The 72,089-nt window shown below is 37.8% G+C and overlaps 1 protein-coding gene and 3 long non-coding RNA genes across 4 annotated transcripts in view; 3 read left to right on the forward strand and 1 right to left on the reverse strand.

Moving 5' to 3' along the window:
- Nucleotides 1-27,658: 27,658 nt before the first annotated feature.
- Nucleotides 27,659-29,383, forward strand: LOC132101936 (uncharacterized). Its single transcript, XR_009423243.1, has 3 exons — nucleotides 27,659-27,702; nucleotides 28,040-28,190; nucleotides 28,386-29,383. It is a non-coding gene; the product is annotated as an uncharacterized LOC132101936 (long non-coding RNA).
- Nucleotides 29,384-29,495: 112 nt separating this feature from the next.
- Nucleotides 29,496-31,281, forward strand: LOC132101937 (uncharacterized). The gene is made up of 2 exons (XR_009423244.1): nucleotides 29,496-30,096; nucleotides 30,783-31,281. It is a non-coding gene; the product is annotated as an uncharacterized LOC132101937 (long non-coding RNA).
- Nucleotides 31,282-65,261: 33,980 nt separating this feature from the next.
- Nucleotides 65,262-71,990, reverse strand: LOC132101448 (uncharacterized). The gene is made up of 2 exons (XR_009423176.1): nucleotides 71,184-71,990; nucleotides 65,262-65,724 (listed from the first exon to the last, which is right to left on the reverse strand). It is a non-coding gene; the product is annotated as an uncharacterized LOC132101448 (long non-coding RNA).
- Nucleotides 70,462-72,089, forward strand: part of nr2f2 (nuclear receptor subfamily 2, group F, member 2) — a 10,120-nt gene continuing 8,492 nt past the window's right edge. The window contains exon 1 of the mRNA XM_059506413.1: nucleotides 70,462-70,783. Coding sequence (XP_059362396.1) covers nucleotides 70,744-70,783 — 40 coding nt within the window. The 5' untranslated portion in view covers nucleotides 70,462-70,743. The remainder of the gene's footprint in view (nucleotides 70,784-72,089) is intronic.

The following is a 72,089-nucleotide window of genomic DNA, read 5'->3' on the forward strand; positions in this document are numbered from 1 at the left end:
TCATAATTATTTTCCTGTGCTGTCACTAAGGCCACAATATCTAATAAAATAATACCAGTGCTTAAGGTATATTGAGTGAAGCTGGGTTTAAAAGAGTCGTTTATACGCGTATGAGGACGGACTCGCAGTGCACGCAGATTTACTTCTGCACACACACACAAAACAGATCGCAGGTTCTGTGACATCCATTAGTCTTCCTCTTTAGCCTCTGTGTCAGATCAAGAGACTCATTGGTCAAAATTGCAACCAGCAGTCCAAACAAGAGTCTGCTTTAAGACAGTTCAGAGTCTGGTAAACTTTGAAATCCCCCCCATTACTTTTCCAGCACAATAAATCAAATCTCAGGCAGTGTTGTCTTGTCACTGACCTTTGATCTCGCACAAAAAGAGGTCAACACGGCCGACGTGAATTGTAAAAAAACGGGCTGCTATGTAAACACCATTAATTTCTCCACTGTAAGGGTTAGGGAGCTGTATGTTGAATAAAAGAATGCCTCAGATGTCTGGAAATCTGAAGTTCTAATGGTATTTCATTCATCAAATTGTCTAGCTCAGCTAATAGCTGCTGGCATTTAAGTTTTAACTCCAAACGACTAGTTGATGACATGCTTCCCCCACACATGTGTTCTGATAATGCCGGATGAAAAATGATGTGGTGTTCGATGTCTCAGCTTCCTACTCTCCTGTGTTTGCAGAGGGAAATGTTTTATTTATTTATTTTTTTTTCATTTAGAAATTTGAGCGTTACAATTTAATTAAAAGTCACAAATCTTTTAAGTCACACTTATCATGTTGTCCCCGACCACCCTAATAACTACACACACACACACACACACAAACAAGAAATGAGATTCCTCCTTCAGCTACAACTATACAAACCCAATTTAATGACACCAATAACTAGCAGGGGGGTATTACATCTAAATGAGCTTGTTATTGTTTCCAGCCCATTACTTGCTAATGCTAGGGTAAACAAATCTGCAGGTTGCAAATAAGTTCACCTATCAAGTACTTGTGAATGTGTGTGTAAACAGCAGAGAGGGAGTGGGCCGGACAGAGGGTAAGTATGGGGAGGAGCAGGCTGTGATACAGCCCTGTCTAAATATAGTCTCATGCTGCTAAACAGACGTCTTGCCACCTTCTCATGTGTAATTAAGAGCCACTCTCACCTGGAGATCTACTAGGCCACTTTTGCCCAGTGCAGGTTGTGCTCGTTCACATCCCATGTCGCTGCTTGGCGATTCATGGAGATGTATTATTTTTATTGTATTTTTTAGTTTATACCCCAGTGTGTCTAAATTTAAATGTGATGCAAATGTTTAATTTAATTTAATTTAATTTAATTTAATTTAATTTAATTTAATTTAATTTAATGCTTTGTAACTTATTCATAAAGTTTATATGCTACTCAGAATTTAGTGTCTTTAAAAATGATTTTATATATATATATATATATATATATATATATATATATATATATATATATATATATATATATATATATTATATATTATTATTATTATTTTTATATACCTTATATACCTTAAACTGATGAAACATTTCAGGCTGATATTATAGTTCTTACTGTATTTCTTATCAATTTAATGCAGCCTTATAGTGAGCATAAGAGACATTCAAAAACATTATGGTTGTGTACATTTGGTCATTTAGATTTTTGATTTCATCTCACTGTTGCATTGTCATTTTCAGTAATAAGTTGCTTTATCCTTGAGCGCTTTGGATAGTCCCGCTAAAGAATATTTGTTATCAATTTTTTTTTATCAACTGTTGTGGTTGCAATGAGTTGCAATGCCCATTTCCCAAAGGATGAAACTGTAAAGGTAACTGTAACACTCGCCTAATTGTCTGAAATACCATGTCAGCCCCAGCAATCTGTGCTACTAACCATTTATTCATATATATATATATATGTATATATATATACATAGTGCTATTTTTCTCCACTGAGAATACATAAAGTCCAAATATTTTTGTTTCTGCTTCAAAAGAAAATCCCTCCCCCTCCGACAAAACCAAAACAAACGAGAAACTAAGTAGTGAGTCTCTCGTTCTGTAAACCAATTGGGAAGCATTTAAAGCTCTATCCATTAGGTTTCAAATGAACATCCAGAGAGTCAGTCTATCCGTGCTCTTATTGACTGAAGATAATAAATAGTCTTTAAATTGTCCCTGAAATTGTGTCCAACGGTGATTACAACCGGAGCCATGCTGTGCCTGTGTACAATAAAGAGAGAGAGAGAAGGAGTAAGAGATGTGGAGTAAGGAGGGATAAAAGTGAAAGGATACAGAGAGAGGAAGAAGGAGGAGGTAGAGGGATGTGTGTGTGTGTGTGTGTGTGTGCACTTTCCTTTAATCATTGGGCTGCATGTTAAGAGCGGGCTGTGGGGGGGGTGACTGTGTATCTCAGTGTCTGTGGAAGCCCATGCGTATGGAGTGGTCTTTCACACATCTCAGTCAGGATTTCACGAGCTGTCACTCCTCTTTTGAAATCCAGTGGGGTCTCTCCCTTTGACTCCTCTCTGTCCAATAGAGCTGGAGACAAGCCTCCTTTCACAATGTCTCTATTTTGTTCTTGCGGGATTCTTCATAGAAATATTTTGCAAGGTACAAGGAAAGCGGTCTATAACTGATGATTTCGATGAGTGGCTATCACTCAATTAAAGTACATATTTTGGAGATTGTTTGAAGCTGAATTAAAATCCTATACTATAGTATAGTATAATGTATAAAATATATTATATATATATATATATATATATATATATAGTATATAATAATGAAGTATTTGCGTTTTCAATAGATTTTCAATAAATTTCACACGTTTGCTCTCTAGAGTACAAATATCCCACAAATAAAGGGATATCTATGAGAAAGTCCCAGCAAACTCGAGTGGGTAGGCAAGGCACATGCTGTTTTAGTAAGAGAAACTGCAAAGGGCCTCTATGGGGGTGAGACTTGGCTCCTCACTATAAGAGCTTTCTATGCATTGTTAATCTTTGTGTAATGAGGAATTTAAGAGCAGGAGTGCAAACACACGTAGCATCCAGGCAGTGGCGTGTTAGCTGGGGAATAAAGCCGAGGGTAAGCCAAGGTGAAACCAAAACTACATTGCAGTATTATTCTATGTGGCTTGGAGTGGTGACATCCAGACTAATTCAAGTAAAGATCCATCCATCAATGAATGGCAGTTTGCTTTGTTGCGAAAGAAACACTACTGAACCTAAATAATACCATAATTGTGGATCACTCTCTGAAGTTTTAACAATTCCTATATTAATGGATTTCTTACATGCATTCTTTTTTTTTCTGTGAAGCCTCTAGTTGCAGGCCTGACTTGCTTAGTGCCAAATGTGTTTTTGTTGTAAATAAAGCAAGTAGATTGTAACTGATTTTATTATATAAAAAAAAATGTTTAGATTTAGTCTTCAATTTAATATTTAATGTCTCATGAAGTGCCATTTTTGCACAAGTTGAAATAATTTTTGACTTTGTTGTTTAAGTTGTTGTTGTTGATGATGAGGATGTTAAAAAGAACATTTAAAATTATTATTTTAATTATCATTAGTATTATTTATATTAAATTATTCACTGTTTATAATAATTTATTATTATTATTATTATTATTATTATTATTTATTTTATTTTTTTAGGATATTTTATTATTATTATTATTATGTTATTATTATTATTTGATTGGGATCATGTATTATCATTATTATTTATCCTAAACAATTAATAATGTAATATATGCTATAATTTAAAATTAATGTTTAATAATTTACATAATTTATTTCTAATTATAATATTTTTTTTAATCTCTAATTTAACAGTTGAGCTCATAAAGAGTTTTTTTTTTTTTTTATCAATTATTATTATTATTTGCTTTCAGATTAATATATATGTATGTCAATATGAAAGTTGCAGTGAGAATAAGGGCATGATCCAGGTCAGACCTGAACCTGGGAGCCAGCAGCTCTTGTGTTTATCCTGAGCATGTGTTCGGTTCACTGCAATTGTATACAATTTTATTTTACAGTATTATTATACAAGTCAGAATATATATATCAGGTCAAAAAAAAAGTTTGGACACACCTTCTCATTCTAAGAGTTTTCTTTATTTTCATGACTATGAAAATTGTAGAGTCACACTGAAGGCCTCAAGGGCTATTAGAAGGAGAGTGATGGGGTGCTGCGCCAGATGACCTGGCCTCCACAGTCACCGGACCTGAACCCAATCGAGATGGTTTAGGGGTGAGCTGGACCGCAGACAGAAGGCAAAAGGGCCAACAAGTGCTAAGCATCTCTTGGGGAACTCCTTCAAGACTGTTGGAAGACCATTTCAGGTGACTACCTCTTGAAGCTCATCAAGAGAATGCCAAGAGTGTGCAAAGCAGTAATCAAAGCAAAAGGTGGCTACTTTGAAGAACCTAGAATATGACATATTTTCAGTTGTTTCACACTTTTTTGTTATGTATATAATTCCATACATAATTCCACATGTGTTAATTCATAGTTTTGATGCCTTCAGTGTGAATCTACAATTTTCATAGTCATGAAAATAAAGAAAACTCTTTGATTGAGAAGGTGTGTCCAAACTTTTGGTCTGTACCTATATATATATATATATATATATATATATATATATATATATATATATATATATATTAATGTTGTCATCATCTCTATGTCAGTTCAAAAATAAATGGCAGAGTTAATGCAGTAAATAAAAAGGCTACATGATGCCACTTGTAATAATACAAGATGGATATCCCAAAAGTCTGGAGTGAGTTTAACAAAAGTGGCATTCTCCTAAGCTCAGTGTGGGCAGTCTTATTGTGTCTGGGTGTGAAGCTCTACTTTCATCTTTGTACTCACCCTCTTGGCCCGCGTTGCTTTTGGCAGTGCCAAATAGGATACCCATCCACTTCTGCACTCACTCTGCAGAGCTGAAAAGGCAGCTGATATTGACAGTCTTCTCGGACTGGGATAGGCTAGAGAGAAAAAAACAGAGGGAGAGGGAGTCGGGCCAGGACAGCGCCTTGAGTCTCACCAGCTGCACCCTGTCTTTAAGGAGGGGATGGAGAGGCAGCTCATTGAGGCCCTGGCAAACGCTAGATCGTAAACTTTCCCCTGCCTCTCCCTTTGATTGTCCTTGGACATCTGCCTGGCCCTCCCATCAGGAATGTGTGGCAGCTGTTTGCTGCAAGTGCCTTCACCGTGTGAACTCGGGCCTGTGCACGGGCCCTGGCTTAATGAATTGAGCCAACTCTAACCAGGTCGCCTGGGACACCCGTCTGCAGTGCATAACTCTGCTGTGGGGATGACAGGCAAGTGCAGGGGGCTGGAGGCTGGGAAATGTATATTATGGAGGTTAACCATTTGCCCCTGCACTGTAATTGGCTTAAATTGTCTCGGAACTGGATTTACTTGGGTGTGTGTTTGTGTGCACAGAGGTGTGTGTATTTATGTTGGAGGAGGGGCTTTCCAGACTCTGAAGAGCAGTGCAAAAGTTCAGTCGTGGATAAGAACATGTGTGTGTGCGCTCACATTTGGACGGACCTCCTTAAAGGAAAATTCCGGGTTCAATACAAGTTAGGCTCTTTTGACAGCATTTGTGCAAAAGAGTGGATTCCCGCAAAAATAACTTCTACTTGTCCCTCTTTTTTTTTTTCGGAAATCGGAAAAAGTGGACAAATATTTGAAGGATTTAAAAGCAGAAATGTGGAGATCATTATTTCGTTCAAACTAATTTAATTAGTTTAATATTATTATTAATTATGTTATTATTAATTGCACTGTTTGTAAAACTTTTATGAAATCTTGCAGTAATTAATTATTATTATGATGATTCTTATAAAAATAATATTAATAATAGTAACAATTATCGTTATTATTATTGTTTTGTTTGGTCTGTAAAGCTGTTTGTTAAAATTATAATTCAATAAGTTTGTGCAGTAATTCTTCTGTTCAAACTATTTATTGTAATAATTAATACTATTTTCATATTATTATTAGTTATTTAGCATTTATTTTATACAAATGGTCGTTAGATCTGTAACACTGTGAAAAGTTAATAAAATGTTGCACAGAATTTCATGTTGAAATAAATTATTTGTAATAATAATAACAATAATAATAGTAATAATAATAATAATAAAGTAAAAAAAGCTGTAAATCTGTTTGTTAAATTAAAATTCAATAAAAGCTTTTGCATTAATCCTTCTATTCAAACTAATTGTTTAAATAATTAATAATATTGTAATAATAATACATAATTTAATTTTATTCTAATTATTGCTATTATATGAGCTGTACAGCTGTTAAATCATGATGTAAGTTGTTTTAGGGTTTATGGTTTTGCTTTGTCATGCAGATGCTTATGCAATATGCATAACTTCATTCAGAAGTTTTATTTTTTTAATACTTAAATTCATGTTAACATGCATATTGTTTATGTCTTGTGTCTACATTATTGAAACATTGAGTATTTCAACGTTTATAGACTGGCCCCATTGACTTTCATTGTAAGTGCCCAGATTTATTTGTTTATTTGTTTACTTTCAAGAAAAGTAGGGACGAGTGAAAATATATATTTTTGATGATCATCATTATGCCACAAATGACGTTGACTGAGTTAAACTTTTATCGAACCCAGAATATAAAACAAGTAGTGTCTAAGTGATCTTACCAGCTCTCTTTTACATATTAGCATTAAGTCTAATGCGTCAGTCTAAGAGTAAAGCAGTTAGAGAGGATGAGAGTGAGACTCTGGAAAAGCGCCAGACTAAGTAACAGCGCTCCGGTCTCTTCCAGAGCAGGCGGGGATTCTGTTAACTCACCACACCTTATCTGCTCTCACTAAGACAAGCAAGCGAGCACTGAAGAGGCAGCGGGGATACAAAGATTAATCATGGAGCAGGCAGACACTGCAACTAATGCTTCACTGCAGGAGAGGAGCAGCTTCTGGTCGGCACAGCGTACTGTATCAAGAATGGATTAATCCACATCACAATGCATTTACAAGCGCAGACAGCTTTTTGTTTAATTGTATGGCAGGTGCTCCAATCAAAATAAAGTGCACCTGTGAACAGAAAATCAAGGATTAGTTTATGAATCTATTTGTTTGTTATCAGAATAGTGATTAGATCAGTTTTTCTGAATTATTATGAAGTATTTGTGAATTTATCTGATTGCATGACTACACATCTGTTGTTTTTGTTTTTTAAGGTTGCACACACCCGCCATGCAAGAAAATACTTCTTGGCGGCCGGCATATGTTTACAACAACACGTCTCGGGATAAAATTACAAAGGTGTGGATGCTGGGAGGATGGGAAATCCCTGATGCAATGTGGAATGCTTTGATAACTCTCTGTCTTCTACTTGAAAGCACGGAAAAGGTTAAGATCGCAGTCTCAATTCATCTAAGTGTTAGTCTTAAGCAGACTTGGGGATTACAGATAACGTGGGGAGTCCTGCTTCCAAACACGCAGACCAACAAGTCAAAGGTGCTGACAGGAGGAGAGGAATCTGGCTGTTTGTTTGAGAAGCAGGATTAAACGAATGGTGCTATTTTCAGAGCCGTGTCTTAGCATGTTCTGATATGTTGAGACATGTCGCTCATGTGGTTGATGTAGGTTTGAGTCAGTCTTTCTCAGTCTTGTTCCCCCATTCTTCATTTCCTTGAATATATGATTAAATAAAGGTGCTATTTTCAGCACTGTGTTTCCATTTTTCTTTATTTACTATTTTAGCACACATGTTCTGGCATGTTAAGCCATGGTGATTATGTGTATAGCGCAGGTTTGAATCTGGCTTGCATCATTTTTTTATCCTTCTCGCTGATATTTCCACTTTCTCTGTGATTATAAAAGGTGCTGTTTTCAAGGTTATGTTTTGATATGTTGAGCCATGATGCTAATGTGGACAATGCTGGTTCGATGCTAGTTCATGTCTTAATTTGCTCTAATTCTCCCTGTCATTTCCTTTACTTTTCTTGTATTTTTTTATGTTCCTCATCTTACACTGTGTCTTCACAGGACGTGAGTAGCACAACATAAAACTACAGAACACATAATAATCAGTGATGCTGTCTACACTGGATGCTGCGCGATGCGTTATGACAAATCCCCGACAAAAACTGCTGCTGGTTCTATGACGCACTCACACAAATTTCAAATGATTTTCAACGATCGCATTGTCGCGACCAGTGTAGAAAAACTTTAGCTGTTGCAGTGTTACGACATGACAACTGTTGTGTACGGTATAGACACAGTGTTAGTTCACCGTTTCTAATATGTTGAGCCATGGTTGTCATGTGGACAGTGCTAGTTTGAGTCCAGCTGGTGTCATTGTTCAATCTCATTTCCCCCTTCTTCCTTTCATTTCCAGTCCTCTGTAGGATTAAATAAAAGGTTCCATTTTCAGGGCCATGATTTAGCATTTAGCACACTTGTTCTGATTTATAAAGCTTTGTTGCCCATATAGATGACATAGGTTTGAGTCCAGCACGTCATTTACTGAACTTGTTCTTCTTGTCATTTCCTGTACTCTATGATTAAATAAAAAGTGCCATTTTCAGAGCCGTGTTTAGTAGAGCTATCTTATAGCGCTTAGAACAACTGAGCAATGGTGCTCATGTGGATGCCCCACAGGTTTGAGTTTGACTTGTGTAATTCCTCTATATTGTTTCCACCATTCTCCCTCTCATTTCATCTACTTTATGATTAAATAAAAAGTTGCTATTTTCAGAGAGGTGTTTCAGCATTTAGTACACATGTTCTGATATGCTGAGCCATGGTGCTCATGTGGACAAAGCAGGATTGAGTCCGGCTCATGTGATTTCATGACCTTGTTCCTTATTTTTCCCTATTGTTTCCTTTCCTCTGTGTTCAGACATGTTGGGGCATTTTGCTCATATGGGTGACACAGGTTTGCTCGTTTCTCAGTCATTATCTTTACTCTGCGATTAAATAAAAGGTGCTTTTTTCAGAATCATTGTGCTCATGTTGGATGCCACAGGTTCGAGTCTGGCTCACATAATTTCTCATAATTGTTTCCCCCTTTCTCCATGTCATTTCATTTACTCTTTATACTCAACATATTATGACATGTTGAGCCATTGCACTCATGGAATCATATTTCAATCTTGCTCCTCCCCTTCTCCCTGTCATTTCCTCTCCTCTATGATAAAATAAAACATGTTTATTTATTTATTTTATGTTTTTTTAAAGCAGTGACTTTGTGCTTAAAAATATGTATTTTACATAGTACAATTATACGCTGAGCCATATTATTGTATATTATATATTTCTCGATCTTCCTGCTATTTCCTCTCCACTATGTAATATAATTTTTTACAGCAAAAGACAAAAAAGCTATTCTCAGGAGTGCCAAATATCTTGACCTTTGCAAACTGACCCATGTGAATGGGTGCAGATGATGGCAGCTATGAATTTTATGGTCGGCATTTTTGTTTTTATATGACTCGTTTAGTAGCAGCTATGCAGATTAAAGCTTGCAGCTACAGTACTTTCCAACTTATTATAGACTTGCAAACAGAGTTTTAACAGATCGCTATTGGCTTGTTTGTAAGTTGTAGCTGTTTTCTTTTATTTGAGTTCTCTGCTTCGGTCTCCGATGAGGCAATACGGCACTCTCCTTACAGCATGATGTGTTGTTTAAAACCTAATCAGAGACTAACTAGTCCCCAGTTATTTGTTTCGGGGCCCTGACGCTTGAGAGTTCCCAGATGTTGTGGAAGGTAGGGAGTCGATTGTTTATACAGCAGTGAATCTTTTCCAAACACACACGTTCTATCAGCCTGCACGGCTATCTATCAGGGGAGGCAGAAGTTACAGTTTTTCTGAAGTCAGGCAGACACAAAAGCCCTTCGGCAGCAAATTACTACTCCCACCCCACCTGCTGAAGCCAGCGTGCTGGCGGCGCAGCGCTCAGACGTGAAACCTGCCTCCGATCGATCGGTTGTTGTTGCAGCTGGGCTCCGCTTGATGGTTTATTTAAGCGACTCCACATGCTTGTGGAGGGGGGAAAAGCAGCTGAATACATAAAACAGGCTCTCAGAACCACTTTGTGGTCCGGGGAAGAGTAAATGGAATAATAAAATCCAAATGGTTTCATCCTATTTTCTGGGCTCGTAAATCCAGGGAGTCACCATTTACCTTTATGATCCAACGCATGCGGAGAGAATATGGTGTGAGCGTGAGAGAGTCAGTGTGCATGTTTTGGGTGTTTTAGTAGAAGGATTCACCGAAAGACTGAGGAGCACATATGCATACAGGATGGGATTTTAGGTGAACGATTTCATATTCGATTATTTATGTTTTAGTTTTCCTGACTGGGAATGCCAGTTTTAGCTTATGTTTGTTTTTCATCTTGCATCAGGCAGAAAATGTTTGATTTGAGTGCCATTCGTTTTAAGAGGCCTCTAAATACTTTCACAGAAATTGTACAATGCAATGTGCAATATGAAAATAAACTTGTTGTAAAGAAAACTGACCAGCACATAACTAATGAATTGAGGTATAACCAAAGTTGCATGACTGAGAGCGCATGCCATCCAGTTCACTGGCTACTGTAATGACGCTTTTGCCAGTGAAAAGGCGTTCTGTCCTTTGAGAGGCACTCTTGCATGGCTCTACAGAAAAAGAGAATGCTTTTAAGCAACCGGAGTGAAGAGAAGTGTGTTTAAGAAATGTCAAATATTTGCAAAGTTTCACCTGCGTGTACGACTGTGATGAGTCGCAGAGGTCAAGTCTAAATGACTCGCACGCAGAGATTAATGTTCGTATCGTATTCTTGAAAGTGGATTTTTAGGTAGTTGTTTTGAATTATGTTTTCCAAAGTTGCATTTTAATATCTTTTTGAAATCCATGTTTTGTATTTGTAATTTTAAGGTTTGTATTATTACATAAATGTATGTATACCCCAAGAAAGAAGAAAAGTCTTCCCTGCATGTTTAAAATATGATTTTCGTTTGTCTTTCCATTTACTTAGTGTTGTAGGATGTAGTTGTATGATTTACCAAAAACATATCCAAAACACGTTTCTGCTTTGTTGCCAAAATTATGCAAAACCTGCAAAGCTACCTGAAAAACTATGCACAAGTGCACCTATAGGACGAAAGCTGCTTTAAACGCAAAGGATGGTCACACCAAATAATTTAGTTAAAGAATTTTTTTTTTTTTTTGACAGCTTTGCAGGTAGATTTCTTGAACCTTGGAGGTTCTTCTGGATTTCTTCTGTCTCATTTTGTTCTGTTTCTTCATGTCATTACAGACTGACTGATGATGATGAGATCTCTGTGTGGAGCACTGGCTGCTGTCAGACTCCTTGTGCAAACAAAAACCTCACTGTATTATTACAATTAATGGAAAAAAATAATGTTTGTAAATGTAAATCTCGGTTACGTATGGTAACCCTCGTTCCCTGAAGGAGGGAACGGAGATACCACGTCGGTGACTGACGCAAAATTGGATATCGCTTTGATAGACCAATCTACTTTGAGTGTAAACTAAACGAGCCAATGCACATTGGCATGCAATTATTGCATCCAGCTGCCGCTGATCACAGCGTGAGTATAAGAAGGCAGCAGGTGCAATGCATACCAGGTTTTGCTGAGGAGCCGAGCCAGAGAAATGGCAGCTCAGGGCGGTACAGCAACCATGGCGACGGGATATGCCGCTGCGTCCAGCTGCCTAGGGTGATGGAGGATCTCAACAGGGACACTCTGGAGCAGTTTAAGCAAGCCGACACTAATTGGGGACTCTCAGTGCCACTACCCATTTGAGGTGAGAACATAGGAGGATAATGGCTCTACACGAAAGCTATGGAACCTAGCGATTGTGTTAGGGGTCGCCTAGCCCGCAGCTCTACAGATATCTGTCAGCGAGGCACCACTAGCCAGCGCCCAGGAGGATGCAACACTTCTGGTTGAGTGAGCTCGTAACCTGAATGGGCAGGGCACACCCTGAGCCTGATAAGCCAGGGCTATGGCATCCACAATCCAGTGGGCCATCCTCTGCTTAGAGACGGCACTCCCCTTCTGCCGGCCTCCGTAACAGACAAAGAGCTGGTCTGAGGTCCTGAAGCTTTGTGTCCGGTCTACGTATGCATCTCAATGCTTGGACAGGACAGAGCAAAGCCAGGCCTGGGTCGGCCTCCTCCAGGGGCAGCGCTTGCAGGTTCACCACTTGGTCTTTGAAGGATTTAGTGGGAACCTTGGGCACGTATCCAGGCCGGGGCCTCAGGATTACCTGGGAGTTAGCCGGCCCAAACTCTAGGCATGAATCGTCGACCAAAAATTCATGCAGGTCCCCTACCCTCTTGATGGAGGCCAGTGCAAGCAGTTTTCAATGAAAGAAACTTTAGCTCAACTGAATGCAAAGGCTTAATGGGCCCTACTGTAATGATTTAAGCACTAAAGTCAGGTCCCAAGAGGGTATAGAGGGGGGCCGGGAAGGATTTAACCTCCTAGCCCCTCTAAGAAACCTGACGATGAGGTCATGCTTACCCAAAGACTTCCCATTCACAGGGTCGTGGTACGCAGTAATAGCGGCAACCTGGACTTTGAGGGTGGAGGGAGACAGCCTTCGCTCCAGCCCTTGCTGCAAAAAGGAAAGCAGGACCGCAATCAGGCACCTTCGGGGGTCCTCTCTGCGAGAAGAACACCACTCGACGAACAGGTTCCACTTCAAGGCGTAAGCGTGTCTCATAGACGGTGCTCTAGCCGAAGTGATGATGTTGACTACCTCTTGGGGTAGGACACATAGAACCTCCGCATCCCGTCCAGGGACCGGACATGGAGTTTCCAATACGACGCTACTAGTAAGACTTGCTCCTCATCCTCCCGGACTTTGCACAGTGTCTGTGCGAGGGGCTCACTGGGGGAAACGCATACTTGCGTAGGCCCTGCGGCCAGCTGTGTGCCAGTCTATCCGTGCCGAGAGTTCCGTCAGTCAGGGAGTAGAACAACTGGCAGTGAGAGGTCTCTGGAGAAGCAAACAGGTCTACCTGAGCAGCTCCGAATCGTCTCCAAATCAGCTGAACTGTCAGGGGATGGAGTCGCCATTCTCCCGGGAGCATTGCTCGAGACAGCTCGTCGGCTGTACAGTTGAGCAGGCCCGGAATGTGAACGGCACGAAGTGACCTCAGAACCTTCTGACTCCAAAGGAGAAGGTGGCGGGTGAGTTGTCATGAGGGAGGAGGAGCACACTGGCCGGTTTCTGGCAGTAAAAGGTGCCATCCACGACTTGGTGAGCTCATCATGCACCTCCGGAAAAGAAAGGCACAGGGGTGGGGTGCTGAGAACCAGCACGCGCCCCCCGAGGAACCAATCATCCAGCCGCGAGGGCTCGGGAAGCGGTGGAGGATTCCATTCGAGCCCTACCCTCTCGGCGGCCCGGGAAAGCATAGCTGCCATTTCGGGATCCAACTCAGGCTTTGTCACCATCCCAGAACGCGGCAGCGCAGCTGAGTCTTCATCCGACAGCTCTCCCTCCGATGCTGAGATCGACATCCGGTCGGGGGGAAGCCCACTGGATACCGCTGGTACGCTCCTTGAAGAGGGCCCAGCGCATTCTGTGGGTTGCTCCACTGGATTGGAGGTGCAAGAGGAGTGGTGGTCCCCAGAGGGTTGGTTCTCTGCGGGGTTTGCCACCACTGTGACCCTCAAACCACCCGTACTACTGCCAAAAGTGATACTCGTCTGTCGGCCGCCAGAACGAGCCCCAGATCGCGGCAACGGGACTCTGCCCCCCCGAAGGTAGCGAAGCCTGGTTCGCAGCTCAGAGATGGTCATCTTCCCGCAGTGAGAACATGACGCATCCACGAAAGCCACCTCAGCTTGCTTAATGCCCAGACACGTGAGGCAGCTATCGTGACCATCACCTGGTGCCAGGTAACGACCACATCCAGAAATGCACGGGTGAAACGTCTTTATAAAGACGCACCCGTGGAGCTCTTTTAAACGAAATTCGCTCTTAGGAAACACTCTTTTAGTGCTGAGGTGCACAGGGGAGATGGCCGCTTGCAACATGACAGGGGGTAATGCAGCCTGAAGTGCGCAACCCACTCGACACTGGAACTGCCGCCGCAGAAAACGCCGTCTCGCCAACACAGGAAGCTTCCCAGAGCGTGCTGAACTCGCAGTTCATTGTAGACACAGTTGAGGTAAGCAGAACGATACTGTCGCTCGTCTTTGAAGCGAAAAGCTGGTATGCATTTCACCTGCTGCCTTCTTATACTCACGCAGTGATCAGCGGCAGATGGATGCAATAATTGCATGGCTAGTTTAGTTTACACTCAAAGTAGATTGGTCTATCGAAGCGATATCCCATTTTGTGTCGGTCACCGGCGTGGCGTCTAGAGTGACCGACTGAAAGGAAACTGATATTTCCTACTGACACACTACAGCAAAAGATAGAAATAACTGACTTAAAACCACCAAAATACCAGTGTTCTAATCATTTTGGCCACCGCTGGATATACAGTATAAATCAAAATAATGGATAGGTTAATCCTAATATTTTATAAAGAGGTAAAAGTTTATGCTCTCAAAAAGAACATTTCCTCTGTTTGGAAGAATCTCTGGGCTGCATGTGTTGGATAATCTGGAAGAGACACATGCTTACAGAGGCACTTTATTTGTGTTTGGAAGTGTCTGTGTACAGTCATCCTGCCTGTGATGACTGCTCTTGAGCTGTGGAGGCCCAGAGTTGTCAGCGGAGCGTCAAGGTCGAGTCATGACTTTCCTTATAGAGGGGTCACAAACAACACAGAGCTCTGCCCATTTCCTTCTCATGGGGCCAAGGCAAGGATGTGTCCCGGACTTCCTACTGCCACAGAAACTGAGAGAGAACCACTCAAAGGAAACATGCTTTTTATGAAAGGTATACTTACAAAAAATAGAAATAACATCTTACTTGCATGCATATTTGTTTATTTATTTGTTTGTTTGTTTGTTTGATTGCTTGATTGTTTATTTGGCCACATTTTTATTTTGATAACTTATAAAACATTTTTAAATATTTTATTTTATTCAATGAAATGCAACATTAACACCCATTTATTTTCTTTTTACCAAATTAAAATGCCAAAGCATTAATACATGGAGATATTTGAAAAATGATCAAATTGAAAGTGACACCGGGAATTCATGAACACATTTAAATATCTGTATATTCAGAGTGAATTCTTTCAAAGATATCTTTTGGATGCTTTAGAGCATTTGTTTGATTACCTTCACCTTGGAAAGCTTATTTACTGTCTCTTAAAAATGTCTCACTACACACAGCACATATTTTACTTGTCATAACAAGGTTAAACGTCATAAATTCGCCACATTTCAGGATAAGCAAAAGCAAATGCACATAAAAATAATTTTTATGGTGGAAAATATAGCTTGGTCAAATGGAGTTTTATTTCTTTTGCTATTATTACAAATGAATGTAGACTTGTTTTTTTTTTTCAAGAATGTAATGGTACTATTTTTTATATCATGGCAATACAGCACAGCAGACTCTAATTTAAGTTTACAGTCCAGTTAAAAAGAACACTGCACAGCTTTGTCAAATAACTAGATGTTAAATATTACTTTCATTTCAAATAAAACAATCATACACATAAACTATAACCATTTCTAAAAGTGCAAGCTTCTTGGATTGTATTCCACCTTGCTATCATTGTCAAACAGTTTCAGTTGACTTTTTGAAACACTTTGAACCAGCAAAGGTAAGTCTTGCAAAAGAGTCAGATGCTCTGATATTTGGGATATTTCTGTAAAATCCCCAGAGATGAAGCCTGCCCCAGAAAACGCTAAGGGCTGAAAAATATTATGAGAGAACCACTGTTTATGCAGACCTCAGGTTCATGGCAAAGAAACAGAAAATAGCAAATCCCCGTAAGAGCTAAACCTTCACCTATTTACAGAAATACTAGGCAGCAAGATGAAAATATGAAAATCAATGGAAAATATTTAATGTTCTTCCAGTCTAACTGGGGTTATATTGCATCTCTTTGTCCTGCATTTAAACAAAGTCTTCCATTCATTAGTAGCTATGCTACTTCAGTTCTTTCTTTCTTTCTTTCTTTCTTTCTTGCTTTCTTTCTTGCTTTCTTGCTTTCTAGGATGAAAGGATGATTACACACAGGAAATTATATTAATATTCTGAAATCTTTATCAATCTCTCTGTGTCTCTCTTCTAATCATTCAAACATGTTTGTTTAATGATCCTGCAATTTCTTTTGAAAATAGCATAAATGACTGGCAACAGGTTGTCCCATTTCTTGAGTAGCATGTCATTAGAGAAACAAAAGGTAGTTTAGGAGCAATATAAAAAAAATACTCATAACCCTGAGTTATAAGGTTATGCACTTTGATGTCACATATGGGATACAGCTCACAATAAAAGTACAAGTTATTTCACCTTTCAAATAACTAAAGATAAAATAGTCTTTCTTTCTTTCTTTTGGCAAAGCAATGCATATCTAACTTTGCAAATTTGGCAAAGTTAGATATGCATTTCAGATTGCTTTCTGTTTAAAATCTGGGTAAAAATCTGGGTAACACTTTAGTATAGGGTCCAATTCTCACTAATAACTAGTTGCTTATTAGCATGCCTTTTATTAACATATTGGCTGTATATTAGTGCTTATAAAGTACATATAATGCATGACATCCATAATCCTACCCAATATATTTTAATTTTGGGATGGAGATAAATTCAGATTTCAGTCTACTCATTGTCTGCCATGTTTCTATTTTAATTAACTTCGTGTGTTATTGTAGTAATCTACAACAGACCATTTTACAGTATTCGGTATAAAAGGATAACACTGTAGATTAAGGGATATTCACTATTAACTAAAATTCTTCCCTCAATAAACTCCTAACCTATTAATAGTAAGGTGGCTGTTAAGTTTAGGTATGGGGTAGGTTTAAGGGGTTTAAAATGTAGTCATGCAGAATAAGACATCAATATGTGCTTTATAAGTACTAATAAACAGCCAATATGCTAGTAATATGCATGCTTATAAACAACTAGTTAATAGCTCACTATTATTTCATTGCTTATAGCATGCAGATTAATAGCATAATAGGTCCTTAAAATAAAGTGTTACCACGTGTAAAAACTGTGTAAGTAGTGTACAACTTCTGACCTTGATGGACTGAACAGAAGAACTGAACCTCAAAAGATTTCTATGTAAAAGAAGGCATAGCTAAATTTTCCAGAAAGTTCGAATTGGCAAGCTGTTTCAAAAGAACTCAAAATGAACTTTGTTTTGGCTTGACTCTGTTCAAAATGACATCACACATTCTTCGATTTTGCCTGAAGTACATCTTGGTCTTTAGAAGTCAGGACAGCAGGAATAAATGCTGTTTCATTGGTCATGGAAAACTAAATTATGACTGTTTATGACAACATCTAAAATTAAATTTGATTTAGAAACAAATATATATTATTATTAATGAAATGTGTGATGTGAACCGTAATCAAGAAAAGTCTATAAAAATGCAAGTGCTCACACATGCCAGCAGTTGTCAACAGTCCTGTAATACATCCAGAAGACTGGCCCCATAAACGTTTATTGTGTGTCATCACTTTTGGTACCTGTTACCTTTTTCCTCTCTTATACCACCAAGAACATCAAACCTTCCTGGATTTGTGACAGGCTCTCTAATTACCTCTGCTATTTACTGTGCTCGGCCCGTCTGTTACTGATTTCTCCATTATCTTGACAGTCAACAAACTGGTCCCATTAGGACGGCCGTGCACGAGGCTCGCCTGGGGCAGGCCTGGGCTTTGGCGACCACAAATCGCTTCTGTATTAAAAGTCACCATGTAATAACTGCCTTCAGCTTTATCGCTGAAGTGCCTGTTTTTGAGTGAAGGGCTGGAAAAAGGAGGGTTTTTTCTTTGTACAAGCTTTATTGACTGACCTGTACGTTCTGTGTGAGAACCTTTGAAGGTTCTGGAAGATGACTTAAACCTTTTAACCAAACTTCTGATCTCATTCTTGTCGCTCTACAGCCATTGCCTTATGTAAATGAAGATGAATGGCTTTTAGACTTAAAAATAAGAAGCTGTCTTCCATTATTCAGATTTCAGACGTTCATACATTAGTGCAGTTCTATTGTATAGCAATTAGGCACCGCCAAAGAGTGCTATGCTTACTGAGCAAGTCAATAGGAAATAGCCACACACTGACCTGGAAGAAATGTGCCTTTCCAGGTCATGTCTGGACTGCACAGAGGTCCAACCCCATTTGAGAGAGTCCTATACATGTGGATGTTTAGAGTAAAGGCTGTGTCATCAAACATGACATCATCACAGGAATATTTACTTAGCTCTATGTGGTATAATGATGTGTTATCCTGTGTGCTTGAAGCAAAGCTTTGATGACTAAGAGGCATTAAAAATATTTACTTACAGGTTTTGTTTTGCATACTTTTGTTTTGTTTTGCGTACTTTTGTTTTATTTAGTTTTTTGTTTGTTTGTTTGTTTGTTTATTATTTGTTTTGTTTAGCTTTGTGTTTAGTTTTGTTTTGAGAAACAAATTCAGAATGTGTCCCTAGTTATAAACAAGCTAAAAGCCAGTACATTCAGTCATTTTAGTAATGCTGTTAACTTTCAAAACGTTTGGCCTTAAAATGAAACATCAAATGAAGAAAATTTTAATTAACTCCTCTCTTTCTATAAACACGTCTCCATGAAAATGGACAGCTTCTTGACAGTTTGACATTGTTGATGAGATGTGACTTTAGAGTAAAGGTCAATACTCCTCCTCCATGATGCCTTTATATGTCACTCAGTAGAATGGTGTGATGACCAATCAGGGCCTGGCATGCCTAAAGCTCTAGGGGTGGTCAGAAGTCGTCAGGATTGGCCGGCTGTGTGAAGGGGAGGCTAGGTCAAACCTTTGACATTTGCTGTGACACTAACCCTCTATTTTTATGCTGGAGCCTTCTCGTGCCAATTACTTTTTTTGCCCTGTATAGGGGTATCAAGTTGCAAATGTCACCAATAGAATGGACTTTGTTATTAGAAACTTTGTGTGTTTTTGTGGGCTTGCGTGCGCAAATACACCACTATTCCCTTTGTTGACCTCTGCTGGCAATTTAGCTTTAAGTGTTAATCAGTTAACCAACTTTATGGTATTTAATGAAATATACAGCAAAAAAATAAATAAATTTGACAGAAAACCACTGATGACATTGCTGAGCTTGGCTGCAGATGCCTGGAGATATCAGTCTGACACTACAGTGGACAAAATTCTGACTAGATTCTTGTATATAGTAATGAGCCAAACAAGGTCGACCAGTCAGTAAACTTTGGCTCAGATTTCACTGTTTAATAAGCTCTTGTGCTATGAATGTAATACAGGAATTTGATATGAGCATGCTCATTCTCTGAACTTATGTGTCAGCCATTTTGCTGTATATTTCTTAAGCTTTATATCAGTTCTATACATTTATTTACATGCATATATAGTAAAGAGTTAAAAGGGAGTCAGAATGTGTGTGTGTGTGTGTGTGTGTGTGTGTGTGTGTGTGTGTTTGTGTGTGTGTGTGTGTGTATACAACACACACACACACACACACACACACACACACACACACACACACATACACACACTGACTTTGTGTGAAACTCTTTGTCCTCAGTCTGAAGGTTTCATTCTTTTGGTTCTACATTTTTTTATGGGATGTACCACAGTCAAGCCAATAAATGCAGATCCTCCAGTTAAAAAAATAAAACCTAGCATGATAGGTAAAACAGTGGTATTGGATCGTTCTATTGAATGACTTTGAGATTTTATGTAGCCCTCTGGGTAGATGAAGTGTTACGGACTATACGGCCATTGTGTTTAACAGAGCAGGCATAAAAACAAAATTGCTAAAAGGTGCGGTGGAGAACACATCATTCGAAGTTACCGTGCAGAACACAAGCATCCACAATCAGTTTTTTTGCAAATTTCAGCTGAACTGATCGACCATACATTTTGTTAATAGGTCATGTAGTCGAGTAACAGAAGTGCACACACATTATAGCACATAAAAGCTGCCCAGAGGGAGAGAAGCTTAAAACATCAAAGTTGAACAGTATCTTAAGTATTACAGAGGGAACCTGGGGGGAAAAGGCCAAGGGGTCATGTGTTCTGTGTCACTTTTTAAACACAATAACTTAATGGTGGCTGTGTTTCTTCTTCAAAGTATCAGCGCTGTTTTATCTTTCCTGAAAGACTTTTTTGTTGTTTTAAAGGCAAGAAATTCCTACGACGAACAGTTTCAGATGTTAACATAATTCACCTGTCCCTTAGGGAAAGGACTGTTTTAGTGACGGGTTGATTGTGTCAATATTCAGCTGGTTTTGAATGACTCCCTATGGCACTGATGCCTGAAAATATGGATTTTTCATCATCACTACTGCATTGACTCACTAAGGCGATGGAAACAGTCACTGATCCCTGAGAGATATGTAACAGATTTGTTTTAATTAAGTGTGCAAACAAAAGAGAAATTGGATCGTTGACTGAAACACTGGAACTGGAACAATAAAGCAACTAATTGCTGTTACTTTTTTTTTCTCCCAACCTGAATCGATAGCCATTGCTCAGCTGTACACAGCTCAGGCAGCACAGTAAATAGACTGTAAAGCGGAATTAGTCAGAAGTGAACTTACACTATTTGACTGTGATGTGCACTGAAGCATTCCAGTTGCAGCTAATTTAGAAGAAAATAAATAGTTATTTATTTATTCATTCATTTATTAATATTATTCATTTATACAATTAATAATTGTGGAACATAAATGATTTTTCCACCCGAAATAAGGTGTATGCTGTTTATACTGTCATTTTTGTACTATAATGTGCTGTGTAGCCACACTATGCGGACATCCTGAACAAGGTGCCGCCGAACTCCCCTCTCAGCCTAACGTTGCTAAACTACAAAACCCAGCAAAATAAAACACTCAAAGGAATGGAACAATTTAGAAAGCACACCCCCATCTTTTCAAATGTGCTTTCTTTTGCGCCGTGGCTATTTCTCCGCACCCAGCATGGGCTCCGCTTTGTGGCTTTTAATAACTTGCCTTTCTTAGCCACTACCCCCTGAGACTTTTTTCAGCATTTCTATCTCTCCCCCTCACTTTATTTGTGCCGCCCTGTTTCTACCTACTAGCAGCTGCAAGGAGGAGCGAGGCCTATGCAGCGGAGGCGGCAGCAGCAAATTTCTTCCAGTTGCTCGACGCGCTAATCCTCCCCTTTTCTTCGCAGCTCAACCATTATATTGCAGTTTCATTGACTGGGAGGTGTTGTGTTGCAGTGGAATCAATAGCTGAGGGGATCCCAGCCCAACGATTAGCTTGTCAGTCAGGCCTGTGCAGTGGGAAGGGAGGGGAGGTAGCGTAAATCCTGGAATACCAGGGGCCACCAGCATAGAGAGGCAGGAATGCTGAGAGCCATTGAGTGCACTGCACCACCTGTTGTGGAAGGCAACATGTGCTGTATGTATTAACCTTTTTGCTACTGTGGTTTAACCACTGGCCGCTACAAGGCCACCACCCCCAACCTGGGGTGAAACATGTCGCACACATGTACAAGTTTTCACACTCACACAGTCATAACATCTCACCAGGACATCTTGTTCTGCATGTTTTGGAGATAAAGAAATGCACACTCATATTTTATGCATGTTAGCATTTTTGCACCAACTGTACTTTTTTGTGCCTAGATAGCTGTATTTTTATTATCACACTTTTTACTTCACTTTATACTGAGTTTAAAAAAAAACTACTGAATGTTTCCACCATAATTGCCCAGGAAAACATCCCTCATTTAATTTTCATGTTGTTGGACTTTATTCAAAGGTTAGTTCTGCTCATTAAGCCTGATTGGTTTAGCAGCATTTCTAGAGTGCTGCTATAACAATCTAACACCACAGCGACTATGCAAAATTCCAGGAACATAGAGTAGAATTTTTTTCTCAATTTATATATAATTTATTTATTTTACATTCTGAGGATTATTTATTCAGTAATTATATATATATATATATATATATATATATATATATATATATATATATATATATATATATAGGTGACTGGGTCTAACTTTTGACTCAAACCATATGGAGATAAAGAGCCATTGAGACTACTAATACCAGTCTTCATGAAATATTGTTTTACAACTGTAATTGTTTATTTATGTACTTACAGTATCTTCCATTGTGTAGACATGCTAAAAGTTGTCAATATGTTTTAAAGGAAGGCAGAAAAAAGACCCACTTAGCATTGCTCTGGTCTTGCTGTCATATTAGTTTTGGAGCATTTAATCAATTCTTCTGGATCTATCTCATGAGATAGCAGGCTTGGTGTTATTTTAATGTGGAGCAAAAAAAAAAAAGACACACTACACTATTAGAGTCAACATTACAGTGAATTTAGTAAGAACAAATCAGTGCGCCTTTAAAATGTTTGGCTGCTATTTCAAAGTGGAGAGTTCGTCAACACAATGTCATGATGTATGAAGGATTGGTGCAGACAAAGACAACATTATGTCTCCTTTTTATTGGTTAACTTTATATTTTATCTAAAAGATCAGTTTTTTTCACCCTCTTCCTATAATTAGGTTATTATTAGTTTATTCTTTATGTTGTTGTTATCCATTAGCCTTATCATATGGTTATGGACATCTTTTGCTGAGTCAGACCCATACAGTCAACCCAGTCTTTGTGCTTAATGATCCTCTGAGCTTACAAATCAGGGTGGACAGGAGTGTGGCTTCAGCCTCCACATGAGATCAGTGTCACTGACAGTGTGAGTGAATGCATATGTGAGGCACTTACGTACGTGCTTTTCTGCCTGGCAGCCTGTGTGCTACTTTCTTAACATGATACCCTGTGCTACTGAAAGTTGACCTCACCTTAAAAAAGCACACTCTGACCCAAATCACTTTGTTTTTCTTTAGATCTATGACTTATTCATCATTTGACCCTTTGAATAAATGATGGCAGGTTTTAAATACACACTGTCCATATGTTCTACCCTTTCAGGAAGGTCAAAGATTTCAATTAGGTGATACAGTCAGTAGATATATTTAGCTTACAATTGTTTAAATTATTATAAATAATAAAATTTAATATGTGGTCTACTTGTAATACATATAATCTATTAGGAACAACAACAATAAAAAAAAGTGATAAGTATATATCATTTTTTGGGACCCTGGACCACAAAACCAGTCATGGGCATATTTGTAGCAATAACCAACAATACATTGTATAGGTCAAAATAATAGATTTTTCTTTGCCAAAAATCATTAGGATATTAAAGGGTTAGTTCACCGAAAAATGAAAATTATGTCATTAATAACTCACCCTCATGTCGTTCAAAACCTGTAAGACCTCCATTTATCTTCAGAACACAGTTTAAGATATTTTAGATTTAGTCCGAGAGCTCCCAGTCCCTCCATTGAAGCTGTGTGTACGGTATACTGTCCATGTCCAGAAAGGTAAGAAAAACATCATCAAAGTAGTCCATGTGACATCAGAGGATCAGTTAGAATTTTTTGAAGCATCGAAAATACATTTTGGTCCAAAAATAGCTTCTGTGTCTGTTGTGAGAGATTTCAAAACACAACAGTGTAGTGATATCTGGTTCGCGAACGAATCATTCGATGTAACCGGATCTTCTTGAACCAGTTCACCAAATCAGACTGAATCGTTTAAAACGGTTCACGTCTCCAATAAGCATTAATCCGCAAATTACTTAAGCTGTTAACTTTTTTAATGTGGCTGACACTCCCTCTGAGTTCAAACAAACCAATATCCCGGAGTAATTCATGTACTCAAACAGTACACTGACTGAACTGCTGTGAAGAGAGAACTGAAGATGAACACCGAGCCGAGCCAGATAACAAACAACAGACTGACTCATTCTCGAGTCAAGAACCGTTTCTGTCAGACACGTCCAATTCGAGAACCGAGGAGCTGATGATACTGCGCATGCGTGATTCAGCGTGAAGCAGAATGACACACAGAGCGTCTGAACCGAACTGATTCTTTTGGTGATTGATTCTGAACTGATTCTGTGCTAATGTTATGAGCGCGGGTAAACCGAAGGCTTGAATCAAGGGCAATCATCGCAAATGACGCCATTAGGTCGAGCGCAAAAAAGAACCGGTGAAGCGTTTTCTTCAACCGGTTTATTGAATCGAACTGTCCGAAAGAACTACTGGTGATCCAAAAACCGATGCAACCGGTTCTTGACTCGAGAACAAGTCAATAATTAGTTTTTTTTTTTGCTATTTTTGGACCATTGTATTTTCGATGCTTCAAAAAATTCTAACTGGCCCTCTGATGTCACATGGACTACTTTGAAGATGTTTTTCTTACCTTTCTGGACATGGACAGTATACCATACACACAGTTTCAATGGAGGGACTGAGAGTTCTCGGACTAAATCTAAAATATCTCAAACTGTGTTCCGAAGATGAACGGAGGTCTTACGGGTTTGGAACGACATGAGGGTGAGTTATTAATTTTCATTTTTCGGTGAACAAACCCTTTAAGTTAAGATCATGTTCCATGTAGATATATTGATAAATGTCCTACTGTAAATATATCAAAACTTATTTTTTATTAATAATATGCATTGCTAAGGTATTAATTTGGACAACTTTAAAGGCTATTTTCTCAATATTTTAATTATTTATTTATTTTTACCATAAGATATCACAAATAGTCGTATCTTGGCCAAATATTGCCCTATCCTAACAAACCATTCATCAATAGAAAGCTTATTTATTCAGCTCAACTGATATGGAGACTGATACTGAAGAGAAGAAATTGTTGATTAAAGTCATTACTTTTTGTTTTCTTTGTACACAAAAATTATTCTCATAGCTGCATGACATTACGGTTGAACCACTGGTGACACATGGACTATTTTAATGATGTCTTTACTACCTTTCTGGGCCTTGAACGTTCAGATTCAGAAAGGGTCAGAAAGAGGGTCATCAAAAATATCTTAATTTTTGTTCCAAAGATGAATGAAGGTCTTATGGTTTGTGAATGACATAAGGGTGAGTAATTAATATCAGAATTTTCATTTCTGGGTGAACTACCCTTTTCAGTGTCACATTGTCCTTCAGAAATCATTCTAATTTGCTCATTACATGCCCTAATTATATATATATATATATATATATATATATATATATATATATATATATATATATATATATATATATATATATATATATATATATATATATATATATACAGACAGACAGACAGATAGATAGATAGATTGATAGATAGATATAATTTTTTTTTTTTTTTTTTTTTTTTAGTTAAGTAGTAGTAGAATACAAGAATGAATTATAACAAATAAAGTTGGAAGTCCACAATGTTTTTTTTTTTTTAAACTGGGACTGGAAGAGTTTTTTTTTGCTAGACCTTTTTAGGATGTCATTAAGCTTGTCTCTGCTGCCATGTGTGTCCTTAAAATTTCAGAGGTCCCAGGCTGATTTCAGAGTCCCATCTGAGAGGACGAGCATCCATCTGACAGCTGGAATTAATGAGTGGGGACCTGCAGTGGGTTGGCAGGTAGCAGGGCCACATGGAACAATGAGGCCTGTTGCTTGTAATCACTTGAAGCTGCTGTCATTAGTGTAGGCCTGATGCAGGACCAGCGTGGGCTCAGCGCAGAGAGGGCCAGGCAAGAAGTGTTGGCCAGCTGCTGCCAAGCTGTCATCAGGAGGGCAGACTGCTGAGGTGGGGTTGGGCGTGGTGGGGGGGCTGAGGGCGCCATTGCAGGAGCCGCTGGAGTCAAGGGCAGAACACAGTGTCCTGATGATTAGTGTCTGTTGTGTGAGAGTGTGTATATATCTGTATGTTTTGATGGTGTGATTTCATTGTGGCACTAGGCCACATTTTATGTGTGTGAGGTCGCTGATCAACACTTATTCTTTTGGCAACATTGCAGAGACTAAACGGACCACCTCCTGTTGGGACACAACCTTTTTAGGTTCTGGCGAAATGTTTGTGGTACATGACCTCTGTGTTTTTTATATTCATAAGCAATTATTTATCAAGATGATACTCGTAGACTGCTCCATAATAATTTTCCAAATGTCATGATCTTTCCATGACTGACATCCAAAGTGTAAGTATGTATACATAACAGAGATCCTTTGAACGAAAGACATGAACTTATTTGTGTGTCAGCAACCTTCCACTCACCCATGTCTATAAGAAAGACCAAAAAAGGATGAAAAACATTTTTCAGTGTCCTCCCTAGTACTGGCTTAGCTATGGTGTTGATGTAAAATGAAATTAAATTTTAAAATTAAAACTAATAATAAATAAAATAAAATAAAATTACATGTAAGAATAAATACAATTATATATATATATATATATATATATATATATATATATATATATATATATATATATATATATATATATATATATATATTATTTATTTTTTGTTTTTTTATTTTTAGAACATTTTTGAATGTCCTCAACAGTCTTTTTGGTCCTCATGAGGAAACAAGCTTTTTTGAAAATCTAAAAGTGCAGACAGTTTTCTGTGAGGGTTAGGTTTAAAGGTAGGGTTAGGCTATGTGGATAGAAAATACAGTTTGTACAGTAAAAAAAAAAAAAAAAAAAAGACGTCTATTGAATGTCCCCATAAAGCATGTAAACCCATCCTTAACAGCACACTATATACCATGGAAATCTGTGTGTGTCCTATATGTCCTCTAAATATATTGGGACAGGGCTAAGCTGGTCTCTTAAGAGTCCTTATGGAAAGGTCTGGGAGAATGTTGGAGGTTCTAAGGAGAAAACCTCCTCAAGAGGAAAAACATAGCAGCGTGTTAAGTTATTAAGCCCCACTTTGGGCAGTGTGTGTGATACAAGCTCCCACAAGGGTGGGTGAGAATCCCTTAACTCACATTACCCCTCCCCTTAGCTTTGTCTCTTTTTCAGGACTAGGTTAGAAGGGTCACCCTCTTCATGTGGATAGGTCCTTTGGCCCAATTACGCTGCTACAGTGCTCAATTAGCCACAATCCCTTCTTTTCAAGGTGATGTTTGAAAGGGCTTTACATTTTTTAAGGTCTAAAGAAAGTGCGGGGACCCCCAAAGTGAGATAAAATTAGAGACATAAACGGAGGCTCAACCTAAATCATTGTCTGTGAAGTGCTTGCTGTCCTCAAATATTCATACACTTTTCTCGCTCTTTATCTATTTGTCTGCCTCACTTTAAAGATCGAAGATGGCCTGGATTTTCATATTTAAAAAACATTGTTAAAAATAAATATTTGCTGTTCTGTATTTTATTTTTCACAAATTACTATTATATTTTCTTTCCTGTGCCAGCAGCATTCGCCAATATAAAATCGATACATGGGAGATGACGAGGGTTATCTGGGTCTAGACCAACTCTGGTGTCTGGTTAAAGAGGGTAGTTCAGGTACCCAAGCAAGGTCACTAGGCTCAATTAGTTGTGGAATTAACCTGGTTTATATGATGTAATAACAATATGGAGCGAGGCAGAAAATGTATTGTTAAGCAGCAGGTGGTCTCCACTCATTGGCAGAACGCCCGCTGAAGGCCTGAGCTGGGGTTGGCATCGCAGGGTTACATGGTCAGGCTCTTAACTGCATACCTTCCTCAAAAAAACGATATTTGGAAACAACTTGATGGAAACTCTTCTGGCTGTATGGAATTAGATTCATAGCAATGAACCAAGCTCACTCTCTACACACACACACGAACACATTCAGGCCCCGAGCAAGGTCCAAAAAACCTCTGTGTCTACCCATCCATCTCTCTGTTTTGGCTGCAGCGTTCAATGACTCACCTGCCAAACTTTTTGTCCTCTTGTGCTGTAAAACCCCATGCCAGATGTAACAGAAAACCACTATTCATGTGTCAGATGTTACTAAACTGCATTGTGAAAATGACATCTTGTTATCTTGCAGAAGAATTATAACGACTGCAACGACTCCTGTTTTCTATCAGCAGAAGAACAGATCATGAGAAATGTTCAGCTTGGGATAGAATCGGGGTGATGTTTCAAAGTCGAAAAGAAGAAAAAAGTTGGATCCCTGTCAGACTTGATCTCCAGATCAGGTATAGTGTGATTTAAAATAATATTGGGGGATTTATGACATCCTTTTAATATTTTACTGATATTCTCCCACCATCTATGTGTATTGAAAATATAAGGCTTTCAAAGAATCCGTATATGGCACTTTTGACGTGGTTAACCTTTTATTGCTCTCATGTGTGTTGATCTGTGCAGCTTATACTTCTTGCTTTTTACAGGCTGACTCATCTGTCCCATCAGAAGCAACACATGTGAACAGACGGCTAGCAGCATGGCTTAAAAAAGGAAAGAAACATCTTACATGCTTAACACTTAACTTACATTCTGTTGTGTCTGTGCCCTGGAGGGAAATTATCTGTCTATGACAATAGTCAATATATCATTCCTGCTCTAAAAGCTGCTGATATTAGAGCTGTGTTGTCTACTTGTAATTTCACAAAAAAAGCACAACATGCTGTTTTTCAAATAGAATGATCTCTAGTTACATATTGCAGTCATTCTGTGAAATATGCTTTTTTGTGTTTTGATGATTTTAAAGTAAATTTCAGTAAGATCTGTGTAAGATTATAGAAGGCAAAAGTAGTAGCAATTAGTAAAATCAGGCGACGGGGTGAACATGCCACGATTAATGAGATTGATTAAGCATGCAAAACTATTATTAAGGAACTTTTGGATTTGTCTTCTACAAAGAGTCACATCCTGTTCGCTATGCCATTAGAATAACAGTTTACCAACTTGAGGCAAACGAGTAGACTTCGAAACAAACTCATAAACACGAATAAATTATAAGGTAACACTTTATAATAAGGTTCCATTATTGTTTGCATGAACTAACAGTGAAAAACACTCTCAAAAAATAATTTATTAATCTTAGTTCATTTAAACCTTTATACATTACACATATACTGTATATCATTAAATTCTAAAGTTGTAATGGTCTTGAGTTAACATGAACTATCAATTAATAGTTATATTTTATGGCATAATGTTAACAAATAGTAATTAATATTGTAACAAATGTATTACTCATTTTTAGTTAATGTAAATACATTATGTAACGTTAAATAATAGGACATTATTGTAAAGTGTTATACAAGTATACACATTTATTTAATAAATGTGAATCTAGTGTGACTGACAAAAACAGCAAACACTGTAGCATAACAAAGATTTGGTATTATGGATTTTTTAAAGAAAAAATAAAAAGTTGTCTATGATGGGCTGTATGGGCATGTTAAAATGCATATATTCTTTAAAATGTTTGTTTAAAAAAAAATAGACCAGATAGCTGTATTGATATATGATGATTATCACCTTTATCGTTTTAATATTTTTTAGAATAACTCTATAATTTTATAATTTATAGTTTTTCAAAGTAATCAGCCACAAATGCAGTGGGTTTTAATCTCTAAAACTCTTGATTCTCAAAGCACACCAGGAACAGACAGCAGAAATGACTAATATTACTATATTACAGACTGACTCACATAATGTGTTTTATCACATCCATTATATCAATAAACACCTCATCTTCACAAACTTAATACTATTAATATCCTAATTTCATAAGTAGATACTCATACTTGGTATTTTAGTAGATGTCAAAAGGTTTAACAGTGATGTATAGCATTTATGCATCTGTGGGTGGTTGCTGGATAAGATCCCCGTGTGCTTTGTAATCCTGGAAGCATATGTCTTCTGGTTACATTCTATTACAGGTGTCTAACTACCTCCATATTACAACTGTCACTGTTATTCTTATAGGAGTGGCGTGCAGTTAACCCAAAATCAAAGCCTGTAATTTGTGGCTGATGGTGCACTTTGAGATCAGGCCAATCTCACTGCTCCAGGCGTCTATGAGCGAGACTTGATTAGGCCAAATTACATATGGGAGCTAGTGCTGTAACCACAGCTCTGTTCAGAGTGAAAGTAAGTGAGTATGTGGGCTTTGGGTGTGGTGTGTGTGTGTGCTGCCTTGTGATTTATGCACATTAATATGCAAAGCAAAAGCCCAGTATGCTATTTAGGTACTTGTTTAGATTGTTGACTTGCAATGTTCTATCAATTTGTTACATTTACTTCTTTGATAAATTGCCATGTTTGCCATATGTGTACCCCCTGAAATCACTGCGGTGAGAGGAACAACTGTTTTGAATCTCGAGTCAACCCTGGCTCCCAGTTTTATCTGCGTAACAAGTGCCGTCAAAAGCCTAGGGGTAAACGCAGCAGATTGTATCAGAGCTCTGGTGCAGATGAGAGGGTGGAAGCAGGTGGGGGGAATGGACAGAATCTGGGCCTGGACTTCGGCCATGTGGCTTTCCCAACTCTATCTACCACACAACATGCACACTACAAACTTGGTCAGACATAAATTACATGCGTTGCTGCAGTGGTAAAGTTTGTGATATCATGTCACGTGTAAAATAAACCGAATGTAAATTGCTGATAATAATATAGGAAAAAAACTGTTTCAATAAAATATAAGCTTATGTTATGCATCATGTGGGGACTTCTAGGAATATTCTTTTACTGTTTGTAATTTTAATAAAAAAAATAAACAAATGTGTTTTCTTAAGCATTAATGGTTTTAAATGTGCTAATTCATTTCTTTTCAGCAAGCCCTCCATACAGCCCCTGGAGCTCAGTTTCCGTTCCCAGATAAGGGGGCCTTCAATTCGCTTCACCCCAGCCACGATGAGGGTACGTGGGCTAGGCGGCCCTCTATACAGCCCCTGGAGCTCAGTTTCCGTTCCCAGACAAGGGGGCCTTCGACTTGTCTCACCCCAGCCACAGTGAGGGTACATAGGCTAGGCCCTCTGTACAGCCCCTCGTCCCAAATTATGGAAAATTCCAAGAAAAACGCAATCGTATGAATCGCAACGGCATGTTTTGGAAGGTTTGACCCGATCCCCCGTTTCTGACTTAGTCATTTTCTTCGACCTAGGGTCTCCGCCCTGCCGAGCTAGGCCAAAGAGGGTTTAGATCTAGTAACATTTTAAAGAAAAATGATATATATATATTTTTGCATCATGTGTTATATGGTAACCTATAGTTAACCAGTTAATGGATCTTTTAATGTAAAAATCACAATCTTTTGTAATTCCAAAAAACACATTATATTGTCATTTTTCATTATTTTACTTTTAATGTGTTTTCACAAAGTAATTTGCACTATGCTCTTTGTCACTTAATACTTTATTTTGGTGTGTCAATCAGTTAAATTACTAGTATAAGAAACTAAGTATATGAAAATAATTATTTTGCATTTTATTTTACATTAATCTCCAGCAGGGTACAACAACCGTTTCGGCTCAAGGCCTTCTTTAGTGCATTGAGTTGAGTTTTAGTGTATGTAACATTTTATAGCTTTTGTTTTTCATATAAAAAATAATATATAAAAGAATTTTGAATTTTTCTTTGACGTTTTAGTGTTTATACTTCATTTCTTGTGCTTTATACTTTAAAAGGGTATTGACTCGTTTGTAATTGAAGTCAGCTGTGAAGGTAAGAATGATATAAACTTCTCTTGGGATTATGTTTAGATGAGGATATGATTTCCCAAAAGATTAATTATATTCCAAATAGTCTGTGCTTTTAAACTATATTATTTTCCACTTTATTGATAAGTGCTAAAGCTCAGGGGGATAAGCAGAGCTGCTAAGGAAGCCCCCTCTTGACACACACACACACACACACACCTTTCACAACCCATCTCTTCTTGAGGAATTAGAGAAGAGACAAAAGGCTGAACATTCTTTAAGTCCCGTTGGGCGGTGAATAGGAACGTTTCACGTGTCAGAGGAGTGGTGTTTCCTATAGATTCATTAGCCTCTTCACCCCCCACCCCCCTCCCGCTTCTCCCTTCTTCCTTGCCTGGGCCCCTTTCACTTTCTGTCACTTTTCTCTCTCACCCTCTCCCTCCCCCAGCTTTTTCTTTTTGTTTGCTGTCTACAAGAGGGTTTTTAGCACAAGCAGTGTTTGTAATTAGCTCCTAGTGCTGTGCTGGAGCATGTTCAGGTGGCTGTTTATACGATGAGCAGGTCCTCTTTCTCACAGTTGCTGTGAAGCTAAAACAAAGGTCTGCCTTTTTTTCCTTAGACAGGGTGAAGTGAAAAAAATAGGGCTACAATATGTTCAGAAGGGCCCCTGGAAAATATAACCAAGCGGTAAGCGTAGTTTGTAGTTAAAATTATTGTGACCTTTCAGAATGTTTCTTAGGCATTGCAGTAACTATTTAGTTTGTTTGTTTTGATTTTTCATTTATTGTATCATATGTAATTATAGGAATAGTTCATCCAAAAAAGAAAATACTCACACTCTTGTTGTTCAAAACTGACCTCCTTTCTTTGGAACAACTTTTTCTTTTTTTCTTTTTTATCACACTAATGGCAGCCATATATTGTCTTCCAGTGAAAAACAGTTTGGACCCCGTTTATGTGCTTTTATTCTATGCACTATCCTAAATATACTTTCAAGTAAATTAACATTTGAAACTCCTACATGAGGATAATATGTAGCTATTATTCAGACGATATTTCCCACTCATTAATACCCTATACAATGCTTCACTTCCTAAAAGTATATTGTCTGTTTTTTTTGTTTGTTTTGCTTTTTTTGCGGACACTTTCAGCAAATTTCCATCGTCCCTCTCTGGGTCAGAGTTCAATCTCTCTGGGAAAGCTGTGGGCGTTATTCTCAAAGCCTTTTTTAAAATCCATCCACTGTTTTTTCTTCCTCCTTTTTTGTCTTCTTCCTTTTTCACAAGAATTGCATTTACTACAGCACTGCCGGAGCAATCCATTATTGTGTCATGGTTCTTGGTCCATTGCGGCCCAGCAGCATGGCACTACAGCTTGTTTTAATTTTAGCTGGAGAAAGCCAGGACCACCGCTCCAGTCCCCCGCTTCTCCAGATGTGCCTTGATCAGGGGAAGTTGACTAAGCGCTTTGTGTCCTTTAAGACACTAATGTGATTATGTCACATATTTTCAGCTGATTCCCATCGCTATTGGTCTTTGTGTGGGGTCCCCTACTCAATGGTCTCTATCAGGCCTGCGAGCCGGGAAATTTTTCTCTTTGCAAAGTCTGGTTCCTAGCCAACCTGTGTAAATTGACTGTGCGAGTGTGTGTGGGAATATGTGTGTTAATGTGAATTTGGCTGAACTGATATGCAAGGGAGTAACACTGTTAGTTGACTGCTTATTTTGTATTTGTATATCACATGATAATATTTAAATCAGTAACAAGAAGTCACATGTTACAGGCCAAAATGATTCTCATCGTCACATATATTAATAATAAATATTTCATTTGTATTCAGTGCTTATGTTGGGGTCATGTCGTAGGCTATTGTCAAGCTAAATCTAACTAATTATCAGCTGTGTGTGCAGTCATGTTTATTTACATTGCAATGCAGCGTGGGTGTCAAGTATCTGCTAGAACAAAGATGTTTATCAAAAACAAGAGCCTACACTAGATGCTCCGGAAGGTCTGAAAAACTCTCATTGGGGAGCTGAGAGTGTAATTTGAGTAGCAAATCTCGTTACTTCAAATTCTATGTTCTATGTTTGAGATTACAAAAATTATTATTGATTACTTTTGAAAAGCAATTATAGTGGTCACTATTGATATGATGTGATCTCTGACCATGCCACAGGTATACATTTATTTCTTTGCTTCTTTATTTATCACTTAAACTTTATAAACAACACGCACTGAATTTTGAAATGAATATGGTCACAGCATTCACACAAACGTTGGATCTGACCAGTGCCCAAAGAGTGAATAGACTCAGTGTATCTGGAGTGACTCAATCATCATAAAGCGGTTACTGTATAATGCAGATAACAAAGAAAAAGATGGGACCACCAACAAAGGTAGCTATTACTGGTTTACTAGGAGACTTACAGTACGGCTTTCTCTGTCTATATAATTATTTACTATTTGGGAATTCTACTTTCACAAAGGAATGAAAAATTTAGTGGATCACTAAATAAATGGCTTTGATGGGATAAAGCTGGATTTATGATTTAAAACTTGACACTGGTGCTCGTTGAGAGAGAGAGAGAGAGAGAGAGAGAGAGAGAGAGAGAGAGAGAGAGAGAGAGATGTGGTGAATTTAAAAGAATTGAATGAATAGAATCTGGACCCTTCAGGGCTTTCAAGGTTTTGAGGTGTCAGGTCACCATTCTTGAAATGATGGGACAGCTGATGTGGGTTATTTATTTATTTATTTTAAATGTGAGACGCAGTTGGAGTGCAGCTCACTCCATTTCTATGAATAGACGAGACGTGCTCTGAAAACACTGAGCACCCACAGCCTTTAAAAAACAACCTTGCTGTTTGAAGGCCTTTCTCTCCTCAAATGAATGCTATTGAACAGTCCCTGAACCCCACATTTTGCCCATCCATTTGGTTGGACCGCTCTCATAATTAATTGCATTTCTTAGTCGATGAATGTAATATTGGTTCATAACATATTCAGAAAAGAAGGAAAGAGTTTTGAGTTGCTGGATTATGTGTCCGTTTGCAATGGGATACCTCACATTGATAAATACCTCATTGTTTGGAATAAGTGGCTGCCTCTCAAGGTTGGTTTTTGTATAATTTGAAGAGCGGGCTTGTTCTTTAAATGTCTCATAAATAAGCACAGCATATATCTACACTGCCTGTCCAGGGCTTCATTTCCCAAAAGCATTGTAAGGATAAGTGCATCATAGAAACCATTGGTGTCTAGTTTTACGATGCTTTTGGGAACCGCAGTCAGGTCATTTATTCATTTGCTGAATGAAAATACATTTTTGAGTGTCTTCAAACTGTGCTGAATGTTGTAGGCCAGAGGTAAATTTATCTCTGTCTTATCTAACACAGGTTTCTTCCCAGGAAATTAACATCGCAAACAAGTCATTCTCCTATGACCTTTGTCTTATCATATTTCCAGGCATCTCTGCACAGTCATCACAGGCTAAGGTTCATGCCACATTGCTCTGTCAATAGTGGCACTGACCTGTGTCTTTGTATATAAGAGAATAGCAGTACTTTAATTATAATAGTATTTATAAACCACATATAAATGCCTTTTTCTGCATGACATCTTAGATCCCTTACCCCATACCTAAACTTAACTAAAAATAACTACCTTACTAACTATTAATAAGCAGCAAATTAGGAGAACATTGAGGGAAAACTCTTACTTAATAGTGAATATGTGCTCCCTATTCTGAAATGTTACCCTTTTTCCTCTTCTCTTAAACTAAATGTAAACTTTTTCATAAAATTAAATGGTTTTATTTAAGCATTTATTCATGGTTTGAGTACTGGTTTGATCAATTTAAAATAGACATAAAAATATCTGGTTACTCCTTTTAAGTTTACTTCTATTTATAACATTTTATAATTGTAAAAAGTAACTTATGGAAATTTTTAATTGTACTTTGTAATGGGTACATTTTGTGTTACTTTTTCTCTCCATTAGTCATCATTCACTCACCCTCACATCATTCTAAACCTCTATGACTTCTTTTGCATTCCACAATGATATGTTGTAATGACATGTGGGTAAAATTTGCTGAACACTTAATCTATAAATGTTATTGGTACCACTTTATATTAGGTGGCCTTAACTACTATGTACTTACACCAAAATAAGTACAATGTACTTACTGTGTACTGATTTTATTAACTAGTCTAAGTTGAAGGAAGAACATAGTGGAATATGGCAAAATTGTGGTGTTTTCCTTTAATTACAGAAGTAATTACTTGCAGGTATTTTTTTATTTATTTAAATACAATGTAAAAACATGTACACATTTTTTGCATTGTACCAAAAGATTAATTACAATGTAAGTACATAGTAGGCCACCGAATATAAAGTGGGACCAAATTACATAATCTTGAACTACAGTACCCATCATGCTTCACAAATATTGCAACACCCCCTACATGCCCACTTTAAATGCACCACCTTTTCTCCCAGTTTGAAGAAGGGAGGAGTATCTGTCAGTAAATAAATAAAATAATAATGTTACCTATTAAAAAAATACTAGTAAATTCACAAGTAACGCATGACTTGTAACTTAAATCATATTTTGATTATGTAATGCTCTCCAGCCCCAACACTTCGGAATATTTTTTTTTTTTTTTTTTTTACAAATAGTGTTTTAGATATTGGTCAGCCTGTGTTAAGCCAGGTCAGTAGGGATTTGTGCCATGCGTGGCGGAAGCGTGCTAGCTCTGTCTCTCTGCCATTAGAACAGAGGGATAAAGTGATCAGTGCCTGTGTCACAGAGAGGGGGAGGAATGAGCATGGATGAATGGATAAACACAATTCTTTGGGCCAAGCTTGCGCTTATTGAGTGCAAGGCCTCAGCACGTGTGTCATCGAGACACTGGGATTACAGCTGCTGTGTTCTGAACTTTGCATTGCTGCAAACTGGATAATCCATCCGTGGACAGTTTGTTAACCGCAAGAGCCACTTTCTGGGTTCATCAGTGTTGGGAACAGATTAGCGCTGGGTAGTGGATCTCATATGCCCTGGTCAGAGGCCATCCCTGAAGGGCTTAAGGGATTACGGTGCAATGAATTTTCTCTCACACACTCATTCCAAACCCAGCTGATATTTAGTCAAACTAAGTCTTCACTGGATGAAATATTGGAACCCCCCACAAAGCATTATTTTGCAATTAAGTTAGCATTACATGTCTTTTTGGCTGTAAAGATTGTTGTTGAGGCACACTTCCGCAAATACGACAGCCTAGATCTCACTCTATCAATGACAGGCTTGACGTTATTAAGGATTTTCAGGCCTAGTGTGTGGACACAGTCTTAGATATCTTCTTCCAGCTATCAGACTCCCAGGATTGAGACTGATCTCCAGTCAGTGCAGTTGTCCAGTTGTACTCGGCCCGCTTTGATTACCTCCAGTAGCTTCTTCACCGCAATCGTATAAGGTTGGGGGGGTTTGAGGTCGGAGGCTAAGTCCCTGTTTAAAGACACCACAAGCCTGCTGCATCAACAGACAGGCCATTTGAGCGCAGGGCCTACGATGAGATGTAATTTCCCATCTGCTTTATGGGCAGTTCTGATCCCTGGGCTCTTGTCAGCAAAGCCCTCAGTAAAGATATCATCAGTAATATAAGGAGGACTCTGGCAATACTCAGGGCCTTAAAAGGCACTTTGCTTTTGCTGGCTGTCTTGAATGGCTTAAGGAACGGGAGAGCACAGGTCACGAGTAAACGGTTTGCAAACACTATATCGGATTGCACACATTAAGTGTCTTAAAAGAGAGCTCAAACATTCAATTACAAATATGTGGCTTCCGACTGAAATGCTTGAAATATGCAACCGCCCTAAAGTACTATCCTGAAATGCAGAGAATTGGTAACTGACATGCGCATGACCATAAAACTCATCTGTTAGACAGATGAACCACTTTAGTGTTCATCACCTTTTCAAACACGTCGAAAGGAGTCTGTTCTAAACATTCAAAACAAGGATCTCTGTATTCATTATAAACGTACGTTAAGAATATACAGCAATTCTTTGAATCAAATCCATTAAAAAAACATCCAATCAAGTCTTAAGGCAGTAGTTGATGAAAATCCCTGGATTTGTAAATCCCATGCACCCTCTAATACTTTTTGAAATGTTTATGAGTTGGAATATTTGGAAGGAGCTCCTGCGATTGTCGTCTGTATGCATAGCATGCTTTTGCAGAGGTTTTTTTTTTTTTTCGCTCATTATGGCCCAGCAGAACTTTGGCGTGCATAATGACTTATGAGCACCCTGTTAAGTGAAGTATGCACTAAACAGCATGGGTTCTGGGCTGGTGAGTAGTTGCGGGAGCTCTAATATGAAACATTAACTTGGCTCAACCGCAGCATCACAACATATGTTATTATTTGTTGCCAAACTGCTCTTTAATTGAGAACAACAGTAAATCTGAGGTAGAGTAATTGGCAGACTAGTTGGGAACATGTGTTCACATCCCATGTTGAAGTTTGCATGGGTTAGTTTTGTTATTGCTGCTTATCCTGTTTGCGGTTGGCATATTTCAATTCTTTTGACAACTGCTGGAAGAAAAAGTCTCGATTCATGATTCCAAAGGAACGTTTTGAATGAGTCTACAGCCGTAAATTATTTTTTATTTTTTTCGGTTGCTCATAGTTTATTTGTTCATTACTAATTGGGGTAGCGGTTGCTGCGCAACTTACATTCAGGGAGCCAAGCGCACACAATCGTTTTGCTTTAGCAGTTGTGTTTGTTTTTCTGGACCCAGGCCTCTTCCTGAGAGCCCTGACCAAGACAGATAAAATGGGGAACTGTCATAAGATTATTCCACAATGAGTAAATATGAGTTGTATTTGCACAGGTGACTTCATTTTCTGTCTTTCAGACGTCTTCCTGGAATTTGCCTCCATCCCGTTTCAGTTCATCTCATCTCACAAATCAGAGCCATGCATCCCTTTTCCTGCCTCTCTCGCATTACATTTCCGCTGATTTTGGCCACTAACTCTTTCTCGCTTGTTTTCCTAAAGCGCCGTCGAACACTCCCCCTCCTTTCTCACTATTGCGATGTTTCATTATTAGTTCTTCATAATCTCTTCTCTTTGGCCCTGATCTCGATCTTGTCCTCCTTGTTTTCCCTCTTTTTTAAGTCACTTGTTTCATGGCTTTCTTCCCAGCAACTTCTTTTGGAGTTTATATTCCTCCTCCATATTCTCCATAGAAAGCCATCCCTCTCTCCCTTCAGCCTTGCCAGCCATTCTGCTTAGGAAACCCAGCTGTTTCCCTCTGTCCTCTGTCTCTCTTTCGCTCCCTCTCGAATATCTGGCTGGGTTTCAAATGGGAGGATTGCACTTAGAGCAATAAAAAAAGTATTTTGAGCTGGATGACTCTTTGTGTGAGTTGCATACCCAGATGTGTCTCCTCAGCCTTGATACATTTCTTGTGTAAAACATTCTCATTAGTTACTCAACACTCCTCATTCCGGGCCGACAAGGGTTTCTTGCTGACAATTCCCCACCCGTCCACCCTCCAGCGAACCTCCTACCATGAGTTCTTGATTTGAGTTTTTGATTTCTCCTATCTTACTCTCTCTCTCTCTCTGACTTTCTGTCCTCTTCACCCCTCTGTGCCCCAACCATTGCACCCATCAACTAACAAAAAATGAAGTTTGCTTTAGTCCACCATATGCACTCAGCCAAGTCAATTTAGTTGGGAGCCTTAACGATAGAATTAGACTGTAATCCCCTTTAAGCTTCACTATGCTCTTGACATCATGGAAAGAGGTCTGCAAAGCCAATGTCATCATTTGATGTTGGTTAACTGTTTCACTGACACTTTGGACACCAACAGAGTGGAAGCGGTCCGAGCCTTTACTTTTCCATGTGCCATGAAAGGAAGAAAGGGCTCTAGCATCTAAATAGCTGAATACTACCCAATACTTTTGAATACTTTTTATCATGATGATTCAATATTGAAATGCTAAACTAATGAGAATACATTTTGTAACTTTATTTCCAGTTAAAATATCTAAAACAATTACTTACAAAAAAAAAATAAAAAAATTAGTAATGCATAATGCATGAGAAATTAAGACTTGTTTTCAGAGACTGTGTATTTTGTGTTACTATGCAGATTTTTTTCCCCACTTGATTTTAACTTCGAACCAAGTGAAAAAATATGCTAGTGCATTAGAAATTTTTTTTTCAAAAATATATATAGATCTCATATCAAAGACTGAAAGAAAATGTATTACTATCTTAAAGTGCTGCAGTAAAAATGTATTATATATATAATGTTAAACTGTATGTAATATGTATCCCAAATGCATCATGATCTTGCTTGTCTCTCAATAAATATTGCATATCTTTTTATAATAAATGTTTTTGTATTAAATTTTGGGGTATTGCAATAAAACAGGGTTGTGCACAGTTTGTCCTACTGTGCACAACAAATGTTCCATATTTTTAATACTTCTATCAATAGATAGACTTTGACTCAGACTGTTTAATCTTGTTTGTTTCTTAGTTTCACAGTTCTTCTTCTTCATGAAGTCAAAGCATCAACCTGATGAGACCACTCATATCCCAAAAGGGTGTCCTGTCCTTCCATATGACATTGAATAAGTCCAGGACACAGGTACGATACATCACAGAGAGCCTGCCAACTATAAACTATAATCACATGACCCAATCCACCCCTACCTCCAATATTGTGTGCGTCCTCTGAACTTTGACAATCGGTTTAAAGTGTGTGCTGTTTTTGAAAGTGCAAGATAAATCTAGTAAATTTCATCCTTTTTGCTACCATTGTAATACCCTGAAAAGCTCTAGAAAATGTGGCCCATTTCTGTGCAACAAATCATTTTTGTGCTCCATCAGATGTATTATTTATTAAATTACTTTATTTAGGAACTCCTTTAACATTTAAAAGCACGCTTTTCAGTGTAATTCAGGGCACATCTTACATAATGAACAACTGACCTAACTCCTCTGTAGCTGCGTGTAAATCCTATCCACATCTGATGTTGCACTGGACTCTACGCATGCAGAGGTCTCCGTACCCCAACCGCCAGTGCAAGCTTCATTTCAGGAATGCAAATGCCTCGAGCCCTGACAGCCTGTGATTTATCTCCTCATCTATCCTTGCACACATGTGCCTTTGCCCTTGTGTCTGCCTGTTGCTTATTCCACCCTCCCTCCCTCCCTCTCCCAGGAGGCCAGGGTCTCCCCTGCCTGCCCCCAGAGTTGGCCCAGGGCAGCGTTACAGCCGTCTCTGACCCAGCCACCCACCACTCCTCACCCGCCGTCCTGCCAGGGTCAGATGGTGCAGTGGTGGGATAAGAGGTCTCTTCTCCCGGAGGAGAGTGGCTCTGAACTGCCACAGCGCCGGTGTGAGTCTGTGAGCCGCTGCCACTGCAGCCTGCTAAGTGCTTTACAGTACAGCATGAAAACACAAGTGACCTAATAACCACACTCGCTCTCTGTCAACAAGGATTACGCTCTGCCTGGAGTAAGAGGAGGCTGCTGGCAGGAAGGCAGCACTGTGTGTGCGTACATGTGCGTGTGTGGACAAACAGAGATGCAGGTTAGTTCTCCTCCTGACAGAGCTGCAGGAGAGCATCACACAAGCTGCAGCAGGGCCGTCAAGCCTCCCAACGGAATGCTCCCAAAACCCCCTGTCTAAAAGCTTTAAACAACTGCTTACAATTCCACAGAGTTTACACTGCTCCTCTCTCAACAGGCAGTGTGAGCAAGGACGTCTGCGGGCTCTCCACTGCTTGTCTCATCTTCGTGGCCTCTGGCCCCACACACACACATCTCGAAAAACGAGCCCCCTATACCTCGCGCCACCCCACCCTGTTTTCTCATTTACTAGTCCACACTTGTGCGCAAGCTGCTGAGAAATGGACGCCTGTTGTGAGGTCAGGTGTGATTCATCACACTGCGTCTGGGCGAAGAGTTGACATTCGTAAAGGCACTCGCTCTGCTGCCATTGTAATTGAGTCTCCTTGTCTTTTCTAGGACACCAGCAAATATAACTATGTCAGGACGCCTCACAGCTATATATTACCCAGCTCACTGAGAGAGACAAAGGGCGAGTTATCATTTGGGCAGCAGCTAAAGAGAGGGAGGGAGACACATCTGGACATCTGTAAGGTGGGGTTTTGAAGGTGCTGCTTTTACAAGAGGGGTCGGTTCAATAAATGAAACTCAAATTTTACATTGAGAACATTTTCTGAAGAATGCATTTATATTATATATATATATATATATATATATATATATATATATATATATATATATATATATATATATATATATATATATATATAATGTTTTATATTTTTAATAGCCCTGGCATTTTGGTCAGTAAGTTGTTTCAGATGGTTTTTTGTTTTGTTTTTCTGAAATGATTCTTGTGATACTTTTTATTTTTAATATATATATATATATATATATATATATATATATATATATATATATTTAACATAAGATAATTGAAAATATAAATCATAGTTATACTAAATTTCCAAAGTTCGGGTTCAGTGTTTATATGAAATTAATACTTCTTTCAACATGGATTCACTAAAGTGGTCTAAAGTGATAGCCTTTTAATTTTTCATTTTTTTCATTTTTTTTTTTATAAAACTATGTAAGGATATTTTACTTTTAGTCATGTACTTAATATCAATTTGTTGCAAATACTTGGTTTTTAGAATAAAATGTTGTATGTAAAATATTGAGTAATCTTTACGAGGCTTTTTAGATATGTGCCTTGTTCAGTAGTCCTGCTGTTAGGTTAGCCTTGAAGCTAAAATCGGCTAATGATTTCGTGCCATTTTTTTTCGTTTTCTTTGTCAACACTTAAAGTAATATACTTTGTTTTAACGTTTTTATCCACTCAGTGTTAAGTATGTGAGTTATTTAGTTATGGATTAACTGGGTTTTACATCTGTAATTTTGTCGTAATTTGGATTATGTGCTCAATATGCCTTAAGCTACTGCTTGTATACAACTAATAAAGTTATTTGATAGTTTTCCTTAATTATCTGATGAAATAATAGCAAACGTCTATAAACTTAAGGGAAAAAAGTTTGTAAGCATAACAGACAAATGATGGAGTTAGCAGAGACGTTTATTCTGTGTCAGAGTTTGACATGAATTTGGGGAAAGTGCCATGCGGTAATCACTTTAGTTACTTTTATTTAATTTTACTTTAGTTTGACATCGACATTGAGCTTATTAATGACTCTGATGCTTCTGCTTTATTCGCTGGTTTACTTAAATTACCCTTGAATTATATACCTAGTAATCGTCATTTTTCATTAGGCTATCTGTAATGCAACTTCTCAATGATTTAAAGTTACTGCTTGCATACAACGTAAATATACTTGTCTTTTATTTAATTCTGTGTTGAAATTATATGAAATATGTCTTTAAACATTTGGGAAAAAAAGGTTTATCCGAAAGCATGTACATAAGATGACTGAGTTGATTTTAGCTAAGACAGGTGTTTGGGAAACATGCCATGCGGTAATCTCTACTTCTTTTTCTTTTAAGGATTTTGACGTCAAAATTGAGCTCTTATTATGACTGGGGCACTACTGAACTGTTATCATGTGAGGAGCAAGGAACAAGACTAAAATCGTCTCTGTCAGAGACCAGCTGCACTGTAAAAGGTAAGAATCACATTAAATATGATCACATTGATGCTGGAATGTTGGCACTATATTGTAATGGGGTATAAATGAAATGTAATTATTATGGTCCTACTTCTTACCAATTAACATTTAGTTTGTGCTTGTTTTTCTTTCAGTTTGTTTCAGTTGACAAACAGTTGTTTGAAATGAAAGTCAAATCTTTGTCCACTTACACTGTTTTTACTTCACAGGATCTGGATGATGAAGATGCCTTGCAAATCCAAGAATATCCAGTCACTTCCCATCAAAAATCCCACACCTCTGAAATGAAAATTCTTTAATTTACTAATTTTTCACTACAGACCCATAAGACTTTTATTCATCTTCAAAACACAAATTAACATATTTTAAATGAAATCTGACCGATTTCTGTCCCTCCTTTGACAGTCCATGCAACTATACCACTTTGATGCTTTAAAAAGTTCATAATCACGCATTTTTTAATTCAAATTTTCAAACGAGCCATGATTGCTTTATATGATTAACAGTTTTAATTTAACATATATAACGTTGATCAGTGTACATAAACAGAAGTACTTGCTTGACACATAAGAACAAACCTCATTGGTTCCTCCAGAAGCTCAAGCATGCTGCGTAACACAAGAATGAACCTAATTGGTTCTCACACATCAAGCAACAATGCTTGAGCTTCCGCTTACCATAACTGATCTGCATTGACCAATGTGAATAAATATAAAGTGATCGAGTCTCTTTGGGAAATTTCAACTAAACTGGTCAATTCTTACGTTCATCACATAATTAGGTGTTTTTTGTGTGTGTGTGTGTGTGTGTGTTTTTAATGAAGCCTGTAAACAGCTTTATGTAAATGGGAACACATACATCTGAAAAGGATGTGTGGTAAGAAAGTAAGAAACACATTCCCTATAAACTAAGAGTTTTCCCTCAATAAAAATAAATAGTTGTAAGGTGTTTGTTAAGTTTAGGTATGAGGTTGTTAATATGTAAGTACATTAATACAGTATATGCTTTATAAGTACTAATTATCATTAGTCATTATGCTAGCAATATGCATGCATAGTTAGAATTGTTCTCTAAACGAAAAGTGTTACCAGTAGTGTTAGGGCCATATTTTAACGATCTAAACGCAAAGTGTAAATGCACTGCGCAGGTGCACTCAGGGCATGTCCAAATCCACTTTTGCTCTTTTAACGATGGAAAAAACGGTTGGCGTGCGTTGCACACCTGCCTATACTAACACACTCTTTAAATAGCAAAGAAAAAGCATTGCGCCAGACTTTAGACGAGGTATGAGTTGGTCTATGGCGCAGTCTATTTTCAGCTCCTTAAAATAGCATTCCACCAGAACACACCTCTTTTTTAGACCAGCAGGCCCATGGGCGCACAAACGAGCACAAATGCATTTGCTGATTAAACGACGTGCCGCTGGACGGGAACATGCAAACGGCGCCAGACTGAAGCAGACACACTTGCGCAGCGCCTTGCGTCGCATTGTGCCAGGTGTATTATAGGGCCCTTAATGTTAGAGATATATAAGGATAAATAGGTAAATAATAATTTAAATACAACAAGGTTTATGTTTGATTAACTTAAATCTATAGTTTGTAAATTGAAAAAATTTAGTTGCTAATTGAAAAAGTTGAGTTGCCATTACTCAAAAGTTCAAGTTGGAAACATGAAAAGTCTAATAGAACAAACAAGAATAAAATGAGTTCAAAATACTTTAAAAGCTGATGCAAATACCGGTAGTAACCTAAATTTAGTAAAACGGGCACAATATTTGTTACATCTTGTGCAACTGAGCTGCTTGCAGAAATGTTGTCTACAATTGACAACCATGATTTTAAAGAGAGAGTTTTTGTGTGTGTGTGTGTGTGTGTGTGTGTGTGTGTGTGTGTGTGTGTGAAGCCATCAGTTATAATCTTTCACTTACAATGTTACATTTGTCCAGAATTGTTTCCTATTCAGCAGTTGACCCACAGCTTGAATTCAAAAATACATTTTGTGCTGTTTTCACAAGCATTCACAGACTTCTCACTAAAAAAAAAAAAAAAAATTGTAGTCTTGCTAGGTCAAGAAGCTGGGTCATGAAAAGAAAAAAAAAAAAGTAAGAAAGAAATCGGGCCTTTGTTGACATTCATGGTGCAAAGGGCCTGTGCACATTTGCAGAGGTCATCGGAAAATAAACACCTATTAATGGTTACCTGCTTGACGAACAGATAAGCAGGTCACGGTAATGATTAAACCACAGCTTGCTGGGTTACAGGCCATGTGTGCACAAAAGCATGCTGGGTGAATACAGGTCTGCATTGCTAAAGAAACAAATAGTAATTGTTATAGGACAACAGCCTTTGAGCTGTGATGTATCAGAGCATTGAGACACACACACACACCTGTGAGAGCTGTAAAAAACACACTTGTCAACAGCCATTAGCACATTCATGCAGGTACTGTATTGTGGGTGGTTTGTTGACTGTACAGTGCAGGTTAGAGAGAAAGAGGGAGAGAAGGAGGATGGGGGGGGGGGGGGGGTTGAGATAGAGAAAGAACGAAAGAAAAGGAAAAAAACGCTCAAGTTCACAAGGTCATTTCCAGCCCAGGGATAAAGTAAACTGAGCGAAACTGCACAAGCTGCAACTTATCAGCCCGCTTGCATGCCAGAGCTTTCTCCTCTGTTTGTGTGTGTGTGTGTGTGTGTGTGTGTTTTCATGTGTACGTTTCACAAAACAAAACAGAAAAGGAAGATCGCTTTTGGTTCAAGTACTTGTATCTTCCTCCGCTCAAAACTGTAATCATAAACTTTCTCATGATTCATTCTATTCACCAAAATCTCAGACAGCTTGATTTCGGAAAAAAACTAAAACACACACACACACACTCACTGCAGTCATGGATATTCATAAAACGTAAATGAGGAATTAGACTTTTTGAACCCCTCTATTTGGAATAAATCTTGAAATCATGTCCTTGAAGGAAACAAATATTCACTTTATAGTTTTTAAATAAATTGTTATCTTGGTTTGGTGCATTCGTCAAATTGTATGAGCTGATCAAACATTTCCAGTACATAGTGTTATCTTAATGAACAAAATCTTCGACTTAATGAAAGCGGATATTCAAGGCTATTTCAAGGCTTTCCACTCAGTGACAGGACACGGGCAATTCCTTGTCTTTCACACCAATAATTTTTTTGTCCTTGGTGGTCTTAAAAAGTGTCCGTGGGGTGATCATAAGCATCATGAAAATGTGTTTTTATATAAATAAATTATTGTAAAAAAAAAAAACACATGTTGAGCTCTTGCGCTGGTGTAACAGAGATATTTGCACTTGAATCCTCCCTATAAACACACCACCCAAAAAAAAGCCATTTGACCTTTTTCCATCAATTACTTTGAGATGTGGGTGTGAGTTGTGAACATGCAGAAATTCCAGACATAATCAAAGTAACAGCTAATAACACTTTGCCATTTCAACTAAAGCTTTTAGTATTGCAAAAAAAGTGCACTACTCAACTGCAATGCTAAATAATCAAGAGCTTAATTCAGAATGTTGTTAATGTTTCTATAAATGGGTGGAATTTAATTGTTTGTTTACCCCCACTCCTTTCTGGAGGTCATTTATTGCTTTTAATTGGTCTCCTATTATGTACTGTCACCACGTTTTCTGTTAAAGCCGGGTTTTCTCAAGAGTGCTTCAAGTAAATCTCTGCTATTTGGTATCTATCACTGTGTTAATTCCAAAGGTCAGGGGTAACCTTAGCAACTCTGGTCGTGTTAATTAAGAAATGAGAGGATTTCACTGGTCACCATCCCTCAAGCTTTATATTGCAATAGAAACTCCCTTAAAACGCTACTAAAAACATACTTTGAAAGGAGTAAGGAAATATAAATGCCAGAAACCCTTGCATAAATAACTAGGAGTGGGAGAGCTGTCTATCTCACCCCGAAAAAAAAAAATGGTTGCTTAAAAAAAAAAATTTAGAGAAGGAAAGGGTCATCTGGTTTCCATTAGAAAGATAAAATGGTTCACTTGGAGCTTTTTACCAGCCTCTTTGTTTCTGGGAGGCTTCCATGCTTCTCTCTCCATCATCAGCCAGTTGACACAACATTAAAGGCTTCAAACGGCCAAGTCGGGCCCCTTAATCAAAAACTAATTGTAATAGATATTGGAGGAGTGCTAACACTCTGACCGCTCGGACTGGTATCAGTGGTCCAAAGCTTGAGATACCATTAAACACAACACAGACCCGATAGCTGCCACAGGGTATAAAGAAGAATCAGAAGCAGAGGAGGAAAGAGTGTGCTAAGTGCTACATGTGGTTGAAAAGGCACATGTGCTGTGAAACCACACTCCTTGAGATAAGTTTGCCGCTGTCCTGTCAAGCTGTGTTAGTTAGCAACAAAAAAAGGAATTTGAAAACAAAAAATGAAAGTGGTCCCATCGAGGCCGTTCGGGAACAAGTCTGAAAGGCCAGGAGAAAATGTCAGTTTGGGTAAAACACCTTTTCCACAAAATATTTCTGGAGGACTCTGCTGAGGATGTGCCATGACACATTTTTCACAATTATTATTATTATTGTTGCTGTCTGTAAATCATATAAAAATAGATAACTTATTTAATTATTTATTTGTATTTATTTATTTTTTATTTTTAGTTTTTTGTGGTGAGATATTATTTAGCAGTTTTCTAATTGTATGCAACATAATTTCTGTAAATATACAGTAAATATTTTTGTCTGCTTATTCTGTTGATATCTTGTGTTGATGAATCAATTAAATAGGAAGATTGACGGATGGATGGATGGATGGATGGATGGATGGATGGATGGATGGATGGATAGATAGATAGATAGATAGATAGATAGATAGATAGATAGATAGATAGATAGATAGATAGATAGATAGATAGATAGATAGATAGATAGATAGATAGATAGATAGATAGATAGACACATTGTGAATGCATTTACGTTCATGTCTCTGATTGAGAATTACTCGGTGACCTTAAACATTAGAAGTCAGTGTGTGTTGCCAGATTTAATTAAACTAATTGATTCCTTTGCATTTTTTATTAGCAATGGTCATTAGAATAGCTAGACTTTCAGACAGGCAAGACAGATAGGAACTTTAAGGAGCTTTTTCTCATGTATATTAACCTCTCTGACACACTCCTGCTTAGCATATTGGAATCCCTGTCGAAATTCATGTCCGAGACTGGGGCGGGCTGTCTTGTCAGAATGATCCATAATGCAATTCACATCGCTAGCAGATGATTGAGTTAAGAATTAGGACTTGAGATACACTTGTCTTCCTCACACCGCCTGACTCAGTGGCAAGGCCCATTCTTTAGCAGTAAGTCATGCAGTCTCCTAATAAATCTATCATACTAGAGAAGAGTAACCATCAGGATGAGAATGATGATAGCTGGCTGAGTACGGCCAAGCGTAGTCCAAAGAGTTGATGCTCAGAGTACATTAATAAGTTGATAGTGTTATCTCAGTAATTTGCAAAGAAGATGATGGTGGAATACGCTATGGGCCATGCCAAGTGAAACCATTAGAAAAACTGATGTCTATAAAAGCCTATAATCCCATCCTAAATGAGACATAGTTGCTGCTAATTCCTAGCTGCAGTATTCCCTCGGTCCTGTCAGTCAGCTGTCATTACTAATAACCTAGCTGGGGGTCTCATAGTCCATGTGTGTTTACAAATGACATTCTCACCCTTTCAGGGTCACACTGAGTGACATTTCAATGGCTCGGAGTTAAAGGGCCAGTAAACCCCAAAATAAACAATTTCTAATTAGGTTGCTGTCTCACCTGACCATAAGACCGGAATTTCCCCCCTCAACTATTGCTTGTCATATTGAATTATTGAAGCTGATTGGCTAGAGGTGTTCAACTCTGTTGGAATATTACAAAATTAAATGATCAGCTGGATTTAATGATCAAATCACCTGAATTATAAGATGGAGAATATTGAACTTGAATTACAGTCACAATAATACAGTTGGCATTTACCTCAAAATCAAAATTGTCATTATTTACTCACCCTCATGTCGTTCCAAACCCTTAAGAAATGTATTCATCTTCAGAACACAAATGAAGATACTTTTAATTAATGAAATCTTTAATTAAGAGATTTCTATTCTTCCAAAGAGATCCAAAAATAAATCCATATGAATTAAGTGGTTTAAGCCGAGTCTCCCAAAGATATATAATTGCTTTATATGATGAACAGATATAATTCAGGCTTTTATTCAAAAATAAACATTATTGTGTGAACATAAACATTAACCTAATTAATTAACCATTAACTATGGTGTTGCTATGTGGTTGCTAGGCTACCTTGGGTGGGTGCCAGGGTGTACCTATGCAGTTGCTAAGGTACCCAGAGCCGTTGCTAGAGTGTTGCTATCTGGTTGCTAAGGTACTCAGGTTAGTTGTTAGGGTGTTAATATGCGGTTGCTAGGCTACCTGGGGTGGTTGCTAGGGTGTTACTATATGGTAGCTATGGTACCAAGGCTGTTTCTAGGGTGTTGCTATGTGGTTGCTATGGTACTCAAGGTGGTTTTGTAAGGTGTTAATATGTGGCTGCTGTGGTACCTGGGGGGTTGCTAAGCTGTTGTTATGCAGTTGCTAATGTACCCAGGATCATTGCTAGGGTGTTGTTATGCAGTTGTTAGGGCACCCAGAGTGGTTGCTAGGGTGTTGCTAGGCTACCTTTGGTGGTTGCTAGGGTGTTGCTATGCGGTTCTCAAGGTACCCAGAGCCATTGCTAGGGTGTTGCAATGCGGTTGCTAAGGTATCCAGGGTGGTTGCTATGGTCTTATTATGTGGTTGCTAGGGTAGCTGTGGTATTGCTAGGTAGTTATTAGGCTACTCGTGTAGTTGCTCAGCTGGTGCTAGGTGATTCCTATAGTACCCGGGGTGGTAGCTAAGGTGTTGCTATGCGGTTGCTAGGGTTCTCATGGTGGTTGCTAGGGTGTTACTAACATGTTGTTAGCATGATTTGCATGTTACCAGCATGATGCTAGCATGTATATAGCATGTTTGGCAAGTTGATAGCAGCTTTTGTCATGAAAGAACAAATCTCATTGATTTTTGCAAGAGTTTTAAAACCTCTTTAACATGTTTTAACATGCTTGTGTGGATGAATTTAATTGGTTCTCGGGTGTCAAACAAGCATGCTTGTTTATCCATGACCAAATTTGAACACTGTAAATATTGTTGGCTGATCTGTTTTTATATGTGAATAAAGGTGTAAAATAAATCTGTTCATTATATAAAGCTATCATTAGTTTAATCCATGCAATTCATATGCATTTTTATTTTTTGAACTCTATACGAATATGGTGAAGCTTCAGAATTTTGGGTGAACAAACTTTCAATGGAGAGACAAAAATCTCTCAGATTCTAAAGATGAACAAAATTTCTCATGGTTTTGGAATGACATGAGTGTGATTAAATGATAACAGAATTTTCATTTTGTGGTAAACTATCCCTTTAATGCTACAATTGTGCACTTGCACACACACCTAGCACTCAGCTGCAAAGCTCTTATATTATTCGCTTCTATCCCGCACCCAAATATATGCCTGAGTGTTGTAACTGTTTGGCAAATGCATGCCGCTCTCACCCAACATCGCCAACCCTGGCTGCCTCACTCTGCTGTGGATATCAAATGGGCCTTTTCTCTCTGAATTTGAGGCTAAACGATGGTTTCGCTTAGAGAGCAAAGTGACTGTCCGTCTTCATAACAGTGCTCTCCATCAAAGAGCAATGAATCCCATCCCATCCGACTGGCCCTGATTAAACACAGGCAATGGATATCCCCCTCCGACCTCCACCCTTTCTCTGCCAAGACAGAGCAAAGCCAGCCCTGCTATGTCAGCCCTAGCACCTGCAGGTATCAGCTTCTTTTTGCTCTGGTAATAAAACATTCCTCACATCTGGAGTGACGATATGCTTGTTGCTGCTACCGCTGCTTGTGCACACTTTCATTAGAATCAAATTTCCAAATAAGTTGTATATATTAAGGAGGTTGTACAGAAGGGCTAGAAGGTCATGAAGAGCAATAGCTATATGCTTTTTCATTTATGAGCTTTTTATTATCTCTTATTTAAATTAACGTATCAGTCTAAACAGCTAAACATATTTAGAGGTTTGATGGGAATCACATATACTAGTAGTTAAAAGATTTTTAATTTTTTTAGAAAAAAACATTTTATGATTATAGTAAAGTAATCAATACTATGAAATAAGAAATAAATCTAAACATATCCACCTTTTTCCTCATAGATTACAGATTTATTCCTGTGATGGCAAAGGCGATTTTTTACAGCAGCCATTACTTTAGGCTTCAGTGTCACGCAATCCTTCAGAATCATTCTAATATGATGATGATGTGGTGCTTAAGAGATTGTGATAGGTTCTTTTTAAAGATTCTTTGATAAATAGAAATTTCAAGAGAACAACATTTGTTTGAAATAGAACTCCTTTCAAAAACAATTTAAATCCTGATCCCAATTTTTAATGGTAGTTATATAATTTTTGTTATATAAATACATTCATTTGTAGCCACAAACCATATTTCTCTACAAAACAAATTCCTCCAAACCAAAAGATCTTTTACAATCTGGTGAAAGATCAATTCAAGCATTCAAACCTTGTGAAAAAGAGGAATTTAATAAAAATAAAAAAGCACAGATTATATGATCCGTTTGAGTGATAAGTTTGAGCCAGTTCACTGACTTTTATGACTTGTCGCCTGCTGTTCACATGTTGATGTGTTTTCATGGTATGGTCTTGCTCCATGAAAACTTCTCATTTTCTTACGGCCAGTGTCCAGAATGGCTGTCGGGGCTGTATTTAAGCTGTCACAGGCATACAATGACAAAGTAATTGTGTGTTAAATATATGCTCAAATGCTTTTACACAAGGTGAATTAATGTATAACCGAGAACCACACATACCACAAAGTTGTACTTGTATTAATTCAATGGACTATATATTTTCTTAATGCATATATTACTTTAGAAACATTTCACAATGTAATAAAATAGTATACACATACAAACTTAAAACATTGTCTTTGGTATTCAAGTGTAACACCCTCATTCTCAACAGAACAATGCTCCCATGTGGCACAAGACCAAGAGTTTTCTGGAAAGTCAGCAAAGCAAGACAGACACTACAATCTTGATAGGCTTGTCTTGTTTTAGTGTTGGGTTTCCATCAATTTCAAGGGGGTAAAATCTTACACCGCTGAGGCTGCAGGCACAAAGCATTGCAGAGCTATCGCAGGATGGGAGCTTGAAGCTCTTAGGAACATTAGCCTGAAAGAAAACAAACGTGGGTCAACTGAATTAACCCAACTCCACACTGCCAACCAAGGAAAACTCCCAACAAAGAGCCTGTCATCTCTTACTGACAAGGACCAATCTGTACACGCTGACCTGAAGTGTCCTGCAGACTACAGGAAACTCCCTTACATACAAAATACTGAGACGGAGATATAAAGTAGCATAGCAATAGTTCTAGTTATTCGAGACTTTAATCCGTAAACGCCTCTGTTAATGGAGTTTTCTTGTATTTTCAGCACTGTAAAAATTCAGCTTTCACTTATTAGAGTATCATGAGTAAGTGCACTTTGCCAACATTTAGTTTTAAATATAAAGTAGGTGATGTTTCTAGCTTCTCTAAAAACAAACATTACAAAAGTTTTTGGTCATTATCAGTTAAAATTGTTATTTAAAATTGTAACTATCATAACACTATCATGCATTGCATAAATATGCCGTCTCTAAATGTTGCAATATAACCAAACATGCCTGTGTTTATGCACTTTTGTAATGGTATTTAAACCAGAGAGTTCAACTCTGGGTTGTGTTTCTCTCTCAGTGTGCTTCACAGTATTGCCAGGACATTAGCTAATGTCATTATCTCTTCTGTGAGGTCAAAAGGGCCTAATCTTGTATTATAGGATTTATAAAAGACAGAAGTGATCTTACATAGGTTCTTGGATAGCAGGCAATAATTCCCAGTTATTGCAGATGGTGTCAGTAATGCTTTATCGTTAAAGCTGACTGTTGACTGACTTTGTCGCAGGTAAAGACTAACAGGAAGAATATATGTAAGTATTTTTATATTTATTTCTTTGTTAGATTTGCAAAAAGGCCATTGCATGCATCTGGCAGGATGAGTTTCTGTAAACAGGTGCAATGCAATAGAACCCATCTGCTTTTCTCTGTACAACAAACACATCAATTGCATACATTAGGCTACAACTATAGCGAGTCGAAAATGAACGATCAATCCCTTGAACTTGATTTAGCATGTTGAAAATGTGCAAAAGCTTGCATATAATCTATTAGTCCCACTACATCTAGTCCTCTATTTGTACACACACTGAGTTGCTTGGCAAACAGGTGTCCGTTGTGAATGACTCCACCTCCCATTATGAAGAGCTACCTTTACTAACAGCCCTGTATTAAAGTGTCATTATCTCCTCCACCCCTCTGTCTTGTGTGCCATGCACAAATGGACTCCATTCTTTTATAATTCCTTTTTTTCCCTCTGCTGGGTATAAATGTCAACGTCCTATTGTGTAAATTACAGGCATTCCCACATCAGCGCTGATTGTTCCATGTGTAGTGGTGGGAGCAGAATAGAGCGTTTGATTTCAGATAATGTAGAACCAGACAAAATGCCACTGGACTTGGCAGGGCCCCTATTGTCTAAGCTGGCAGGCTGAGCCAGAGACCTGAATCTGAGACAAGACTGCGCTGGGGACCGCAGAAAAAGAACGCCTCGGTGGTATGGATTTCACTGACTGTTATAAAACAATTTGTCAGATTTTATGATGTCACTGACAGCTGGAATTCATCCCCTTAACCTTTTCAGGTTGTGTGCTTTATGCCATGCAAAGCCGTAATTTGTCACCATAAGCAGAACATCATTTACTTAGTCAAACTCCCTTTATGGTAAAAAGTGAAATATTCACAATCTAATCATTATGTTACGATGCACATTAACAGAAATTGTTGTCTCACCCGTGACACATCGCTCCACCCCTAAGTAGTGACATCATACAAGCATTTCTAATGGGTGACATGATGTAAACGGTCACTACTTTTATTTTTATTTAGCCTTTTCTGTTTGTCTTTTTTCTCTTCATCTTTCTAGATTTCATTCATCTGAAAAGTAGGCTGGTGCATTTGAATTTTTTTTAATATATTTATTTTGCGTCATATGTACGACATGCAGCACATTTTCAACTTCCCATCACATGTGATTTAATATACTGGATGACATATTAAATTATTATATTCACTAACTTTCAATACTAAAGGCCAGAGTGTTTGTATCAATTTCTTCCATGTCTAAAAGGAAAGACTGGCAGTTTTTTTACAAGTATTCCAGCTAGATGATGATGATGATGATGATGATGATGATGATGATGATGATGATGATGATGATGATGCTGCTGATGATGATGATGATGATGCTGATGATGATTATTATTATTATTATTGCTGTTTTTGTTGTTGTTATTATTATTTTATTATTATTATTATTATTATTATTATTAACATTATTTATTTTTTGCATTATTTGACCTTTTTAAATAAAACAAAAACGTTTCCTTGGAATATTTTTTGAAAGGTAATACATTTATATGTTTTGGCCCATATATCTAATGTTTTCCATCCATTCTTTTGTAATATCCCTTTAACAAAATCCAGCTCTTTACTGACATCATGTTCCAGGAAGTGACATCATTTTGGAGGGAGAGCAACAATACAAACACCAGTAAGTCTTGTGTAATTTTCTGTGTGTGTTTTAGTCTGAAACAATACAACCTGATCAATAGAATTACTAAAATTAAAGAGAATTGCATCCACATTTTGTACATTGATTTTGTATAAATAAGTTTTATTTTATTAATAAAGTGTCTGAGCTTGATCAGAGCATATTTCTGAAATTATGTTTTTGTTTCTTAAATTAAAACAAACATTCATTAAAAGTACTTAATACAATTGCAAAGGCTGCAGCATTCAAAAGCATGTGCATTTTTGTTTGTTATATTAAGTTTTATTGCAAGGCACATCCAACCATAACAATAGTTTCACAATGCCATGAGCTGTGCGCCAGCGGTCTCCATATATCTGAACACCAACAGCAACAGTGACCTGATGATGACGGGTAACAAAAGTAACAACAGTTCATACAGTTCAGTGTAAGTTCACACTCCTCCTTTCCCTTTTCCTTTCAAGCTCTAGATGTAGTTCCCACAAGCCTAGCACCAATTATGTTTCATAATGTGTGTTTGCATGCATCTGGCCCAATAAGTTGTTGGATAATTGAAATATTGATTGGTTATGTCATCATGTGTTGGTATAGAAGCTGTCATGTGGATGGCAGAACAATCCACGGGCCCCATTGTTCATTCATCAGCGCCCCTGATCGGGCCCATGTCTTGGTTAGCTGCAGGCCAGCCAGATAAGGATCAGTAGATGATTGGGCGCACACATTCTTAACATGGCTGACCCGTGACATCTTGGGGGCAGTTGGGGAGTCTGTCATTATGCGTACAAAGCACGGCTTTCTTCCCTCTTATCTTAGCCGATGACATTGAAAGTTTTCGCATTAACTCATTAACGACAAGACTCATCATTACAGGGAAGGGGGACGGACAGGGTGTGTCTCTGAGTGGGTGACACTTAGCATGGAGGAATGTAGGATCAGGCCAGTCCCTCTTTTTACTCTCTCCCGGACTTTGATATGAGTGTTAGTGATTGAGAGATGGGCCAGTCATGTCCAAGGCTTTGAAAGGCTACAAGTGACCTTTTTCGTGGTGCACAAGCCAACACTGAATAAATGAAATTTAAACATGGACTCACCACCGGTTGCCATATCTGGAGAAAATGTTAGTCTGCATGACATGTAAGTTCAGAGAATGATCTCTTAAGCTCCAGAGGTCCTTCACTCGAGGGCTTTTTGCTGCCAGGAGCTTATAAAGGCCAGAGTGTTTGGCCTTTGCTCATAGCTAACAGTGCCAAGGCCTTGACTCTTGTGGTTTGCCTCTGTCAAACATGGCATTGCTGAGAGTGGCTCTGTGGAAAAACTCAGCAATCCCATCCAGTTTCTTGATCCATTAACGCTTTCAACACAGTTATATAGTGGGGAAGAAAAAAAAAAGAGGATGGGGGAGACGAAAAACTGTCTGGGAAAGATTGATAGCTTTGCTCTGTGGTTCAATTGTAAATTAGAATGCAAGTCCCTATGGGATACAAGGGCTCTATTTGTGATTAAGAAAAAAGGCTTCATAACAGAGAGATAGAAAAAGTTTGCTCCCTCTTACACGCAGACAATTAGCTTGATGAAATGGCCCTCACTGTTTTGTGTCCTGTGAATGTAAACTGATATTATGATAATGGGTTGACTGCTTGTTCTGTTATTTTCACCTTGAGTCGAACGGGGAAGGCGTTATGGTGTACACAAAGCATTGTGCTGTATAACACCACAAACCCAGACCCCTGGCGAGCTCAGAACCGCAGATATGATGCAAAGCGAGGTGACGCGAGAAACAAAGCAGGCTCTCATATGAGATAAAGGTACAGGAGTGAGATTAGCAAGCTCGGTGCCAGCATGACAAAGTGATAAAGAACTTTTTTATGCCTCATAGAAATAATGGTAAAGCGAGCTTGGAGTCTTGGCACTGTACCTGGCCACAGCAGGAGACTCACCTACCTCAATTTCTTTAGCTTTTTTCATGCAAGGCAGGGAGACATTAAAAGTTATGATCTGTTTTTATAGGGCAACATGATTTTTATCAGTTATTGTTTTTTTTTTTTGTTTGTTTGTTTTGTTTTTTATGCCTCTTCACACCTGTCTCCACTTGTTTGCATTTGGAGCAATCCAAAGTGTTCGAGAGCCTTATTTGGTTTGACTTTGGTCTAAATAATGAACTGCCATTTAACTGCCAGCTTATGCTTGTTTCACTACTAAGCCTTGGCCTCAGATGTGCTGACATGGGGGGGGGGGGTTAACTTATTTGATTAATCAGTATTTATCAATGACAACTTACAAAATACGTAATGTGCTGTATGCTTTTAATGAACAAGACTTTAATGTATGCATTACAGTTATTCGTTCAGGAATAAGACTTTGTGCTGTATGCTTTGATTCACTAAAAAAAGCCATCTCATAAAAGTTTTTTCTTTAGTTATCAGACTACACTAGCTGCGTTGTATGGTTTTGATTCACTAAAAAGAGCCATCTCATTTTGGGGAATCAGACTAGTTGTGCTGTACCCCCACCAAAAAAAAACTGTCTCATAAGAGTCGTAGTTTCTGGAATCAGACAACACGGAGTGTTTTTTGTTTTGTTTTAATGGACAATTGATAAATGCCCCCATCGGCTGAAGAATACACCTGGATGAACCGTTAACTTTAACCACTAACAATACTGTTAAGGTATTTTATTTAAATGGAACCCATCCTCAACCTAACTATGAAACCACTTGGTCTAATTGTTGTTATCTCATTAATAGTTGTAATATAGCCTCCTCACTTTTGCTGAACCCTCCAGGCCCCTATAAACAGAGGAAAGATGAGAAATTATCATCAGTGGAAGCTTTAGCTTCTGCGCCTCAAATCAATTCCGCAGGCATAAGGAAGGGACAGTACAGCGCACAATTGTTTTGAAGAGACGTGCAGTGAAGCGGAATTCTGTGGCAATGTGAGTGTAACATAAGTGCATTGCTAACACATGGCTGTATTCCTGGAGATGTCAGAGGGGATCTGCTTTCATGAAAGGGAGTCAGAGAGGGATCTAATGTGGAAGTAATTACATGTGAGAGAGTCACTGTGATGGAATGCAATGCAATGTTTTCCATTTGCAGGTCAATGCCCAATGTTACATAGTGTTGTAGATATGCTAGCACCAGCCTCTTGTTTTATCACATTTGTGAAGTGTGAGTCTGCACATTTATTCAATGAGAGGGGCTGTATAGGCTGTATTTTAATAATTCTTTTAGATTTTTGATATACATGTGTGAGTCTTCTTGCTTCATATTAAATATAACGGTATTGAATGTTAGCCATGAATACAATAGCAAAACTAGCTTGTATTATATATTATATTATATATAGTCGCTGACACCTGAGTTCATTATTAGAGGAAGCTGACATAGTACAAACAGACCTTGTTCATGTAAAATGCAAACACACCCAGCTAATAAGGTCATTCCACTGTTTACCTTTGGAGAGATTGCTGACTTCCCAGGTGTTCATTATGTAGAGTAAAATTTCATTAGGATCGACCCTAGCTGTAATTCAAGTCAAGGCTTATGTGTAGTTAGAGAGGGTTGGCAAGTTCAAGAATTGTCTGAAAAGGTTATATAGGAATGGTATGAATCTGAGCACTTCGTAGCATGACGCATGACATGGGAATGAAAAAAAAAGACAAACCTGGTTTTTCAAACATGGCGTAACAGCCGCACCCATGTCAGCAGTGTTTCCTCTGCTTATGTTTCATTCATAAAGAAAAGTCTAGACTGACCTGGGCCAAGCGGACACCCTATACTCATTTATCCAATGCTCTCAAAAAAGAATGAAACAGGAAAAGCTTCAGACATAAATTGCGTAAGGGATTATAATTTTTTGTGTCTGTACAATTTACACAAAAGGTATGTAATCTGGCCCTCTTCATGCGTCCCCTGGTGTCCACAGATCCAGATAGGAGCGTCAGGCATGCTGAGGGAGAGATTAGCCGGTGCATGACCTGATGTGTTAGGACTTCCAAGAGCAGTAATGAGTGCCGCCGATCAGTGAGTGTTTTGGGTCAGACTGCAATGTCTAAACTGATCATTCCAGTCTAATGAGCTTTGGTGACTTTGATGTAATGGTCCAGCTGATTCAATGCACTAGCTGCATTGCGCAGATTAAGGTCACGTCGTATTTTGGGATGTTGCTAGACAGTGCAATAGGTCCTTTTTTTGAGGCATCTGCTAAGCTTGAACCTTGTTTGTGGGGTTAGATATGTTGGAGTCTTTGATGTGACAGCTCTGTGGCCGTTTTACTGGTGTTCAAGAGGAGATTAAATTCCCTCAAACTCACTTAATATTCCTGTAGTTATCTGCTTTTCTCATGGCTCTGGTTTTACATAGAACATTCTAAATAGGGAAATGAACTCTTTTGGCCATTGCAATCTTAGTTGTCTGTCTCGTAACTGTAAACTTCTTGAAATGATCAGCAACTGTTAAATTAATTAATCCAAGGCAAAATTGTTCTTCATTTGTATTATTTAAACCTTTTACATATCTTTTACATCTCCAACTATTCCTATATAAACTATTCCTTTAAGATTCAAGAATAATTGGGTGTATGGCAATACACAGTATGTAACTTGTTTGTTTGTATATATGTTATAACTTTTTTAAATGTTTTATAGGACATACTGCACAGCAGGGCTGCAAAATTAATCCAAAATAAACCAAAAAACGCGATATTCCTTAGTGCACTTATCAAACGACAAAGGCTGCCATTTAATTCAATAAATATATGCGCTGAATGTTTTTTTTTTTTCGAGTGGAGCATGGCACTGTGTTCATACACATGAGCAGCTCATTATCTGCCAGTGTCCTACCAGCGACCAGATTAAACCAGTGTTGTTATTATTATTATATATTTTTATTAATTTACAGCTAAATATTCCAGTACAGTAATATTGTAATATTATATCTTGTTTTTAAGTCATTTTTGTATTTCCATGTATTAATAATAATAATAATAATATTATTATTATTATTATTATTATTATTATTATTATTATTAAATCATAGCCATATTGACTTTTTACGTTTTTGTCAAATTTTCCAGCACGACAAACAAGCACAATAAACCTAGAATTATAATTGTATTATTTAGTATGTTTCAAATGCACCCCTAAATTCTGTCTGCCCTTTTGTTAAAGTAGTATCCAAAAATGTTTTATATGCTGTAGTCCCATTGTATATTGAGGCATTTAGAAGACATAATAATCCCATGGAACCATAAAAGTTGCTCTTGGTATAGGAAGTCCACGCTGCGAGGTCCTTTGAGGTGAACCACAGATTTAATTTTCTGAAACCAAAGCAAAATATATTGCATTATGTGCTACAACATTCAACTGTTGCCTGGAGAGCTATCATTTATCCTTGTGAAGATTTACAGCTCACTATCGCTGTCTGTGGTCTGACATTGAATCATGTGGAAATCATGCCTGATTTTCTTGTGCGTTTATAAATAAAATTCTACAGGCATAACTATTGTGAAACTTTGGGTTACATTGCGACTGGATAAATGTTATAATGCTTTCTGTCAAGCACTTTAGCAGAACAAAAGCAGGATGTTTAGTTTGTTTTCAAGCTGTGAAAAACAGGTTTTTTTTACACACATTCTACAGCGTAGTATTTGAACCATGCAGTAATACACCAGTGCTTCCTTGACATGTTGTAAGCGTTGACCCAGTGCCCTGTCTCTCTGACATTCACACCTCTTACTCTTGCTGAATGGAATGCAGATGCTTTTGTTTGCAACTTACCATATGGGCAGAGACTCGTAGTGAGGCCACAGCTCTCTGACTTTTCTTTCTGTAGTTCTGTTGGGAAGACTTCCCTCAAATGGTGCAATAGGTGAAAATGTGTTGAAAGGTGTCTCTTTAGAAAGAAGCCTCAATATATAAAAAAAATTCAAAAGGTAGGAACATCTGGCTGTGTTTTGAGAGGATACAGAAATCCGACTGATATATTTATATCGTTATGTCTTTTTGCACTTCTCCATACCTTGCTTCAGGCACTACTTACCATTCATTAAACGACATGTATAGTTGCTTTAAAAGGCAAGTACACACATACCTGGAGCTTTTAAACCAGATCAAAAGACTGTGGTTTATATTATTTAGTACTTATGTGTTAAGAATATCTAAAAGGACATCTGAAAAACACCTGATTTTTAATAGGTTATTGAATGTTATATAAAACATCACCCTCCCTATAGCCACATTAGATCAAGTTTGGTCATGTTGAAACTCTAACCACTGCACAGAATAAAAACACTGATAGTTAAGTGTTAAATTTGGTCCTCTGCCAGGAGGAACTACAACTGTACTTTGTAAGATATTGTTTAATAATTAGCCATCACATTAAGTTAGCCTTATTTTGCCTTAAAACTAAATAACTTGAGAACTTAATAATCTTACTTCAGTCAATAAACCTGAAAACGGACATCTTATGTTATTTTTGTCAGCTATATCAATGGTGTCCAGTAATTTAAACCTCTTTCTTCAGGGCAAGAGGAAGCAGAGTAGTACTATGTTGTTGGGACCAAGCAGCTCTTAATGGAGGTGACAAAACAAACGTCCTCAGAGAAAACTTCAAGAGCAGGTTACATGAGCACTTCAGGGCCTGAAGCTGAAGTTTATGTGGACACTGCTTCTTTCAGGGGGCTCGCATAAACATTACACTCTCTGTCTGGGTAATTGATCCCAAATCTTGTTTGACAACGTTTTTTCACTGCAGACACTTCACATGCTTCCTGAACATAGCTGAGCTTTTTTGGCCGCGTTGCAAATACCACAACAACTCAGCACTCATTAAATCTTGTGCTGAGTGTTCTCTGCCGTACCGCTGCCAGTGTGTGTGGTTTGGTTAATTTTTCCAACTAGTTCTGTTTCCTGTCTCCCTTCTCTCTTGCTTTTAATATGTACGTATATTGCCTAAAATATTTTGTTAAAGGATTTCTGATTAAGCAGCCAGAGTGTTTAATGCACTGAAAAGAATGGTGTAGAATTCTGAAATCAAAGTAAATTTTACTAATAATTGCAGCAAGTAACACATTGAATTAATATGAAATTCTGAAGTAGAATGACTGAAGTAATACTTTCTTTTAAAAAGTAGTCCCATAATCTATATTATATCTTATATCTATATTTTTATTGAATTATTTACAAAACATTTTTAGGTGTGTATTTAGTGTAGATTAATTATCATTTTCTCAGTATTATCTATTTGAAATACATAGCATTATTTGTTTGTGTATGCAAATAGCTTCATTTGTTGAATTCAAAATTCTAATTTATGGCTCTTTGTTAAAAACTGTGAATACTGGTCTGTGTTAAATTATTAGGGCCTGAGCACCGATGGTGTGAGGACCCTATTGTATCTGCTCTGTTTCTTATTATTATTCTTCCGCTTCTCCAAAATGAATAGCATTTTTGAGGGCTTAAACATGCTCAAAAAGTCATGAAACTTTGCACACGCATCAAACCTGGTGAAAATTTTCGTCTGATATAGGATTCAGAAGAGGGTGTGGCAAAATGGCTCGACAGCGCCACCTATACTAAAAAAATCAACAGCCTTCCAGCTATGTTTCACGTACATGCACGAAGATTGGCACACACATGTAACACACCAATACCTTCAAAAAAGACTCTTGGAGCAAAATTCTAAACCCAACAGGAAGTCGGTTATTTTTAATATTATGAGCAAATTTTGTGCAATTTTTGTCATTTCCATGCGTTGTATTTTAACAAACTCCTCCTACAGATTTATTCAGATAAACAACAAATTTGGTACGCCTAATCTTAAGTCCTTTGCGATGTTAAATTGCGAAGATCTTGAGTTTTCGTCGAAGGGCGTGTCCGTGGCGGCCTGGCGAATTTTGATGATTCGCCATGAAAAATGAAGTTGCTATAACTCAGACATACAATGTCCAATCTGCCCCAAACTTCACATGTTTGATAAGACTCCTGACCTGAACAGATTGATATGCCCATATTCAGTTATAGTCATAGCGCCACCTATTGGCAACAGGAAGTGACATATTTTACACTGCGACAAACTACTCCTAGAAATTTTATGACATCAGTGTCTTTTTTGTGGTCAGTCTAATCTAAAGGCCTGTGCGATGTTAAGTTGTGAAGATCTTGAGTTTCGTTAAAAGGCATGTCCATGGCGCCGTGACGAAGTTCAATGTTTAGCCATGGGAATAAAACATGTTATAACTCAGGCATAAAATGTCTGATCTTCCCCAAACTTCACATGTGTCATAAGAGTCCTAGCCTGAACACATCTGTAGGCCAATATTCCATCGGGTATGGCAAAATGGCTCGATAGCGCCACCTATACACTTTCAACGGAGTGCGCCTCGGGCTACATTTCACGTACATGTACAAAAATCGGTACACACATGTAACACACCAATACCTACCAAAAAGTCTCTTGGTACGAAATCTGAATCCCAACAGGAAGTCAGTTATTTAGAATTTTCTCTGCAAAATTGGTGTTGTTTTTGCCATTTTCAGGATTTGTACTTTAACAAACTCCTCCTAGGGATTTATTCAGATCAACACCAAACTTGGTCAGTGTAATCTAAAGGCCTTTGCGATGTTAAATTGCGAAGATCTTGAGGTTTCGTTAAAGGGCGTGTCCATGGCGGCCTGACAAATTTCGATGTTTCGCCATGAAAAAGGAAGTTGCTGTAACTCAGACATACAATGTCCAATCTGCCCCAAACTTCACATGTTAGTTAAGACTTCTGCCCTTAACAGATCTACATGCCCATATTCAGTTATAGTCATAGCGCCACCTGCTGGCAACAGGAAGTTACATATTTTATGCTGCTACAAACTACTCCTAGAAATGTTTTGGCATTAATGTCTTTTTTTGTGGTCAGTCTAATCTAAAGGCCTGTGCAATGTTAAATTGTGGAGATCTTGAGTTTTTCTTAAAGGGCGTGTCTATGGCGCCATGACAAAATTTAATGTCTCGCCACAGCAAGAGAAGTTGTTGTAACTCAGGCATAAAATGTTCGATCTTCCCCGAACTTCACATGTTCCATAAGAGTCCTGGCCTGAACACACCTGAAGGCCAATATTCCATTATAATGATAGCGCCACCTGCTGGCAACAGGATGATTGGCACATATATGGAATATACTTTGATATATTCCAATTTTATTCATGACTTTAAATGCATATTTCTCACCGTTCACCTTTTTACTAAAGCTACTCGCTGGCGGTGAGCCCGGGTGCGAGGGCCCGTTCATTGCTGCTTGCAGCTTTAATTATTTTATTTTTCTTAATTATCTAAATAATTTGCGTAATCTGTATCAGGTGAGTTACAAGATCATCTGTGATGTCATTGACATTATTCTTGCAACCAGTTTCTGTTTGTTTTTTAAATACTTCTCATAATATATTCTGAAGCCTGTAAGGTACAAGCACGCATGCAAACTTAAAACCTTTACCTACGTCTCAGTAGTCCACATTAGAAAACAAGCTGCTTTCAATTACAGACAGCAAGTACACACTCTGTCTTTCTCATCTCTTTTCTTCTGCTTTGGCTCTTTGATCACTTTTGAAAACATTTATATTCCCTAATAATTTGGGTTTAGTCTAGTGGCCAGTGATTAAATCCAGACTAGTATAGTAAATGCAGAAGAGTATATGTGGAAAATAATATCTTTCTAGAGTTGTTCATAACAGCTAAAGAAATGGAAACTTGAATGGTACATTTTGCAATAAAAATGTCAGTTACAGCTCCATATTAAATGAAGATTTAGAGCTGTACTATAACTAACATTTAGTTATTTTCAAATTCACATTGTTCACAAAAGTTTTATATTTAAAACCGGAATGTTGTAGACTTCATAAGAAAGACATGAGGACAAATCCCTCGTAGCTGAAGACATGCTTTTTACATAATTGCCCATAAAATAGCTATGATGATGGACGGACGGATGGACGTATGGATGGATGGATGGACGGACGGACGGACGGACAGAGGGATAGATAGATAGATAGATAGATAGATAGATAGATAGATAGATAGATAGATAGATATTTAATAATAACAAACAATATGCATAAAGGACCCATGTTTATTTACTTGTGCATTTGGCAGAAATTACTGTACAGTTGATAATAAAACATTTCTATTGTCATCAAGAAAAGATTTTCTTGTCTTGAAATACAGTGCTACTTCTTGTTCAGTTGCATTTTTTTAATCATACATCATAACAGTATATGTGGAATTATGATACGTACATAGCTGACTTCAAGCAATCCGTTGTCAGTTGAGCCAATGATCCTTTTGCCTATAAAAGAATCTATTACAGGTTAGTTGCTCCAGTGGTTCAAAAGCATACATTAAGACCTACCTTCCCTGCTTTGTCGCAAGTTCCTCCTCCCATCATGCATCTGGTGTTGATGTCAACGTCGCCACTCGGCATTCTTCGGTTCCCACAGTGGCCGTGTCCTCTGCCCTCGTCACAGTCCTGCAGAGGTCTGAGACAATGCACAGCCAGTCTGCCAGAACGTCGCATCCTACCTATAGTTTCAGACAGTTGATCATAGTTTAAGTTGTCAATAGCAACAAAATTCTTATTATTTTTCCTGTATTACAGTAAAACACTTATAGCTCACTTTTATTCTTACACCTATATTGTCTGTTATCTTATTTGTTTTTATTTAGGGTATGTGAAGGATATGTAACAAATGAACTATTTTGACTACATGTGAAAATAAAATAAACAATACTAATAACATGCATGCAAGTCTGTATTATTTGCATCAGGATTTTTTTTTTTTAAATACTTGATGTGTTTTTTTGACTTGATGTGAAATGGAAAAAAAAAGTTTACCATTCAGTCTAAGAAGAGATTATTTAAACAAATTAAGCTTTTGCTGTTTAAATTGACACTTTATCCATCATTGGAGAATCGGACTCTGTGATCTATCGTGATTCTGCTGGCTTCTTAGATTGGCCCTTAGGGCACATAGAAATAGCCAGGGAGAGGGTAAACTGCATCAATTGAATGATTCAATCACACAGATACTTGTACACACACTTGCATCAAATTTTTTAAGCAAATTTAATTGCCAATTAAATCATTATTTCATTTTATTTTTGTTTTGTTTTGGGATTTGTGTATGTGTGATTTATTTATTTATTTATTTATTTATTTTTGTAAAATGTAACTATGATATTAATGGTTTTTGGGTTTCCTTTTTTTTTTTTTTTTTTTTTTTTTGTTGCTATTATAAATTACAGCATCCCCTCTGAATCTGTGAGCATTCCATTAATGCCTTAATCTTGATATACAGTCCTTGTTTACAAACTACTATATGTATAGTAGGAACCAACAAAAAGTACGAACTAAATATTTGTTAATGTCACATTTGCTAACTGCAGAATACAAATAGAATATAATCACTGCAAAATCTTCATTCATAATCGTATGCTGCCTGTTCTAATCTGACTGCATATGGCAAACAATTCGCATAATCCCTTTTCACATACTGCGGGTGAATCATATCAGATTAATGACAGAAGTAGTTTTAAATAATTTTTTTGCACCAAAAGTGTATTTGGTTGACTCTTTACCAGTCCAATATGATGCTTTACACTATACCTCCGTTATATCTCTGCTATATCTTTGATTCTGTAGTACAGTTAAATCTGCTACAGCACTTTGTGTAACAGGTCATGAGTATCCCTTCAGTCCTGCTGCAGTCTGGTATTATTGCGACGCTATAAGAAAAGGACATTGAAACACTTCCCACACAGTTACATTTTGAAGTCTAAGCTATATGGGTGTATGCTACTTTCATAACATTTTTTTTTCATGGACTGTGGAAACAATTAGTCTATATTCTTGTTTTAAAGTGTGAAATACATAGCGAGAACTTCTTGTCCTGTGAAGAAGCAGTAAGTCTTCTAAATTCCCAGGGCAATGGTGTTGTTTTAAGACTGAAGGTAATGCTGAACAAATTACACCATATTTGGGCACAGAGCCAGGCTTCTGTAGAGAATAAAACCATAATCCTATTCAATTTGCCCGTAACCGATATGAGATTTTCTTCAATGAGTTGGAAGAATATGTCAAGGGGAGTTTTTTTTAGATCCATTTAAATGACAAACAATAAAAACGGCAGGATTGCGTGAGAAAATACTTCAGAATTTTTCTGTGTTATGTTGGATTAATGTATTGAGAATAATCAGATTTTAAACATACTGAAGTTTCTTTCTTCCTTTTTAGTAGTACAATTACATGTACAGGTGGAACTAAGCAATAAACTATAGTGCCAGCAGGAATAATCTGTATTTGCTTAAGTGAAAGTTTAGACAACATCAACATATTAGAAATATATGTAGTTTATGAAAACCTTCCATGTTATCTGTCATGCACACTTTAGACTGCCAGCAAGTTGATAGGTTAGCTTTTTTCTATTACTGACTTTGTGAGGTTGGTTAAATAAGCTTTCAACTGATGTTGCTTATATAATTAATTAGTTTATATAATTAAAATAAAAAGTTTAATAGCATTACAAATATTTGTGTTGTTTATACTGATATTTAAGATACCAATAGGCTATTAAAATATGATTATAAATTTCAAAGCAATGAATGCATATATGTGCACACGTTTAAAAGTGTGAGCAGTATGAAAATAAATCGATAATGCTCCCTTTACATCTAGTAAAATAAATAAAAACGGCTAATTTGCGGACGCAAATTTATTGCAGTACTGGCCAGGAGAATTGTAATTGCTAATTACTGCGAAATATCAGAAAATGCTTCACCGTGACAACAGATGTGCTAACCACAGCAGCTGACAGGTCTATTACTTGCTCGTTTGGACACGTTTTAAACCACACCGTCTGAACCAGTGGTTTTCAATCCTTCAAATAAGAGAGACAAAATGTGCTGTGCTGTGGCTTCCCAAGACCAAGAATGAAAACCTCAGATCTGATCAACCCAACACAAGCATGCAAATATAAAGCATTCAGCAGCGATAATAATAATAGCCTAATAATAATAATAATAATGATAGTTAAAACTGTATTATTACAATGTTACGTCTTATGTAATATGATCATCTTGAAGCCCAAATACATCAGCCCTTCATTGTATGATGCATCCAATTAGCTACATATATAGTCTAATAACCTAGAATATGTGAAATGCGATTGTACATTCTTGTTACATTTTTCAGTAATAATGTGCTATTAAAAAAAATAAAAATAAAAGATATGTATGTGTTTCTGACTTCTAATTCGCCCTAATCAGTCTCCTCGTGTTGATTAGCCTGGTTAACCTTTGCTCCGTACTGGGTCCGTAAGGGTTAATCAGTGATCCGAGGGTCAGATTCCCTCTATCTCTTGCTTGAAGGATACGGTGAAGGCAGCGATAAGATTAGGGTGAACTTTCCTCTTCCAACCCATCAAAGCGCAATAGACACCTGCACCCAAACCTGCGCTTTTGAGAATTACGGTCATGTCCACGACTTAATATGAGCAAAATAAATGCACTGTGAGTGTTCATAAAAGCTGGAGGGAGTACAGTGAAAAAAACAAAAACAAATATATATATATACCTATTTATTATTTATTTTTATTTGTAGCCTATGTAGTTGATGTTCGATATTAAAAGTGATATATTAGTTAATCAAAGTTTAGCTGTTTCTTTTAAGGTTTAAAGTCTAGTTTTATATGTAGTCTGCTGAAGACTGAGATTTGTTGCGCTTTGGATATCGGGCTTTGCTTATTCAATGTCTATCGATTTATTCACGTATAACTGCTCTTGCAGGAGTCACATCTTACACACTCGTGCCCCAGCGTGCGTACTTTACTTTACAAACAATAATAAAGTGATTTACCCCTTTCTTCCCGTCCCAGCCATGGAAAATCGTTAAAGATCCTGCTATTTGTGTGTGATCAGTAAATATTTAGTGTAGTTCTCGTCCTAATCGATGGAGCTCCCGATGGGGGAGCGCTATTGTGTGTGTGGACGCTTGCTGAGCTCTGTGTGTGAGGACTCTTTCTTGTGAAGTGCGTTTTACAATGATAAATGTACCAGGACGACTTGGCCTGCACTTTACTGATCAACATCAAGTTGCTTGAAAACGGCTTTCGTCCAAAGTTCCTTCAGCACAACCACCGATTACAGGCTATTTTAAGTGCGAAGTGATTCATTTCTACTCGGTTGCTAGAGGCGTTTGCTTTTATTTTGTGATCTTTTAGAGGAGGCACAAATTACCTAATGGATAAAACTTTGTTTTTGAAATTTTAATGAAATATACGTCCTGTATTTAGCTATAGCCTACCTGTTTAAGGAGTCACATTTGAGGCCTTTGTATTAAGACTAGGCTCTCTCTCTCTCTCTCTCTCTCTCTCTCTCTCTCTCTCTCTCTCTCTCTCTCTCTATATATATATATATATATATATATATATATATATATATATATATATATATTCATTATATCTTTACGACTTTATGTTGGAAACGGGATTTTAAAAAAATTGTTTAAAGGATATGAATATAGGCGTTTGTTTGTTTATTTATTTATTTATTTATTCCTTGAATGCCTGTTGAATGGTTGAATATGCATGGCATTCCATTCAGCTCGTTTATATTTATTTGCTACTTAGTCCTGAAACTTGACTCTCCTTATAGCTATAGTTGGGCGCACCAGAACAGACAATGAAATCGCCCTGTGTACACAACTCTTAAAAGGCATTGACTGAATTACTTTACTTCTGCTATAATTGTCTGTTAGGCTATACGGCAATTTGACGTCACCAGTGAATGCAATAGGCTGTAGCTTATAGACGTCTGACGACTGCATGCAGTAGTGCTTCCTGAAGTGCTGTTAGCTTTGTTTTATTCTGAGCAAGCTTAGGCTATCATACTCTTATTGATGGGGTGTTCTTATATCCATTCTTGTACATTTATGATTGTGTCTGTTCATGAACTTAATGACATATTAAAACAATATTTGCACGGTAAAGGTTTATTGCTTCAATTATCCTATCTTAATTCATTAATTCATGAAGTCCTCGCTTTGGACTTAACCATTGAAAAAGCGACAAAGGCATATCACTGTTACTAGTTTGCACATAAACAGACAGGTGTCTCTCCTGACTTCACCCCTCCCTCCCTCCTTCCCCCAGTCACACAGCCCACACAAAGCAGCTGCACTGAGGAGGCTTTTTACCTTCTGTGGAAAAGAAAAAGACGCACAGGAGAATCTTCTGTTCTTTTTTTTCTTTCTTTTTTTTAACAAAAACTAAAAATCTCCATCTTCAAAGTCATCAACACGACTGTCCTTCTATTAGGATATGCACTAAATATGAACATGTGATTTAAGCGTCGCAGAAAAGTTCGACCGATTTTGCTTGTCGGTTTGTCTTTTTTTCCCTCCCTAAAGTTTTAGTAATCATTCAAATAAACAGAGAGCCGCATTTTTGTGTATAAATCCGTCAGTGGATAAGGAAACGTTGGTTCCACTTCCAAACAGAGGGTTAATTCGCACAGAAAGAGAAGACTAAGTATATTTAGGAGACGATGCATCACGGGGAAGACGAATCAACATCATATGCATTTGGTATGTTTGGGCTATAATTATTGAGAATCAAACCTCACTTAGCATGTACATATTATTTGGAATATGTATGTTTAAGTGAACCTTATTATTTTTTTTGTGTTGTGAATCCATTCACAATTTTGATTAAAATTATTTAAAAATGAACATTGTATCCAGCGAACGCTTCCTTTAGCAGAACAATTTGTCCATTCATTATAGCCTACTCATCGCATCATGAACACATTTTTTTCCCTTTCTTTCTTGTTGGTCTCTGTCAATAATTTTGCTGATATTTAAGAAGTGATGTTGTAATTGCATGCATGTCTCTCTGTGCGCCTTTAATAGTCGTATTATTGCTTTTAAAAAGAAAGAAACAAATCAGTGTCTTCACAAGTTAAAGTGTGAAAATATTAACACTTACCTTGATCTTGGGTAAAATCCACTTTTCATCGGCACGCTTATTTACTTCTGCGGCATCGCTGTCGCCTGTCTTGTTCACATACAGGCTTTTGAATGGTCAGAGATGAGGTACGGTGCTCACTTTTGATTGTTTCAATAAGCTGACCAAAATATACCGAAACGCTGCAAAAGCTACTCCCGTGCGTGAACAACACTGTGGAGAAAATGTGTGGAAGAGACCTACAAGCGCATCTCTGCAACGTCCAAATCAATTAGAAGGAAATCTCAAAAGCATTAATCAGATTAAAATAGGCGCATGTTGCTTTGGTGTATGTGAGAGGCGAGCGACCGATGTAGTTTCCATTTAAGATGGCTCTTCCACCTTAAAGAGCGATATCAAGGAGAAATAATCCGAACGCTAGGGGGCGCCCATATACTGTTGTACATCCATTCTTCTGCGTTTTTCCTCTGAGGCAGCATATGCTGTGATTTAGCACTGTACGTTTTTCAGTGGACCCAGCTCCGACAACCCCTGGTGATACAGAAAGTAGACTTCAACAAGCGAGCTTTAAAAAAAAAAGTGCTCTGACTTATAACCCGAGGAGCGAAAAGGGAGACACCTCATTTGACCACCCCGGGGCTTCCAGCGAACATCCATGGCAATAAGCATCAGACTTCTACTTTCTCAATGAGCATCATTCATCTTATGTTTGCATGATTTTTGATTGTTTCGGGGATTTTCAATATTTTTTTCTCTCTTAAATTTTTAAAAAAAAAACAAAACAAAAAAAACACTGGTCCATTCGAGGAATTGTGGAATATTGTATTAACCTCAATGAATAATATAGCCAATCTGTAGCATGCCAAGGCCCTAAAAGCTCAATAACCCTAAAATTATCTTTTGTTATATGAGAACACTGGGAATGCA

Source organism: Carassius carassius, chromosome 23, assembly GCF_963082965.1.
Source record: "Carassius carassius chromosome 23, fCarCar2.1, whole genome shotgun sequence".
NCBI lineage: Eukaryota > Metazoa > Chordata > Actinopteri > Cypriniformes > Cyprinidae > Carassius > Carassius carassius.